Source organism: Caretta caretta, chromosome 2 (genome assembly GCF_965140235.1).
Source record: "Caretta caretta isolate rCarCar2 chromosome 2, rCarCar1.hap1, whole genome shotgun sequence".
Taxonomy (NCBI): Eukaryota; Metazoa; Chordata; order Testudines; family Cheloniidae; genus Caretta; species Caretta caretta.
The window spans coordinates 171,558,116-171,630,204 of record NC_134207.1 but is presented as its reverse complement, the minus strand read 5'-3'; the positions used below and the strand labels follow the sequence as shown (position 1 = coordinate 171,630,204).

The 72,089-nt window shown below is 43.9% G+C and overlaps 1 protein-coding gene and 1 long non-coding RNA gene across 2 annotated transcripts in view; both read right to left on the bottom strand.

The window, feature by feature from the left end:
* The window catches only part of PDIA4 (protein disulfide isomerase family A member 4), a 22,909-nt gene extending 15,861 nt beyond the window's left edge, over positions 1–7,048 (bottom strand). The window contains exon 1 of the mRNA XM_075125583.1: positions 6,810–7,048. Within this exon, the coding sequence (XP_074981684.1) occupies positions 6,810–6,903 (94 nt within the window). The 5' untranslated portion in view covers positions 6,904–7,048. The remainder of the gene's footprint in view (positions 1–6,809) is intronic.
* A 4,502-nt stretch (positions 7,049–11,550) lies between these two features.
* On the bottom strand, positions 11,551–64,265 carry LOC142071135 (uncharacterized). Its single transcript, XR_012667133.1, has 5 exons — positions 63,961–64,265; positions 63,681–63,742; positions 36,889–36,972; positions 12,765–12,955; positions 11,551–12,652 (listed from the first exon to the last, which is right to left on the bottom strand). It is a non-coding gene; the product is annotated as an uncharacterized LOC142071135 (long non-coding RNA).
* Positions 64,266–72,089: the final 7,824 nt, after the last annotated feature.

The following is a 72,089-nucleotide window of genomic DNA, read 5'->3' as shown; positions in this document are numbered from 1 at the left end:
CAGAAATGGGAAGTCAGTTCAGGACTCCTAGCCTTGTCACTAGTCACTGGACCCTGCTGTGTACCATTACTTACTTACACCCACCCACCCATCACCCTTTAGGTTGCAAAGTCAAGCATTCAGAGTTAAATGTCAGAATTAATATTGCCTCCACAAAATGAACTCACAAGACCATGGAAGTTTTGCATAAGTAAGAACATAAGGAGTCCAGGCCTAGTTCTACTAGCTTATTAAATGGAGATCTAATTTTACTGCAGCTTCTGTAATTACCTCAGTATCCTTAAAACGCTTCATAGCTTTCTACAGAAGAACTCCTTGATAGGCCACATAGATCATTCTACACTGCTGACAGTAATATTACACTACTTCATTCCCTTGCCCCTTTTACTTCACTGTCAGAAACAAAAAAAGCATCATATCCAGGGTGGATAAAAAAATGACCCTCCCCCCAACAGATTTTCTTTTGATTTTGCTATTTAAATTGTAAGAAGTTTCTTTTTGAAAACAAACCTGTTTAAAATGAAATCTGAATTTAATACAAAATATGTTAAGGTCTAAACTTATTATCTCTCTTAAAATATTTAAATAAAAATAAAAATGCTGAACCCATGAGCTTCTATAAAAAACGTTGAGTTCAAGGCTGCTTTTCTATACAAAGAAAGACTAAAGGGACAAACATCTAACTTTTGAGGTCAGGCTTTATAAATATGGCACAATAGGCCAGCCTATGAAACTTACGAGACTCATTTTTAAGAGACTTAGGCAAGTAGGAACTTATATTCCAGTTACGTTCACTTAGGCAAGGGCATATTTGAAAATTTTCCCAGACTGACCTGAAATAGTCAGTTTAATTCACTGACTACAGTTAATTTCTCAGTTTAATAAATCATTTAGTTGTAAAAGTGAAACATGTTTTGATAAGAGAAGTTTATGTATTCAAAATGTTTAATGTTTTAATAAAAATAAATTGTATATGCTGTTTTGTGTGTTTAATTAAATTCTAGTTACCATCCTACTGCAGCTGGACATAAATCAAGATAAAGTTAATTATCCAGTAAATAAGCAATATATCATTCACCCTCTTCTAACATACTAAAATGTACAATTAAGAATCTGAAAATATTAAACTATATAGTTGCTTAAGTCAGTGTACCCTCCTAGGTAGCAAAAAGATGTACTAAATCTAATGTAAAGGCTCTATTTAGTTGTAACCAACATTTTTAATGGTTATATCAACCAATAAGAATGCACCTTTCTTTATAAAATAACTGAAGTACAAAAGGAAAAGCTGATTAAAAAGAAATCACTGATTTAAATTAATCCACCTCTTGCACTTTCAAGCGCAGACTTATAATTTGCTGGTGGTAGAGTTTATCCACTTTTGCCTCTAGTTTCACTAGTGTCATTGCTCCTTAGACTGTCCACCTTCAAGTCTGCTGTCAGTTTCAGAAGGATATGACCTGCTAAAGATGTGATGCAAAAACAACCCCTGCACACACAACCCAGCAAATGAAACTGTTAAGTTAGAGATTTAAATTTTTTAAGAGTCAGGTGCCCCGACAGTTACAGAATGAAGCTAGCCTGTTGAGAGACTACAGCTCAAATTGCAGAAGTAGCAAATAAATATTTGCATATAAAGACAGATCTGTGCGGAAGGAAAAAGAGATATAGCTATAATCAAATTTAAGTCTATGTTTGTCTTTAAGCTTCCTGAAAAAGAAATTGATGAGGCAGTTAAACAACAAATTTTGTTTCAAAATAAAACCTCACATAAACAGTCACACCAAGTGACCAGCAAATTCAACAAGTCATTACTGAGGGTTAAACTCTCTCTACCTTCTGATAAATAGGAGTAACTTCTGATCACTTAAGTGAGAACCGAGCACACAGAGGATGGAATTTCAAGAAAATAAACTTGTTGCTTCAACCCTGCCACAGGTCTTAAGAAACATACCAGAACATTCATCCCAAGCTCTGGGTGCATCTTGGATGATCTTCATGCATATTTCTGGCTGGAAGTTTGCATAACTGTGGTGGATTACATAGATAATGTTTGCATATTTATCATTATTAAGCAGTTATCAGAAGAAGGGCCTATTTAGGATTTAGTGTTTTGTTTTTTTAAAGTTACATATGGTCCCACAACAAAACCCTGGATCCAAATACTAAAGATTTTTGGATCTAGATGCAAATTTCACAGCTGGCTCCATCGCTAAGATCCCGAATCTGAACCAGACTTCATTGAACTCTGAGGCAGTTCAGTCTTGGATTCAAATCTGAACTTTGGAGCTTGGGCCCAGCCCCAAAATAAATATGCATAGGAAATGAAGGAAGGACACTCAATGTTAGATCAAAGACAAAATATCTTCCACAAACTTATTCACCTGTGCAGGATTCTTAGTTTTCATTAAGGCTGTGATTATGTCACAAAGGTCTCGGAAGCTGACCTCTGTGACATTTTCTGCCACTGCAGCAGGCGGACCCTGTGCAGCTGCCCAGCCGCAGCGTGAGGCCAGCAGACCCCCACCTCTGCCCAGCCACTGGGGGACTCTGCAGCTACCAGCTGCCTGGGGCGAGGGGACCCCGCAGCAGCCCAGCCCCAGGGGCAGTGCAACCCCGGAGCTCCTATGCACCACATTGGTGGGGGACCCAGAAGCCCCAGCAGCACTGTGTACTGAGCCCACCAACCCTTTTGTCAGGGATATTTTTAGTGAAAGTCAGGGACAGGTCACAGGCTGTTGTGATTTTTTTGTTTATTTCCTGTGACCTGTCCCTGACTTTTACTAAAAATATCCGTGATAAAAATTTAGCCTTAGTTATAATGTAGTATGTTCTAGTTCTTCTAGTTTAGATGCTCATGCTAGAACAGGGGTGAGCAAACTCTTTGGCATGCGGGCCACATCTGGGTGGGGAAATTGCATGCAGGGCCATGACTGTAGGGCTGGGGCAGGGGTTGGTGTGTGGAGGGGGGGGCGGGGGAGTGCAGGGTGTGGGAGGGGTTGCAGTGTGCAGGAAGGAGCTTGGAGTTGGGGCGGAGGGGTGTGGGGCGTACGGCGGGGCTCAGGGCAGGGGGTTGGGGCGCAGCGTGCAGGAGGGTGCTCAGGGCAGGGGTGCAGGGTGCAGCAGGGGGCTCAGGGCAGGGGGGGGTTCAGGGTGTGGGCTCTGGCCTGGTGCCGCTTACCTGGAGCAGCTCTGGGATGGCAGTGGCGCCATGCCAAAGGCAGGCTCCCTGCCTGCCCTGGCCCCGCACCACTCCCGGAAGCGGCCGGTACCAGGTGGCTGCAGCCCCTGGGGGAAGGGGCAGAGGGCTCCGCGCACTACCCTTGCCTGTGGGTTCCACACCCGAAACGCCCATTGGCCAGGAATGGGGATCTCCGACCAATGGGAGCTTCTGGTGTGGAACCCACAGGCGAGGGCAGTGCACAGAGCTCTCTGCCCCCCCACCCCTCCAGGGGCTGCAGGGACATGGTGCCGGGCGCTTCCAGGAGCGGTGCGGGGCCCGCAGCGCCATGGGGGTGGCAATCCCGCAAGCCGGATGCAAAGCCCTGAGGGGCTGGATCTGGCCCGTAGTTTGCCTACCCCTGTGCTAGATGTTCTTCTAATGTGATGCAAAAATCAAGGACCTGCTAACTTATAATCATTACAGAGCCTATGGCACTTTTAATAAAACCAGTAAGTCATTCACAATCTTTTCTGTACCTGTGCTCCCTCTTCCATACTGGGATCCACCTGCTACCACCCTCCCATTTAACAGCTTAGGAAGGACAGGGTGGTTATGACTCCCAGACACTTGGTCACAACACCGAGCTTGATAAATCCACCTGTAAGAATATTAACCCATGTGTCCAAGCAGAAGCTCACGTCAGGAAAGGTCATAGCCAAACTACCCCTCTGGTCCCTTGCAACTTAAACTATATTTAGTATTCTTCTTCTTCACTGCCTATACAAACTTAGTTAATACAGAGTAACATTACTTAACTGCTGTATCCCTAGACAGGTGTCTGCATTTCAGAGGTGAAAGTAGGGTTTGAAAATATATCCCTTACTTATCTCACAGGGGTTTTGAGAGAATTAAGAACTGTAAAATACTTTGTGGTCCACAGATGAAGGGTATTATGGGTGTGCAATGGATTACTATTAAACTAATGCATATCAGAGGAAAATAAACCTCCAGTTTACATATAAAAGTCTTTGATATTGGCAGTGTGGTACTGTACTCTGTGCACCAGTCATCTGCGAATGGAGGGCAAAATTCTGGCCCCATTGAAGATAATGGCAAAGCTCCCACTAACTTCAGTGGGACCAGGATATCATCCTGAGATGTTTGTGAGCAAATCCTCTGCAGGTAACAGGGAAATAAACTCTAAGACAGCTGTATTCTGAAAGCTGACCAAAGCAAGTGTTCAGGTGAGCAGCCAAGCAGCATGGACAATGTCATACTAAAGAAGCTTCCTAAGGAAGAGTAAAGGTATCTCCTGATTGCTGATTCAAAAGTAGTAGTAAAACAGAGAGAGTAGAATATACCCTCCCACATTAAAGTTCTCCTGATCCTCATATAGCAAAGCTTGAGAACCTTAATAATTGTGTTGCCCCCAAGGCCCTGATCCTGTAGATGTTTTTGCAGGTGAGTAATTTTTCACACAAGTACTTTCATTAAGTTCAATGGGACTATTCACCTGAGCAAGTATTTGCAAGATTGGGATCCAAGTGATTACCTCAGAATCTCTGCTCCAACAAAACTACATACAGTGCCTAACATTTTGGAAGACCATCAAGAAGATTATTGTTTTAATTTGCGTCTGAATAAGGTTTCTAAAAAACAGAACCCCCACCATTTTATATCATGTCCTCAGTCCAATCTAGACTATAAATTATTTCTAATGCAAAGCAGCTTTGTCTCATCTAATTTTGGAAGTGAGGAAACATGCATGGATGATAGAGACACTTAAGATTCAGCAAAACAAAAATGCAACAGACTATTTTTTGAAATAAGAGCCACCTCAGAATATAGAGCTTGTAAATATCCTCAGTATTCCGTGTTCCTTTTAATTCTGAAAGGAGTGCTATGTTTAATGTGAAAGGAGACAGTGAATACTAAAGGATGCTAGCTCTTCATTTTATATGTTGCAGGAGGAGACAGGAAGAATGAGCTGCAAGTCAAAGTAATAATTTTCATAGCCTAGGACAAGTAGAAGTCCCATACGAATAGTAAAACACTGAAGAAAGCAACCACCAGAGTTAGCAAATTGTGATGGATTTTTATTAAATCAAACTAGGCTTTGAGGTCTGTCATTATATAGCCCAAGAGAAAGTTTAGGGAGAAAAAGACCCCTAGAGATTGTTCCACACAACTTCATGAAGTTAATTCTTTTCTACCTCCTATAAAAGCTCTCTCTTTTTAAGATGGTAGTTCCTTAACTTGGAAGGTAATAATTTTTAGATAAGTTGCATTAGGCTAATCACCATCACTACTTATTGATTAGAGGTTTAGATTCATTTCAAGTTCACCAGTGGAAAATAAATGTGTGTGTTTAGGAGAGTACAATTTAATCACCACCAACAGTAATTTAAGTAGTGGTTACATATTAAGAAGCAAGAAATTCTTCACATTTAAAAACAGTTATTTCGCGGCATTATCCAGTTAATGTTAGGTTAACGTTTCAATTTGGAGCTGTTTTCCAGGCCATTTATTTGCTTCATAAGGTCAAGTGCAATAGTTAGTTCTAGTTACAGCAACATAAAAAGACTAAACAATATATTTTTTCCTCTGGCAAAATAAGATTAAAGAAATAGAAGTTATTTTATAACTTCAGGCTTATTTTGAAACCATGTTTACTTTGCATCGCTCCCTCAAAAGGGCCCAATCCTGCAAACAGGTTTTACTCACAAACATGTTTGCTGGAACACGTCTTAGAAATGAAATTCACCCTGTCACAGAGTATTCACCTAAGGTGTTATCCCTCAAAGCTCTCAGGCCCTGAGCCTACAACTGACTGTGCACAGACACACCCCTTGTACTGCTATTAAAATCAATGTGCAGTGCATTCAATTGTGGGATTGGCTCTTTAGTAAATGCATAGGCCTCATGCTGACCCTCTGCATTGAGATTAATTTCTCCCTTGGAATTTCTAACCTTATAATAGAAATTTCACTGTCAATGTGAGTGACCCAAGGCAATGAGTTCCAGAATACCTATCTATAAAGAAAGCAAAACAAAGCATAAAATATTTGCACAAAAAGAGAACAGTCAGTCTTTGGGTTTCTGCAATGCAAATAAGAACAGGACACAAGCTAGTCTGTCAAAAGCAATCAATGAGTTTCATAAATATTGTAAGGGATGTGGCAATTTTATCTAATTAGCAAATCAATAGTCTTTAGATACTCTGGCAAGCATTTTCCTTATTTAACCACAGGGCTTTAGGATTACAACTTCCAGAGATTTTGGCTTTTTTACACTTTAACCCCTGTGATCCACTAACTGCCCTTATTTTCTCATATCTTTTCCTGCATTTTCAATCATTATTTAACATTTTACTTTTCACACATCCTCAAATTCTTTTAATTGCTTACCAACCAGCCCTTGCTTCCCTCCCCCTCCCCGAGTTTTAATCTATTCCTCCTAATTCAACAAGAGACCTCAAGCATCTGTGGAACGGTACCCTCCCAGGGTACAGCAGATTTAGTAGTTATCCCTTTACAAATCCCTCCTCCCTCAAATTTTACAGTCCACAACCTTCTAGCACAAGCCCATTTCAGTTTCAGACCGGAGTCAAACTCATCGACTACAGCAGAACTAGTCACACACTCACCTCCACCTTGTTCTTCTTCTTGGCATCTTGCTAATATAGCAAGCTGAGCCAGCCCCAGGAGAAGCACTAACAGGCAGACTTTACTGACATTCATCCTTGCATGTACTTGCAATACCCTAAAAATTACACCTTCCCCCACCTGACTTGCTTTGCGCCTCTCCTTTTCTTTTCCTTTCCTCCCCTTCTTTCTCTTCCTCTTAGGGGGCTGGGCCCAGCCTCCACGCCTGGCCTGAGGTGCCTCTCTCCGATTGGCTGCCTCGGGGATCACCAATCACCAGCTGCCACTAGTTTCAGCTGCAACACTCCTGAAGCAGAAGGGGTGGGCATGAGGGGTGAGGACAAAGGAGAGGTGGAGGGGGGGGAAGAGGAGGAGGAAAGGGGCGTGGCCTGTCTGCGCAGAGCGGCCACGTATCGCGTTGGGATTGGCGGGTAGGTCAGAGCGGGAGGCGATAAAGGGGGCAGGGCGAGGCGAGGGTGGGCGCTAGCTGGGGGCGAGCGGCCCGTGCGGGCGCGCCACGTGGGGCTTGCGGGAGCGGGGCGGGACGCTGCGGATGAGCGCGCGGCTGCTGCAGGGCTGGGGGCGCCGTGGAGGCCGCTGGGCGAGCGGCGCTGGGGAGCTGCGTCCTCAGGCTCGAGCCGCTGGGGCCACGGGCAGGCCCAGGCTCGCAGGGAGCTGGGCTACTATACATGTGACTCTGAAACGCACCCAGCACGCTCTTTGCTCCTCACGCGTAGGGGAGGGAGGAACCACAAGCCGCTGGAAAAACCAGGACGCTTCCCTGGTGCCTGAAGCTAAAGCCGAGGGGGGGGGGGGGTCAGTCTGCACCGATTAGCTCTGATTTTCGGCTCTGGTCTGCAGCTTAATCTTTTTATTGTCAAGTGTCTGCTTTCAATCTCTCCCCCTGCCCCAAAGGCTGTGGGGGAGGGAGTAAAGGTTAGAGCATTAAGATGGCAACCTTTTTCGTTGAGGGGATATCCTCTGTTATCTTTGCACTCATGTGGGCGCCAGTCTGAGCACATCTTTCTGTAAAAAGTAAAATACGTAGCTGGTGTGACTTCATTTACTTCAGAAAATAAGTAGCTGAGAAGGGGGCATATGCTACAAAGGGGGGTTCTGGGTTTATGCTTCTCCACATGCACATGACTCATCTGGGACTGTTCAACCCAAACTTCATGCTCAAATAAATTGGTTAGTCTCTAAGGTGCCACAAGTACTCCTTTTCTTTTTGCGAATACAGACTAACACGGCTGTTCCTCTGAAACCAAACTTCAGTGTGACCTAAAACAGCTGTGGGAGCTTAGAGCTCTAAGGCCTCATCCTCTCTATCTGCAGATTGTTTTAACTTCCCCCTTACCAAACTTTTCAGAATTATAGACTGCACCACATTCACAAGGTATTCTACAAAGGGCTAGAAAGCTGATATTCCCTCACCAAGTGTCTTGTAATCTGATTCCAAGATGTTAACAAGGGTAATGGTCCAAACACAACTCACATTTATTTCAAATATTTAATAGCATTAGTGTGTCTACAGTCTCCTTTGTTGCTGCTCTGAACAATTTGAGTGAGGATGCATGACTGGAGGATTATGTGTGGACAGCAAATTACATGTGAGTTTGCAACATACTTAATTGGACAGGGAGGCACTATACTAGCTTCTCTATTGAGAGCAGATACATAGAATACTGCATTCAGTTAGGGTACCTCCTTTCCAGAAAGGTGTAGACAAATTTGAATGAATTCAGAGAAAAGCAACAAAAGTTAATGGAGGATTTAGGGACTGACTAATGGCTAAGTAAAAAAACTTTTGGCAAGTTATACTTTTAGGGGTAGAGTACCTGAAGGGTATAAAACAAAAAGAGGTAATTAGGGTTGTACAAGCTTGTAATTAGGAGTAGCTGGATGCAATGAAGAAAGGGAGTTTTGAAATCTAATATCAGAGAATTTTCTGAGAGATTTACTTGTGCTGGGGAATTTTTTCCCACTGTAATAGGTTGGAAGCCTTATTTCCTAAGAGATTAAACATGGGATAAAATGGTTAGAAGTATACAATGGTGAGAGATCTTACATTGGGTGAGGGTTGGACTATAACTGTTTTTTGGCTTTGATATAAATGTTTTATTAAAGTGGTGGATTAGAATTAATGCTACTGCAATTTCTCTCTTCCATGTCCTTTTCTGATATTCCCCTTAAGGATCAAGATATCTTGCTCCCATTCTGTCCTTGATGGAAGTTCTTCTTTTCTTAAAACAGCTGAACTTACCTTTTGAAAGCCGTGTTGTTAGAGTGGGTTCAAAATGAACTATAAGAGGCCTTGTTTTTTCCATTTGAGTGTATTAAATGGAAGTTTTCTTGACCTAAAGCAATGGTTACAACTTTCATCAGATAAATTTTCACATTTAAACATTTAGGACTGTGAACTTGGACAATATTAGAATTCACATTTTAAAAAAAACTGGATTTTAAGAACAATTTACAAAATAAAAGGGAAGAGATTGTATTAGGTATTTTGCAGGCATTCTTATAGATGAAATACATGGACCTGTTTAAAATTTGCCACTAATCTTCCACTTAAATTATATATATCCTTAGCTGCTACAATGTTTTGTTTATCCTGTTTTAAAATAGAGAGTAGATCAGTGTAGGGTTCTCTAAATTTGACCAGTTATAAATGGTAAATATTTCACTTAGCTGTGCAGTCTTTTGCACATGTTCACTATTTTTTCCACAAGTTGTATTAGGGTTTTTACCATTCAGCCTTAGTATGTGTGCACACAATCCACTGATTTATGTAGGACTAACATGGTTGATGTAGGATGATAAATTTAATTTTCTCTTTTTCCTTTTATATGGCAGCACTGCTCTGGAATTCTATTCAAAACAGAAGCAAGTATCTAGCTCTATCAGTAGCGGTTGTGGGCATGCAATTTTTGTAACCTTGCTCCTGAGAAATATGGCAACATTCCGTGAAAACATAGTATAATTTTAGTCCATAGTTTAAGTACACTACCACCAAACAAAGAACCCACCTGAATACATAGCATGCTATAAAGTTGTGACCAAGAGTACAACACAAGCTGTATATCTATTTTTTCCCCTCTACAATTAAAAACACACTAACTTACAGTAACAACTGTCAAATTGGGATTATGAACATCAAGTACAGAAAGGGAGATACCTAGCAGTCAGGACTCTTGGGTTCTGTTACCAGCTGGGCCACTGACTTGCTCTTGTTGTTTTGGACAGATCACACAAACTGTGCCTCAGTTTCCCAATCTGTAAAATGAGGACAATAGCTACCTCATGAGGTTAAGTATTTAGTCTGTGATCCCTGGACAAAAAGGCTGCATAAGAGCCTCTTTATTTCATTCAGTTTACAATACTTGCACCCTGTTATAAAAAAAATGTCATAATACCAAAAATTTTAATATCATGCAGTGATTAGCAAGAACTTCCAAGTATTAAGAAATATTTTAGTATTGAAAAAAAATTAGCATGGCTTCAGGAACTAGATGTTATATTGAAAGACCATTGATCCATCTAGTCTGGCATTCTGTGTTTATATCAGTGGCCTGTATCTTATGGTCTTGGGGGAAAAAAAAAAACCACACAAACCTCTGAGCAGTTTTGCGGTTCTAGACCATAGCGTAAGGGAGAAATTCCTTCCCTATTTCATCTGCCAATCAATACGCCTTAAAGAAAGGGTGGCTGATAGGGCAGAGCTTGCATCACAATTCTTTTTCTTGGTCTTATAACTTTTTAACTTAGTTGCTGAAAGTGCAAATATTAATCCTGCCTGCAGAATTCATTCAGTCCCTTTTAAAATGTTAATGTGTGACTGTTGGTCTGTTGTGTTCATGATGCTTTTGTCACTTTTCACATTAGCCAACCTCTCTCTCTCTCTCGTAAAATGTGATCCTGATGAGAGATGCGAAGCTCTCTAATGAGGGCAAACCACTATCCTGTCCTGTGCCTTCTCTCTTTTTGGTTACTGGGCTGGGACCTTGTTCTGTTGATTAGTTAGCAGTCTGTCTCATTGAGGTAGTTTTTTTCAATAACACATTGACTGTACTTGGAGCAGGATTGGATACAAAGTGTTCTGAATGGGGAAACCATTTGAAATATATGAAGGCCCTTTACATTTAAGAGGTCAATATGTGCTGTGCTTCCAATTTTTTTGGTAACAGGATAATGCCACTAGTCAATCACTGGTGACTAGAGGCAACAGACATACTTCTAAACGCTGTTAGATAAAATGCTGTTACTTTGTCACAGCCCTGTAATCTGATTATATACCTGATCACATTTAGCTTGAAGTGTTTGTAAGTAGCTGGTGTTGCCAACAGAGGCTTATTGTTCCCAGATATCAAAGTAGTGTATTAGTATGTGTCGGTGATGAAAGGAGTTCCTGGGTTCAGAACTGGGATAAGTTCTGAAACAGGAGCCATTTCTAAACTGGTGTACCCAACACTGCAGAAGAATCCAGATGATGGTTATTCTTGTATGCTATCCAAAACTAAGGCTACATTTTTAACAGAACATGTTCTCACATCAACCGTATCATATTCTATTCCCTATAAATTTCACCTTTGATAGCCCAACATGTTTGAGAGATGACACATTATGTGGTCAATAGAAAGCTTTTCCAGTCCTTATGTTAGTCATCTTTAGAGTCAAAATCATGCGTGATGCACCCCCCTCTCCTCACCAAAAAAAAACATTTGCACAAGTGAAATATCCTAGTTTAATATATGTTGGGTCTGCATTACCAATAGTTATTAGTAATGTACAAATAATTACACAAATCAGCTTATGAATACAGCAATCATGGGGAAAACAATTGCTATTAAACTTCTGATAAATCACAATAAACAACTTGTGGCGCCACATCTTGTCTCTTGAGGGCATGGATGTTGGCAGAGAATCAGTATTGTTTTAGACTCAGGCCAAGGTCATGCCTCGTGTCACAACACCCTTGCTATATGCTGCACCCATTCTTGTATGCAATGCCTACAAGCTTTAAACAGTGTGGTGCTTGCCTCTCCCTGGGTTCCTGTGTTGTTACAGACACTTGACCAAGACTGTCATCACATGCATATTCTTTGTCTAGAGATTAGGTAGTCTCACTAAACTAAAGTGTTGAGGGCCCTATACATATTTTCCATTTCTCCCTGTAGATTCATGGATCCCTGAATGCATCTCTGGTGATAGTAGATCTAGTTACAACTGGGGGGAAAGGCTGGTTGATTGAGATTGCTCTGGAACTATGTCTGTCTGCTGGAATTGCACCAACATGGCAAGTGATCCAGGATATTATGAAGAAAAACATGCTGAGAGAGCAATTAGGACTGGGTCTTGCATATGAGCACATGGTCTTCAGCTGCATGCAGTATACACACACAGAACAGAACCCTCAGCACTCTTGTGAACATGTGAGACGAAAGCAAATACAAGGTTACCTAGTTTATTCATCGGCTTGGATATTGGCCACCCACATTTTTGTCGTCAGCAGAGAAAAAAGGTCAGTATGTCAGACCCACGGTCTGGCAACACCTCTGGAGGCTAGTACATGCAGGAACTAATTTTCTGTGGAAATGAAAGCACGAATGGAGATGAGTACTCTAGCTATGCAGCATCTGAGTCTTTACAGTTGAGGCTACTTCCCTCCAGAAGTTCAAGAATGCTGCCCAGCAGCAGACTACTACCACCACCAGTGTAGTCCCTTAGGCAGGCTGTCAGTGTTGTCCTTCCTGTGGTTTCAGCCCAAGTCCCTCAGCTCAGCTTGCACCATCTGCTACCTTGAAGCCTTGTCTGTTTCCTGCTGTATACACATGTGTACCAAACTCTGTAAAATACCAAAGCAATAGTTACAAATGTGGGCATTTTGGTGGCATTGCTGATAGATACAGGCTCACGTTTTAAATCAGAAAAAGAAAGAGAAAAATGTGCTCACTCACCAATAAGGTCCCTGTAGGCACTATTCATAGAGTGCTCCAAGAAAAGATCCTCCAACTCATTCTCCTAGTCTTCTGTGCTTGAACTTTATCCAGTTCCTGCTGCTGGTATGCAGTGTGTTGAATCTGTGTAGAATCTCTACCATTGGTAGGAAATCCTTGGAGCACATCTAATCTTCTCATTCCATAGAGCTCTGAAAACCAAGCACGTGCCAGTTACATGCCTCATTTTAGTCCATTGTAAGCACCAAAAAAGACATTCATATTCCACCTCCCTGCACACAAACGTAAGCACGACGTATCCCATTCTACTGCAACCCCTTGGAACAAAATCAATGAAGTAAAACTCCCAGACAGACTCCTGGATGGCAGGGTGCCTTAAGCATGTTAGTTGTAAGCGGCTTAGTCCTCCAGTTGTTTGGCTACGTGCCTTCAGAAGTCCAAGGGTAGTGGCTAGCATCAGCAACCTGTCAGTGTTGCCTTTTCTGTGGGTTCAGTGCTGTGGCCCTCAGGTCTGCACCATCTGCCATCTTCAAGCCTTGTTGTCTTTGGTTCTCCTATATTCCTCTTGTCTGTTGTGAACTAAACTCTGTTAAATACAGAAAACGAACAATACTTAGAAATGTGTTCATTTTGGTGCTGCTGCTCCTGAATTTTACTTTAGTTGCCTATGACAAAAGGTAAAGCTTACATTTTTAAACAAGAAAGAAAGAAAAATGTATTCTCCTCACCAAGTATCCCAACTGTAGGCATTAATCCTGTTCTAAGAAAAAGTTGTACTCCCTGTCGTCCTGGTCTTCTGTGCTTGAACTTGGTCCTCCTGCTGCTGCTTCCACTGAGTCACTGTACACTGATGCATTGAATCACGATAGCATCTCCTGTTCTCCAGCATCTCCAGCATCTCCTGGAAATCCTTGCAGCAGATTTCTAGTCTTTTTTATCCATAGTAGATGTGCAACATGCTAGTCACTGTGTTTTGTCCAAGTTGATTTCTAAGCTTAAATATTAATGTTCATTTGAGAGAATATCCTCTCCATATTTGCATTGCTTAGTGGCATTGACAACCAAGAGTGAACTGTGCAAGTGCCATAAAGCAGTGGTTCTCAACCATTTTTTTTAATTTATGGACCCCTAAAAAATTTCGAATGGAGGTGCAGACACCTTTGGAAATCTGTGTGTGTATATATAGTTGAATTCTGTTCAACCATTCAATCTTAGTCTTTTGTTGACCCCTTAGACATAGTCCACAGGTTGAGAAAAACTGCCATAAAGCACTTCTAACAACTTGTATTAGTGTGTTTGTACACCTATACCCAGAACAGTAGAGTATTCTTGTCCTCTTTGTTTTGAGCAAAACTTGAGCAAGGTTTGAGAAATGGCTTCAGCTGTCCCCTCCTCCAAGGTAATCAAACCAAAAAAACACTGAAATACCTTTTTATAAATGTTTTGCTGAAATATCAAATTATAACACATAGCTGGCATTGAGCTCCACATCGCAATGTTATCAGGCCGCCGCCTTTGAATCTGGCGGTCTCCAGGAGAAATTTTGTACACCTGAATTGATTTTTAATTCAGAAATTGAAGTCAATTGTTTTGGTGCAATATACTTCTTTGCATTTTCGACATCTGCATCCAGATCGCCAAAATTGGTGAATGTTGATCCAAAACAATTGGCAATTATTTTCAGTTTCTCATAATCAAAACATTTTTCACTCTTTGGATCACAAGCAGTTAGTGCAGAAAACAAACTGGAGTTGAAGGTGAATCATCTGTCACGTGCAGCAAGAATTCTGTCCAGAATAGGATAGTAAAAATCAGATTTTTATAGATTCTTGAGTGCTCTTTGGAACATCATGTGTAGCTGACTGACCCAGCATACTAGGCACAAAAAACCAAGGTGAGCTTGGATGATATTTTTTGTTCGGTCTTTTTGTCATTTTTGTATCGTTGTCCTCAGCAGTTGTGACTGCTTGACCCGGAATAGCAATTGCAAGTTCCTTGGCAGTGGTTTCAACTTCCTGAAATAGCTCCTCCCATTTGCTTTAGATTTTCTCATTTCTTGAAGAGCAGCAATATTGCTACCTTAATTACTATTCATTTTATACCTATTTATACTATAGTTCTAACTTTAAACCATATCCCTATACCTTTTGTTAATGGGAATGTACTAAACTTGTTGTCTTTACTCTTGCTGATTATTCAAAATCTATTACTGAAGCACATAAACAGTTGCTGCATCCCTTGGTCTCAAGCTTAACACATTATCTACTATCTAATTGACAGGTCCTACTCGCATCGGACCTGCACACGTCAGTCCGATGTGCATGCTGGTATATGTAAAGGAAAAGACAAAAATAAGTGCGAGTATTGTCATAAAAGAAAGGGGTAGAAAAGAGAGGAAAGAAGGAAAAAAGAAAGCAGAAAGAAAAAATTACTGCTTGGTGTCAATTGTCCTTTTATCCAATAGCGGGTGCTATTGTCCTGATTCCCCATCGACCCTTCCCCCTTTTTAGTACTGGGAGCTAGCAACTAAAACACCCCCACTGAATGTTAGTAACGGGGCAACAGTCCCCTTACATTCCCCCTTGCTAAAATTCTGCCACAGCCACAATATTCACACCAGTACATCCGGGCCCCATAGTAACAACGTATACCCACCTCGTATCATATCAAAAACCCATTAACAATTATTAAAAGAACATTTAACATATTTAACATTCCACATCTACTTCTTTATACTATACATAACAATATTAATTAAAACACTACAAAGAACCAATAACATAATTATCTCTAAGTCTAACAGGACTTATTAGCCCGTTGGGACCTTCTTAAAACTGGTGGTTCGTTACTCTTATTTTCTACTTCCCTGTTCGCAGGTAAAACTGGGTGAGTTTGAGGGATCTGGCTGTTCCCGTTAGGGTTTGGGTTTATCGCCCTCTGTTCCTCTCTGTATTCGGTTTGTGGGACTAAAACCATCCCCCAGTTGGTTTCTGTCTCCTCAGGGTATGCTGCTCTATGCCTCCTGTGGTCCCTGACTGGCACTAAGAGTGCATTGTTTTAGCTGCTCCCGATGTACTACTCTCTCAGGACCTCCTCGTTCAGGCCGGATGGTGTAAACTGGTAGCTCGGGATTGTTGTGAGCGACTACAATGTGGGGATTTGACTCCCACTTGTCCTGTATTTTATTACGCCCCCGGTGTCTATGGTTACGAACTAGCACATGGTCACCAGGCCTGATGAGAGCCCCACTGGACTTGCGATCATAAGTCCTTTTCCTACTTTGGGCTGTGTCTTTAGTTGTATTGAGAGCAACTTCACAGGCTATTTTCAGCCTGTCATGGTGACCTTTGACCCAGTCATCCATATTGGTCACCTCATCCTCCTCAGGGCCCTCGCTGTACAGAATATACAACGGCAACCTGGGATCCCTCCAAAACATGAGATAAAAAGGAGCGTAACCTGTCGACGAATGGACATGGCTGTTACAAGCCAACACCAGCTCAGGGAGATGTTCCTGCCAGGCTCGCTTCTTTTCAGGTGGGAGTGTTCTTAGCATGTCATGCATTGTCCGGTTAAACTTCTCGCACTGAGCGTTTCCCTGCGGGTGATAGGGTGGTGTTCGGCTTTTGGCTATGCCATACAGCTCACACAATTCAGATATCACCTCCGATTCGAAATTCCTCTGATCTGAGGGTAACTGTGCTGGACAACCATAGTACACAAACCAGTGTTTTATGAGGGCTTCAGCCATTATCTGGTTTCTAGTTGGAACTGCGACAGTGAATCGGGTGAACATGTCCGTGAGAACCAGTACATTCTCGTACCCCTCTGAAGATCTTTCTAACCGTGTGTAGTCCATCGCTAGGACCTCCATTGGGGCAGTTACGTTAGTACAGGTCAAAGGGGCACGGTTGGGAGGAAACACATCCTTGGCTAGGGTACACCGTTTGCACTGACGGACCCATGCTTGCATGTCACTACCCATCGTGGGCCAGTAATAGTTTCTCCTCATCACCTCAAGAGTGCTCCTGTCTCCAAAATGCCCTCTATGATCATGCCTGGCTTCATAAACTTGACGGCGTAGTGACACAGGCACCACTAACTGCCACACTTCTTCGCCATCTCGGGGATATGTTACCCGGAACAGCACTCCACGGTGTAATCTAAGTCGTTCCCACTCTCTGGCTAGCTTCTTAGACTGGAGGTATCTGGCCCCAAATCTCCAGTCTGGCCTCCTTCGTCTCGTGACTGCCACTAAGACAGGTCCAACGTCACCTTTTCGTTGCAGAGTCTGAATCTCCTCCCATGAGTATCCCGAGATCATTGCACTCTCCCCTTTTACGAGGTTTTGTACTGCATCCTTTACCATCGCTTTGTCCTCGGGTGTTGGATTCTCTAGCCACAAACACGTCCGCACAACATCTGCAGGAATAACTAGGAAGTCTTTCTCCAGATTCTCGCCCTCTTCTGATTCCTCCTCCAGAGGCAATCTAAACAGGGTGTCAGCATTGATGTTCTATCTTCCAGGTTTATACTGTACTTCAAAAGTGAACTCAGTGAGTTGGGCCACCCACCGGTGTTCAATTGCGCCTAAATTAGGTATCGGAGTGGATTGTGGTCTGATATTACCATGAATTTAGAGTACACTATGTAATCCTTAAATTTTTCAGTGATAGCCCACTTCAAGGCCAGCAGTTCTAGTTTAAAAACACTGTAGTTCGCATGCACCTAGGCTGTGCAGGCTTCCATCAGTTGTCACTATAAATGGCAGACTAAAGTCGGGATCTGCAAGGAAAGGTGGTGACATCAGCCGATGTCTTAATTCGTCAAAAGCTGTCTGACAGGCATCATCCCACACAAAGCATTGGTCCTTTCCCTTCTTTTGGTCCGGTTGTCCCACTAGTCCATAAAGGGATGCAGCAATGTGCGCAAACTTTGGAACAAATCGTCTATAATAGCTCATGAAACCTAGAGCCTGCCGCACTTGCTTGGCATTCCTGGGGACTGGCCAGTTTTCCAGCGCCCTGGTCTTCTCCTCATCTACCTGGATTCCAACCTTTGAAATCACATGGCCCAAGAATTTGACTTTTTCACGTAGGAGGCAGCACTTGCTTGGCTTCAGTTTCAATCCGTGTTCCTTCAATCATGTGAAAACCAAGTCCAATTTTTCCATATGACTCTCGAAATCCTTGGAAAACACAATAACATCGTCCAGGTATATCAGCAAAGTGTCTTGGATATAGTCTCCCAACACCCGCTCCATTAGTCTCTGGAATGTAGCAGGTGCATTACACAAGCCAAATGGCATATGTGTCCATTCAAACAGCCCAAATGGAGTCATCACTGCTGTCTTTTCCTGGTCTTGTTCTTCCACTGCAACCTGGAAATAACCAGAAGTTAAAATCAAGGGTTGAAAACACTCTTGCACTTCCTAATGCATCCAGTGACTCTTCCACCCGGGGTAGCGGTTAAGCATCCTTGTGCGTTACCTCATTCAGTTTCCTGTAGTCACAGCAAAATTGCATCCTGCCATCTTTTTTTATTACAGTCACCGCGGGTGATGCCCAGGGGCTTTGGCTTTTTTTAAGGACACCTTGAGTCACTAGGTCCAGGATGTGTTGTTTTACCTCCTGGAACACTCGTGGTGAAATCCGTCTGTGTCTCTGTTTTATCGGAACAGCATCTCCACTGGTGAATCACTGTGGTGGTGTAACCAAAGTCTCGCTCATCCCTGGAAAAGACCTCTTGATGATTTCTCCAGTAGCGCCACAAATGGCTGGCTTGTGTAGGGGTTAACTGTTGGAGGTCCACTTGGACTGGAATGGGTAGTTCTCCATTGGGTGCCACTTGCGATGTGATAGCCTGTGTTCCTTTTTCCACTTTTGTCACCAGAAGCTCATCCCCATTTTCTTCCAGGGCCACCCTCACTGGCGGCACCACTCCTTCAGGTCAGTGTACCTCTGCCACCCTGGTTCAGAGGCACAACGTTATGACCTTCTCACTTGCATTTAACAGCCTGACTGGCACTTTTCCTTTACTGGCATGAGCAAGTACATTTGCAACCAGGAGCCCATTAGGGAGACTGGCCCCAGGTGTTGGCTCGACAAGTACTCTGTATCCATCAAGGTCACCCAGCAGTGCCCATCAATAATCTTCTCACTCCAGGGAGGTATAACCACTTTCTGTCTCCCTGCCACCTTAACATAGCCAATTTGTCCTGTGGGACCCAGGAAACGTCCATGTCTCTCCACGTGGGCCAGTACCCGCTTCAGCGTAGCGTCCTTCTTAGGCCGCCCATGACGGTTCATCTCCTGGGTTCCTTCTCCTACCAACAGTAATTCTTTCAGTTCTCCTAAAATATTCATCCCAAGAATTCCCGGTACTCTGTTCTCCATTAAAGTTTTTTCTGAAGCTGTCCTCTAGGATAAAGATGCATTTCCCGGGGATCGTTCGACCCATGTACCCTACATTGGCTTCATTACCCCACAACAGGAATAGCAAGTCCATTAGCTGCCGTTAGCTGTACAAATCGGGTATTAGGCATGGTCAGATCTCTCTCTTTTAAGTAGTTTCGGAAATATGATTCAGAAATCGTGGTGACTTCTGAGCCAGTGTCTATCAAACAGTGAGTTCTCACCCCTGCTATGGTTATTTCCACTGTCAAGCAGTCCCCAAAAGCTCGGCCACAGAAGTCTTCAAATACACTAATATCATCAGGGCCCTCTTCCTCACTGCTGACATGAGGCCCTTTTCTTAGGGACAGCCATAGAAACCCTTCTGTCCCCACTCAACCTTCCCCTGACGGTGGGCTACTCGCTCCTGGCGTCTCTTGGATTTCGGGCGCCTGGGACTCCAGTCTCCTCCTCAGTGTACAATTTCGGCTAGTGTGTCCTGGCCTTTTACAAGTGTAACAAATGTACCTTGTACCTCCCAGCTCATCCTTTAGTGGGGCTCTTCGGGATCCTGGTGCCCTTGGATACTTTGACATACTAATGGGATTTTTTTCTTTCATTAACTCAGTCATCACTTTTATCATCTCCTCCTGTTGGACTGCCAGTTTTTGGACAGCCTCACTTAAACTTTCCAGTGTTAACTGTGTTTGGGGCAGGGCCTTTTCCCCAGCAGCTGCATTCACTAGGCCCCCACTTCGTGTACGGGGGTTAGGCTTGGCTCTCTGTCATAGGAACTTCTTCTGACCACATAATGGCAGCCTGTATGAGTTCATGAAACTTCTTACTGGGCTCTTCCTTAAACCTCCTTTTCATTTCACGGCGGAGGGAATCATTCTGGAGCCCCAGCACTAACTGCTCTTTCAGAACCGTATCTGGGTCTGGAACTTGTTGAGGCTCTCGCCGCTCCACTTTGCTCATTCTCTCCTGGAGGTCATATGCATATGCCCGGATAGTTTCACCGGGCTCCTGCTTTCACTCAAAGAACTCCTTTAGTCAGGTTCCAATAGGTACCTTATCTCCGTATACTTCCAGGAGGAGTTCAAACACCTATTCCACATCTTTCTTGTCTCCCATTGCCATGAACTTTACTGTGGCCTTGGCCTGGTCCTTGAGGTGCTCCTCTATGAAGTCCACATGATCTTCTTCAGGTACTCTTAGCACACACAGAGCTGCCTTCACTGACTTGACCCACTCCTCTACTGTAATGTCTCCTGGTCTAGTCGGGAAGCCACCAAACTCCGTGAACTTCCGCTCCCTTGGGACATAAATAGTAGGGGTTTCTTAGCTTCTGCTGCCTGTTGGTCTATTACTGCCTTAGCCAGTGATAAGGCTTCTCTCTGTTCTGTTCTAGCTTGTTGTAATGCCTCAGCTTAGTCTGACAGTCTGCACTGAAGTTCAGCAAACTGGGCCTGTAGTTCTTCAATTCCAGCCATGGTAGAGTTCTGGACCAGGCCTGGACAGTGCTACCAGAACTCAACCAGGAAACCAGTGGGGTGGACCCTGTGGATAGGATCCTGTTCGTGACGCCAATTATGTAAGCGGGGGAATAGTCTCACTCTTGTGGGGAACTTTCCTGGCTTCTGCACTACCCTGGTGAAGTGGGCTAGTGAAAGGATCTGAGTCCTCACTCCCACTTCCTTTACCCAGTGGCCTCCCTGCCCTTGAGGACTCCCCTTCCACTCTCCTGTCTGGCAGACTCCTCGTAACCACAACAAGGGCTGGGCCCAGGATTCCTGGGGGGCTCGACCCCCAACCCTTCTGTGGTCACCTAGGACAGGGGCTAGGGTGTCCCCACTCCAGGGTACTCTCTCTGCACTGGGCACTTCTCTGACCCACTGACCATTACATACAATTTAAAGCAAATGCAAGTTATTTAATCAACAATTAATTTTAAAAAGAATAAGGAAAAATGGACAAGGTTAAAGGAAACACATCAGCCCGCTCTGTGGCAGGGAACATCACAGTGTTTCTGGAATGTCAGGGCAGTTCACAGTCTGTTCCTTGTAAGTCTCAGGGCTTCTTCGCAGGCCCTGGCTGTGCTGTAGGGATGCTGAGGGTTGGACACTTGCTCTGGTGGTGGCCACACGCTCTCAGGCTCTAAGCGTTAGGACCCTTCTTCTCAGTATCGCCCCCGCCCTGTTGGAGTTAAGGTCCAAGCCTGGCCTGCAGAGCCTCTTGGCTGAGGCGTCTCCCTGTGCTGGGCCCGCTGCCCAGGGTCCCCCTCGGTCTCTCCAGCTGCTCACCACACCCAACTCTGGAATGCTCCAGCCCCAGCTCCACCACTCGGTCTCAGCACTGCTGCTGCTGCTCTGCCTCCAGCTCCCTGGGCTGCTTCTTTGGCCCCTCTGCCTCTGGTTGCTGCAGCTCTGCTCCTAGGACAGGTCTGCTCTGCAGGCTGCTTCTGTTACTCTGCTCCCAGCACTGACCTGCATCTTGGGCGGCTCTTCTGGCCCCTCTGGCTCTGGCACAGCTCTGCTCCCCGGCTCAGCTCAGGCCCCTGCTTTCTCCTTAGCTCGGCCCCACTCTGTCTGACCCAGGCAATTCCAGCTCACACGGAGGACGGGACCTCTCTGGCCTCCTAACTCTCTTATTAGCCGGCCTGCCCTGTCATTCAGGCTGACATGGAGCATTGGCCTCTCCCCGTTGTTCCTGGGGGCTGTCAGTCTCAGGGTCCTGATTCCCCATCCACCCTGCCCCCTTTTTAGTACTGGGAGCTAGCAACTAAAACACCCCCACTGAATGTTAGTAAGGGGGCAATAGTCCCCTTACATCAAGGCAATCAGAATTCTGCTGCTGCTTTTCCAGAATCTTCTTAAGATACTGCTCCCTGATGCTTCTGAGGGCATGGCTACAGTTGCAGATGTAGAGCGCTTTGAGTTAAACCAGCCTTCAGAGAGCGCACTAGGGAAAGCGCTGCAGTCTGTCCACCACTAACAGCTTCAGGTGCACTGGCGTGGCCACATTTGCGGCACTTGCAGTGGCATTGGGAGCAGTGCATTATGGGCAGCTATCCCAGTATGCAAGTGACTGCAACGGGCTTTTCAAATGGGGGGGTGGGGTGGAGTGTGACAGGGAGTGTGGCGTGTGTATGTGGGGGGAGAGAGAGTGGGTTTTTGCGGGGCTGAGAGCATGTCCGCATGCTGTCTTGTAAGTTCAGACAGCATCAGGCCCCCCCTGCCTCTCTCTTTCACACAGCATTCCACACTAATGGTTGGTTTGTCTCGGAGCAGATAAGCAGTTAGCTGTCAGAAATGGAGCTTTCAAAGGGCTTATCCACATTCCTGCAGTGATTCAAAAACAATGAGAAGAGTGGCCACTTGACTTAAGGGGATTATGGGATGTTTCCGGAGGCTGATCAAAGCACAGTAATGCAACACCTCGTTAACACTGATGCCTGGGCGTTTCAGCCAAGACGCAGCAAACGTTAATCTTCTTACCGAGGTGGAGTACCAGGAGCGCTCTAGCCGTGGAGTCAGAGCACTCTACGTGCCTTGCCAGTATGGACAGGTAATGAGCTAGGGCACCAAGGGCTGCTTTAATGCGCTCTAATTCGCAAGTGTAGCTAAGCCCTGATCTTCACAAACTGCAAAACCCGACTCTTAAGCCTGCTGGCTGTCGGCTTTATATACTGGTTGCTCTCTCACGGTCAGCTCTTCTTAGCCAATTAGCTTCTAGCTTTTCTAGCTCCTCCCCTGATGTCATGACTATTTTTAGAGAGGAAAGCTCCTCCCTGATGCCATCTTGCATTCTAGATCATTCTAAGATCCTAAATTTAGATCTTCACCATTTTGATCTGGCATGTTGGATTTTCTAAATTTAAACTATCATTCATTTCTACTTAATGAGAGCCTGAATCTTAAAATGATTGTTTTATACAAACCAAAGTGTCCTGATACTGTTACCACCTTAATTATGTCAATTGGAAAAGTGAATTTTATGGTGTTTTTAAATCCCTCCGAGGTTTTTCTGCAAGCCTTTATTAAGGTGTTGCAAGGTATTTCAGAACAGTGAGAGCAAAAATCTCATTACACTCAGCACAGATGTGTTGTATCAACTAGGCAAAGTACTAACAAGCTTCAACAGGACTTTATTTTCAAAGTGGAAACCTCTGTACCAAGCTGCTGCTGCACCCTCTAGCTTTCTCCCAGTCTCTCAACTCCTCCCCCCTCCTTCCTGTTTCCTGTCCTTTCAGACTCCCAATAGCCAGTGCTCCCAATTCTAATAATTACAAGCAACATCTAAACACTACAAGAAGCTCCATCATAGCACTGTGCAACAATGTAATTCACACCAATCTTCAGATGCTGTAGTTTTTCAGTAATCCATTTTTGAAATGGAAAATCTAAATGCTGAATCCATGTGGAAGCAGCCCAGAGTTCTTTCCCGAATGATTTCTTTTCAATGGTTGTGTAAAAGGAGATACAGCTGTTCTTTTTTTGATGCATCTTTAGTTTCATCAGCAAGGACAGAAAATACTTGGCTTATCTGATCTCTTCAACAATGTTTTCTCTCAAGACTTCTGCAGCAGAATGTATTAAATCATTTTGGTACTGGTGAGGAGTATAGGGTCCATACCTGGCTATGTTTAAGATGAGGTGACCATATTTTGTAAACCAAATCAAGGGGGAGACGTGTGGGAGCACAGCAAAGTAACTAAGACCAAAAATGTAAGTTGCGGAGCATAGCGAGGCAAAAAAATTTTTTTCGCTTCATTTAACAGTTGCACATATACACTAAAAAATACAAAACAAACATGCATATAATCACTGCAGATGTGATGTCACACTAAAGAAGTGCATTCAGACACTGGTTACAATCAGTACAAAAACCCTGTTCAGGAATGGCAGTTTTCCATATCCACTGTCTATACAGCTTATTTAAAGAATCTTTCTTCACACTACTGCCAATGCATGTATTTTTCACAGATTTATCAATCTGTTACCTCTGCTTTTCAAGAAAACCAGCATGATTATTGGTGACCAGATTTCTACTGCATCAGTAGCCCAAAGTCACTTAAAATATAGCCCAGAACTAGCCCAATCCATTTGCTGAAAGTTTTTTAAATTAACACCGTGATCTATACAGCGCCCAGCTCAGCCATGCCATTGTCCCATATAGCCTCTGTTTCCAGTCCCCATCCATGCCCTGCGGACATCCAGAGAGTGGAGTCTCTGTTCCCTGCCGCTGGAATGAGGCTTAGGGTAGATCACTGGGAGAAAGATCTCCTGGTTGATGTGAAACTGTGACACAACCTTTGGGAGGAAAGCAGGGTGAGGTCTGAGCTGAATCTTGTCCTTATAGAACCTGGTGTAAGGGGGCTCTGATGTTAGGGCCTTAAGCTCAGACACCCTCCTGGCCAAGGTTATCGCTATCAGGAAGGTGACCTTGTAAGAGAGGTAGAGCAGGGAGCATGATGCCAAGGGCTCAAAGGGTGGTGCCATGAGTCAATAAAGGTTGAGGTCCCAAGCTGGGATAGGCTGCTGGACGTGAGGGTATAGCCTGTCGAGTCCTTTGAGAAATCGGCTGACCAATGGGTTAGCAAAGACAGAGCAGCCCTCCTCACCCGGGTGGAAGGCCAAAATGGTGGCCAAGTAAACCCTTATTGATGACCATGAAAGCCCCTGCTGCTTCAGATGGAGGAGGTAGTCCAGAATAAGTGGCACTGGGGGTAGCGTTGGGAGCAATTGGTGCTGCGCCAACGAGACTGAAACTCTCATCCAGTTGGCTAGGTAGGTAGCTGTCGTAGAGGGCTTCCTGCTGCCAAGGAGGACTTGTCTAACCTGGTCTGAACAGGAAAGCTCCACTGGAAGGTCTGGCACGCCAGGCGCACCACTGTCAGCTCTCGGATGTTGATGTGGAGGGTGAGATCCTGAAGAGGGACAGGGAAGGGGGGTGGAAAGGTGGCAGGGCACAGAATTAGATGGAGTATCCCCTTTCTACCATGCCGTCTGAGGTGATCTGGGACCATGCATGGTAGAAAGGGGATAATTGGGACAAGAAGGTAAGGCGGGGTGGATCCAGGCCTTGGTGTGGTACACCATCCTTGGGTTGCCCTGCTTTGGGTTGCCCTGAGCCCTGGTCAGAGGGTTGACGCGGCCTTCTCCTGCCAGTCCTGTTCCTCCTTCTGGAACCATCCTGGCAGTTCTGGTGATTGAACCGCTGAGGAGGCTGCGGACGGAAGAGTCTCTGCTGCGTTGACGGTGTGTAGAGGCCTCGGGACCTGAGGGTGGCTCTGGAGTCCTTTAGGCTATTTAGCCTCTTATTCATTTTCTCCAAAAAGAGTCTCTCCCTCAAAAGACAGGTCTTGTATGGTTTGCTGGACCTCATGGGGAGACCAGAAACCTTCTCATGGCTACTCCTGTGCCCATGACCCTTGTGGCAGCATCTGCCCCGTCAAGTGCAGCTTGCAGGGATGCCCTGGAGATCAGTCTCTCTTCCTCAACCAAAGCCAAAAATTTGCCCTGGGATTCTGAGGGGAGAAACTCTGTGAATTTAGCCATCACCGAGTAGGTATTGTAGGAGTACCTGCTGACGATGGCCTGCTGGTTTGATATTCAGAGTTGTCCCCCCTTTGAATACATCTTCCACCCGAATAGGTCAAGTTCCCCCGAGAGGCTCCATGATGGTACTGAGTCTCCTTGGCAGTGTCCTTCTTAGGTGCCATATCTCTCGAATACGGGGCTGGAGCACTCTGTGCTGAAGAAGAGATACTGGGAGAGGGATCCCCAATGCCAGGGTCTGACTGAGGTCAGAGAGCTGCCTCCATGAGGAGGATTTTAAGCCTCTGCCCCCTCTCTTTAAGAGTTCTTGGTCAGAATTCCTGACAAATCTTGCAGTGGTCTTTTTGGTGACCCTTGCCCAGACGCCGTAAACAGGAGGTGTGGGGGGTCACTTTTAGGCATGCACTTCATGCAGTCTCGGCAAGTCTTGAAGCCCGGGGATCATGGCATGCCCCGGTGACGATGAAAAGGGGGGGCAACCCCCCATAACTGAAACTTATAAGTGAACTAACTATGCTATACTAACCAACTAGAAATAACTATCTAGAGCAAAAAGACTGCTAAGTCGCTTGCCGAATTAAGAGCACGGGGAAGTTCCAACTACCATCACTGGTGGTAAGAAGGAACTGAGGGGGTGGCAGGCCAGCAGGGCCCTTTATTGGGCGCTCTGAAGGCACCACTCCAGGGGGCACCCAGGCTGACCCCACAGATGCCGCTAGGGGAAAAATCTTCTGGCTACTGTGCACGTGTGCGCGCACACCCCCTGGTTGGAATTGACAAACACTGGAAGAAGAATGCAACTTTAACTCATCCCACTGATTCTCTGCTCCTTGAAGTCTTTAAACCACGATTTGAGGACTTCAATAGCTCAGACATAGGTGAGAGGTTTACCGCAGGAGTGGGTGGGTGAAATTCTGTGGCCTGCATTGTGCAGGAGTCAGACTAGATGATCATAATGGTCCCTTCTGACCTTAGTATCTATGAATCTATGTCGTCAGACTCTCCTCCCTCCTTAAAAGCAATGGCAAACAATCATTTTGGGCCTTTTTTCCTGGATTATCTGTGCAGATGCCATTGCATGCACACTGCTTTTGTAAGCTTTGTAAACACCTCGCGCATTATCCTGAAGTATGTGCAGAGCCTAGCTAGGAGCTGCCAGTATGAGGAAGATTGTGAGGACGACATGGACACAGATGTTTTTGAAAGCACGGGATGTGGCAATTGGGATATCATGGCAGCACTGGGGCATGTTGATACAGTGGAACACTGATTCTGGGCCTGGCAAACAAGCACAGACTGGTGGGACCGCATAGTGTTGTTGCAGGTATGGGATGATTCCCAGTGGCTGCAAAATTTTTGCATGCGTAAGGCCACCTTCATGGAACTGTGTGAGTTGCTTTCCCCCACCCTGAAGTGCAGGAATACCAAGATGAGACCTGCCCTGACAGTTAAGAAGCGAATGGCGATAGCCCTGTGGAAGCTTGCAACGCCTGACTGCTACTGGTCAGTCGGGAATCAATTCAGAGTGGGCAAATCTACCGTGGCGGCTGCTGTGATTCAAGTAGCCAAGGCAATCAATAACCTTCTGTTAACAAGGGGAGTGACTCTGGGAAATGTGCAGGTCATAGTGGATGGCTTTGCTGCAATGGGTTTCCCTAACTGTGGTGGGGTGATAGACGGAACGCATATTCCTATCTTGGCACGGACCACATTGCCAAGCGGTACATAAACCGCAACGGGTACTTCTCAATGGTGTTGCAAGCAATGGTGGATCACAAGGGCCGTTTCACCAACATCAGCGTGCGATGGTGCATGACGCTTGCATCTTTCGGAACTTTGGGTTGTTCGGAAAGCTGCAAGAAAGGACTTTCTTCCCAGACCAGAAAATTACTGTTGGGGATGTTGAAATGCCAATAGTTATCCTTGGAGACCTAGCCTACCTCTTGCTCCCATGGCTCATGAAGCCGTACACAGGCAGCCTGGACAGCAGTAAGGAGCAGTTCAGCTACAGGCTGAGCAAGTGCAGAATGGTGGTAGAATGTGCCTTTGGATGTTTAAAAGGGCGCTGGTGTTGTTTGCTGAGTAGGTTAGACCTCAGCAAAAGCAAGTATCCCCATTGTTATTTCTGCAGTCAGGGTCCAGTTGAGCCTGACCAAGCATTCCACGTAAGCGTACAGCACCTGGAGAAAGCCCATGAAACAGGGCCCGAAGCCAAATGCCCACAGAGTGCCCAGGAGATACCCATGGTCCATGCGGTTGAATGCCTTCTTCTGATCCAGGGAAAGGAGGGTGAACGACAGACCATCTCTACACCCAACCTCAAGGAGATCCCGGACCAAATAAAGATTGTTGAAGATGGTACAACCCGGGACGGTGTAGATCTGGTCAGGATGGACCATGTCCGCCACAAAGAATGGCATGTTACTTTGCTTGTATAATTTGCATTATACACACGGACACAAATATAGAAAAGTATTTTTCAGATTTTAAAAACGTTTAATCTGGTATATAAACAGTTTGCTTTTTGTTCCAAGATATTTTGAACAACAAGCATTTACACAGTAATTTTTTGTAAAGAACTGAAGTATGCACATTTTTTTGCACTTGTATTCCCTCAGTGACATTTTCTTGATTGGTTCCTTCTGGAATGCAGGGCATATGTGCCCACCTCTTGCAAGATTCACACTGGGCCTTTGATAAGTAATTGAGAAAATGAAGTCACAGAAGTTATAATTACATGTAATTTCCATTCACTCATGCTATCCCTTCCACATGTAAGCATTACCTAAGATATGCCTATCAGCATGATGAAAATGTAAAAATTCCACAACAGTAAACAAGAATCCTGATCCTTAGGCAGGTTATGGATTTGTGCTTCTGGTACAATTCTATGTTTCTTACCATCATGCAATCCTCACTTTCCTTAATAACCCACAGTCCAGAGTATAAAACACAGGCGTTGACCACAAGATTTCCCGTACAGGTGACATTATGGAGTTTTACTGAATTGTCCAATGTATAAAACTTAAATGATACATAATTGGTTAGAGAGAAAAAACATTAGTCTGTACATAATTGGCAGGATAGATTCATGATTAGATGTTCATTGTCATGAGGAGGATACATGTATAACTTAATTGAGGTAGATTGAAGATGATGCAGGTTAGAGTGATATTTACAAAACCTGGTGTCATGGAAGAAGGTGCACTTACTCTAAAATTAACACATTTGGATCGGTCCCAATCCTTTGTCTTGAGAACATTCTATGAAAGGAGAAGGGTCCAACATCCATGCACATCCAGTGGATAACTTCTTAATGTATTTCAACTGCCCAGTCAGATTTAACATTGGGTCATGTGTTCGATGTCGTGTAATGTAAATGACACCAATGGATTACTTTTATTCTCCTATATGACCAGATAATATCCTACTACATAAGAATAAATGGTAGATAATCCAATCATAACATCTTTAGGAACGACCCAATACTTAGGAGTGAGAGCAATTTGAGTTGGTGGCAATTCTCCTTTTCCCCGACGCCCGAATCCCAAAATGCGAACTTTGACTGGTCCCTTAGGTGATGGTTCTGTCCTAATATCCTCCAGGAAGGGTTTCATAGGGGCTTCAGGTGGTATCATTCCCATCATTTGGATTCTGGTTCCTTTGCTCTCATCATATTCTTCCTCCTCATTATTTCCTTCCTCATATTCTTCATCATTAAAGTCCTCCAATGTATATACTTTCTCTTGTTCTGAATCTTCCTCTTGGTCATACTTGAAAATAGGGATTTTGCATTTGTAGAGCAGACTTTTACTTTACAAAACCAATGTTCATTCTCTTGAACCACTAAACTTTGGAAGACCAAATTCATAACCATACCATAACTATATACATTAGATCTCCTCCAAAGGTGTTCACCTCTTTTCCAGTATCCTATATAAGAAAACATGAAAATATCAAATTACTTAAGAAGGTTTATGATCATTTTTCCTTGTTTTTTCCTTAAACTTATCAGGGCAGGTATTCCCTTTCCATGCTTTAAGTTGGGTACTACGAAACCACGTACTGACTTGTTTTTTTCCAGATTTTAACTCTAGTTGGTAGGTGGTGGGACTCGCTTTGTTGACAGTGGTGACAGGACCAACCCACCTGGGGCTGAGTGGATGGTTCTTCTCTGAGCAGTATCTGAACAAGACTCAATCACCTACATTCCATTCGATAAACTTGAGATTATTTAATTTTTGGTCCATCTTTTACAGTTTGGCTTCAGGGTGACAGCCACTGACCTCTGTACATCAGAGATTACCTTCAGTAAAGATTTTATATACTGGTCTGTTACTACTTTCGGTTGGTATTCATCAGGGGGTACCGACCATTGCTCCAGTGTCACCATAGGTCTTCCAAAAAATACCTCATGGGGAGTAAAACCATGGGATCCTATTGTGGATCGTATTGACATGAGGATCAATGGGAGATGTCAATCCCAGTTTTTGTCTGAGGAGTCTTACTTTTCAGAGTGCAGTTTTCAAAGATCGGTTTGACCTATCCACCAGGCTTGAAGCTTGGGGGTGGCCCGCTATGTGATACCTTTGTCTCACCCCTAGGGCTATACAGAGTTGTTTCATCACTTCCCCAGTGACATTGGGGCCTTGGTTGGAATCAGTTACTCGTGGAAGACCAAACTGACTAAAGGCATTTTCCAGAAGTAGCTTAAGGGTGGTTTAGGCAGTGCAGTTGCGTGATGGATAGGCCTCAATCCATTTGGAAAAAGGGGTCAATGCATATTAGATAATACTGATTTCCCTTATTAGTTCGAGCTAAAGGGCTGATATAATCAATTTGCACCCTTAACGATGGGCCATTCACTGGTTGGTGGAGAAGTGGTCCCTTTACAATTTCAGGGTCCAGATTATTTTGAGCACATTTTAGACAGTTGTTAATACAATGCTCTGTGTCTTACAATTTCTGGCCACCAGGCCACAGTAGCCAACTTATTTAGCGTCTTTTATATTCCAAAATGTCAGTGGTTATGTGCTAATTGTATTAATTCCTGACGAAGCACATTCAGAAGTACAAGCAGTGGAATGTTATTAAGATCAGGAATTGGAGAAAGATCTTTGTTCTTTGTTGCCGTGATTAAGCCAGATGGATGCTGCTGAATGTTATACCCCTTAAATTTGCCATCCTTTAAAAGTTGTTTAATTTCTGGATCTTGTAACCATAATCTTATTATATCCTGATGGTCAGTGGGATCTGTTGTCATCAAGACATCAATATTTGCTTTCACTTTGTTTCACCTGTGTTCTGGTCCCAAGCTTGCAGCTTGCTTTGCTAGTCAGTCTACCCTGCTGTTTAGGAGAGTGATTTCCGCCTGATTTTTACAGTGAGCCTTGACTTTAAACAAAAAGGTATCACCCCTCTTAGGTAGGTATTGTATATTGTAGGTATCCTGTGTATGCTACTGGCTAGTTGTCTGTTGTTTTCATGTCTCTTGCCTTCCATACGACCATCCAGTCCAGTAGTGCCCTCATCGCCCAGTCGGAATCTGTACAAATGGTGATGTTCGTTGAAGTTTCTGCATTCCCCAAGGTTACAATAATGGCTACTATCTCTGCAGCCTGGGCTGAGTTGTATATAATGGTTCCTTGGTACACCTTATCTATAGCAACATATAGAGCTGCAAATCTTTTGGCTGCCTTGCCATTAATGTACATGCTACTCCCATCTACAACCCATAAGTCTCTATTACATATTTTAGCTTCTTAGTACTCTGATTCCAATTTAAAGAGTGATATAATTCAGGAAGAGGACATTCATGATTAGTCTGGGACTTCTCTGAGGTATCTCCTTGTTAATTAAGGCTAATGTCCAATTAGCCAAATGAGGGTGACTCACTCTTCCAGAATTAGCTCTTCCAGTTAGTACATATTTTACAGGAGTCTGTGGGGTCTTCAGTACTATGGGAGCCATACCCACTATGTACTCCCTATGCACCAGTGCCCATATGAGAGCTAGTATTTCTCGTTCACATTCTGTGAATTGTTGTTCTATTGTTAATACCTTAGATCCATAAGCTATAGGTTTCAAAGGAGTTCCATTGTGTTATAACAAGATAGCTACTACCAGCATGGCAATTAGTGCTAACTGGAGGTGGAAGGGCTTGTCTACCTGTGGGAATGCCAATGAAGGTGCTTCAGTGAGAGTTTTCTTTAGTTGTTGTACAGCCTTTTGTTGTTCTCCTCCCCGTTTCCACAATTGGTCTTTTCTGAGTAGTTGGTACAGTGGCCTTGCTTTTTCACTATATCCCTCAATGAAATCTCTGGAGAAACCCACCAGACTTAAGGACCTGAGTGTACCAACATCAGTTGGAGCGGGCAATTTGGATGTTAGTTCTACTTGGCTGGCATCAGGCTTTCTTCCAGCAGGACCCAGTTGTACTTGGTAAATGGCTTGTTTTACTAATTGCGCTTTAGTTGGGTTCACCAAGAGTCCAACTGTCTTTAGAATTCCCAGAACTTCGTCCAAAGCTGTGATGTTGTTTAACTTAGTCTTGGTAGCTATCAGTATGTCATTCACATAGCTAACAATATTGTCATGGTAGGCGGAGGCTTTCCACAATGCTGCAACAATTTGATGGCATATACTTGGAGCATTGTGATACCCTTGGGGAACTCTTGTAAATGTGACTTGCTGTTCGTTGAAAGTGAAGGCAAATTTGTAGTAGTGGGTGTGATAGTGGTATGGAGAAGGCAGCATTGGAGATGTCTAGAACACTGTACCAGCACGCACCTTTGGTAATTAAGTCAGTTAGTTCTGGGAATTTGGCAACAGGGGCTAACCTTGGTGTCACTTTGTTCAAACCTCTGTAATCCAGTTAGTCTCCAGGAGCTTCGATCTGCCCTTTTAACTGGCCAGATAGGAGAATTGCAGATGCTCCGGCATGGTATTAACACTTCCTGGTTTAGTCGGGCCTCTGTTATAGATCGAATTCCTTCTTTTGCCTCTGGCGAATATCGATATTGGTGTAAAGATTTCAGATCAGGACCCTCTACCTTAATTGCAGCTTGTACTTTTCCACAACTCAGTTTATAGGGAGCAAACACTTCCCTGTGTTTGTTAGTGATTTGTTGGATTTCTTCTTCCCATACAGGGAGTTGCAGTTTTTCTGGAGCCTTGGCAGCACAGATGTGGTGGGCAGCATGGATTATGCTGCCTGCTTATCCTTGGATTAGCACTCTATTGGGTCAATCAATGGCTATATTTAATCATTGTAACACATTTATTCCTAGGATACCTGTGCCATCCAGTTTTTGTAGTCCAAATGAAACCTGTGTAGATAAAGACCTGATATGGCAAATGATATAGGTAAAAGGAACAACATTTTCTTTCCCATTATAGGACACCAGAGATTTTAGGTCTTTTACTGGTAATTCTTTAGTAGTAGGACTTCCCTTAAAACATAATGAACTTGTAGAGGCCCCTGTATCCACTAGCATTGGTTGTTCTAATTTTCTGAAGCTTCCCATGATTTTGATTTTTACTGTAGGTCTGCCCCACTCATTGTTGGCTATAGGGGCTACCACTCCAGGGACTTGGGAAGCTCGGCCTCCTCAGCATGTGCTATTTGTGGAGATAGATTCTACTGGAGTGTTTGAGTTTTGCTCTCCAGCCTTTTGTCCAGATTCATACTTGGCCAACTTCAAAAACCATGTCCTCTGCTGACAGTTTTTGCTTGTTTAGTTTGTCCCATGGCTCATATTGAGACAGTCTCTTTTAAAAAGATTGTTAAAGTTCTCATTTAATCACCAGTCCCTCTGAACATAAAGTTCTCGTAGTCCATGGATTTATTGGTGGGGTTTTGTCCTGTGTTGTTACCTTTGTATCTGTTGTCTCTGTTACTATATGCAGCTACCTTCCTTTTTGTTGATGTTCCTATATGGGCTGATTGTTGAAGCTCAAAAATCTCCCTTGCTCTTGCCTCTAATAAAGGCAGTTGAGTATTGCATATGTCTATTGGACCCATTGCTAACTGTATGCTAGGAGATAAACCTTGTATATACCTATGACATACCAGAACTGAGAAAATTGTAATTACTCCATTTTGGTTTACCCCTAATCCTGCCAAAACAATTTTTTTTCTCATAAAATACTTCTCTGGCCTTTCATCCATACTCTTTCTCTGAGCATGCTTTGCCCATTATATTATCATGAGGATAAAATAATCTAAATACACGTGTATATACCACAAATTGTTCACTTGCATCAATTAACACATTGTAAGGAAGGGTTGCAAAGTCCTCACTGGACATACATTCCCTTAATACACAGATCACATCCTCTTGCGTTAAATGCAGTGTTAGAGGTAACTTAGCTAACCAGTTCAGCACAGTATCCCAATTACATGGGCCCATATGCTTTCCCATGGCTTTAGCTTGCTCTGGTTTTAGAGCTTTACTCTCGTATTTCACTCGGGGAGGTTGCCCAGTGTTTTCTGATTGGGTAACTGTGGTCACCACAGGAGCCAGCGGGCATCCTCTTTGTGCAGCTTCCACTTCCTCCCAGCTTGGGGGTGCAGAGGGTGGCTGCTCTTTCCCACACCAATTCATAGTTAAGGCAGCTAGAGGATTAGTGTCTACTGCTTTCATTAACCCTTGTGTCAATTGCAGCTGGTCTTGCAATTGCTTAATGTGGCTTTGACATTCCACATGTGAGGCAGGCTTATCCCAGTTGTCAGCAGCCTCCTTGATTAACTGCCTAACTGCTGCCTGTGATACCAGCAGTTCTTGTGTTTTGATCTCTGCTGTTCTCTCAGTGTCTGGAGCCTTAACACGAAGGTCCCTCAGCTGCTGTTCTAACTGCCATCTGAAGTGTCAGCGTGGTCACAGTGGCTTTGGCTGCTTGCAGCTGAGCAGCTTGCTGCTCGGCCTTCTGAATTTGCTGCTTGCTTTTCTCAAGTTTCTGGTCAGCATGCTCTTTCAGCAGCACCACTTGGGAGTTGAGCTCACAGCTGACTGTGGCCAGACCATAGATTAGAGCTCGTTTCTGCCCCCTCTTACTGAGCTTGGGCTTGCTGGTGTTATAGTGAGCTGATAAGATGGAGAATTTGCCCAAGGAATCATCTCCTGCTAATGATTCCTGCTGCCAAGGATTTCCTCCCTTCCCAAAAGAATCAATCGCATGGTCCAAAGAGTTTTTATTAGACCAGGGAGTCTATCCTTGCAGGCTGAAACTTTGGTCCATTGTGCTGTAAGGAGTTGCTTACCCAACTCTGGGATGAAAAGGGCCACTTAGCGAAGATAGAAGGGCTCCGGTAAAAAAACCGTGCCTTTATACGTGGCACCTCGGCCTGGGCTAGGCTAGCCTAACCTGCTGCCTTCTGTCAAAGAAAAAGTGGCCACCCTTTTGGGGCCCAGACCACTCTGTACCTTTCCGCTACAGGGAGAGGCACTAACAGCACTGGATGGGGCAACCAGTAACCACTACCTGCTACCGAAGAGGGGGCCCGGGCATCCCCGCAATCCCTTGTCCACAGTAGCAGGATTTCAGTGTGGGTTGGGATAAAATCCCACCCTTGCCAAAGGCGGGGGGAAGAAGCCAACTGGTTCACTTGCCCTTCGGCTATCACAGTACTATCCCAGCATAGACACCCTCCCTGAATCTCAAGGACCGACACTGCTGCTGTTCACAAAACAAACAAAACTAACCTAACAGGGCCTTAAGGAGACAGCTAATCCAGTCCCCAGAGAGTCCTGCCAAGGTTGCCAGAAATGTTATCTCAAAGGGGAGCCAAGATAACTATGTATAATGGTGTAGGTATCAAGATATAAAACAAGCCCCTTTTACTTAGGAGCAGGCCCGCCCTCTGCCGTGTCTGTCACCGGTGCAGAATATTCCTTCCTCTTCCCTATGTGGGGTACAAATAAACTGACTATAGGTAAAGGTTAAATAACAGATAAGTGTATTGGGAAGGGTAAATTACAAATAAGGGGTAAATGAGAACAACAGTAACTATAGAAAACACAAACCAATGATACAGCAGTTTTATCAAGAAGCATAAAGCTCTGGCCCAAATACATAAATCCCCCTGGCAATTAAACTTCTAAAACCCCAACTAAGAGAACCCTGATTGTATCTCACTATGCTTCCAGCACGTCTGTGGTGGCAGAGAAGTCCAGGATCTACACTCTTTGGGTGTTGAAACCCATAGATGAGGAGCACTGGAGAGTCCCTCGATGTCGACCAGGATGGAAGAAGGGGAATGAGATCCCTCTGGTCTTAATGTTGCCAGCAGCAGGTAAGATGGGATACTTCTTTTCTTAATGTCAGGAATGGTTGTATCCTCTGACAATACACTGATGCTGCGGAGGCTTGAACCGTGCATGCACAGTCACTAGGATGGACTGTGCTACTTGATTGTGGTCACAGTTCTTTTATGCAGTCTGTGGTGGGAAAACATGGTATAGTTCCGGGAGGGGCGGGAAACAGTCTGAGGTTAAATGTTCTTGAGATCGCCCAATGGTGGGAAAAACCAGTTTGATCCAGTCATAACTAGGCCAGGATGACAGGGCATAAAGGGGTCATAAGATGGAATTTACAAACTGACAGTTCAGACTGCATCTTGGATTGCTGCCATATCCTTACAAAATTAATTATGGGGTTTAACCTACACACATTTTTTAGTAAACCATCAACAAGATAACAATTTACACTCAACACATGGGAGAAAGGTATTACCTGACTCCTTCATTAGAAGGATTGCTATTTGTCTTCTAAACGCAGCATTAGCCTCTTGTGTTGTTTTTACTGCACTGATGTCTTTCTGCTGCAAATACGTTTCTGCAAACTACCACCACTTCTATTTAGAAAAACCATAATTACCAGAGGTGAAAGTGGGCCACCGGTACCAGCCTGTACATGGCTGACATTACAGTGCTGCTGTGGCAGTGCTTTGTGCTTTAATGTCGCTGCCCCCTTTAGCTCCCTCCACATCAGCAGATGGAATGTTGTTTGAGATAATGAGATCACCTACAAGACTGTAACCAAGTCTAGTCATAGTAACTCAGGACAGGAAATGTAACAGCACAAAAATGTGAATAAAACAAAACAAGCAGAGGCGCTTGAAGACGATGGCTTCAGAAAAAAAATGAATACCCATGGAAACACTTTACTTACCTGCCATAATGGTGTGTAGTACAGGTAATTTTTTTCTTGGTGCAACTTTTTGGGAGAAAATAGTTTTCTGCAATTCTGAAGAATCTGAAAGAAAGAAACCCCAATAACATATACATTTCAGTATCACCTGTTAGAGGACTTATTCCTTCATCCTCCCACTCCCCTGATCTTTCTCATGTGAACAGAGAGCAACAATACCCAAAGTCCAAAGATGCAAACAATTCAATATTTATTGGGGTGAGCTTCCAGCAAACAATGATTCCAATTTCCTTATTTTCCCCAACTGATGTCCTGTTTGCCCCCAATTTATATAGTAATATTCTCAGCTATGCCTTTAACTGATCATTTTACTGAAATTTAACGAACCAATTCTAACATATTGTAACTTGATTATCTAACCAATTATATCCCACCACCTTAATTGGTTTAAACCCAGAAAAAATTATATAGCAGACAAAATAAAAAATAAGAACCAGAGACCATACAGATAAACAATAGAGAAATGGGGACCATAAAGACAAAACAATAAAGAAATCACCATGATTACAGGCATGCAAACCATTTAAGAAATTACTATACAATTTTTATAAAGATTCTTGATTATTCATGCACTTAGCCAGGAAGACCCTTAGTATTTGGGTACTGTTCCCAGACTTGCGCATTACTTGGGGTATGCTCATTTATTGGGGTTACTTGTCTGGGGAGGGATTTTCCCCCCCGATAATTCTGTTAAATGCACTGCTTGTGTCACTTGTGTTCTTAGAGCTGTACTTTTCCCTTCTGTCAGTTCCCGCCCAATGGAGCTATCCTGCACCCAGGTACCCCAGGGCTGGGTTCTGTCCACCCTCCAAATCAGATGAACACACACAGAGCATGTCTGAGAGGACCAAATCACATTGGGAGTTGCAGCTAGCAAGGGATGTTAAGAGTAACAAGAAGGGTTTCTTCAGGTATGTTAGCAACAAGAAGGTGGTCAGGGAAAGCGTGGGCCCCTTACTGAATGGGGGAGGCAACCTAGTGACAGAGGATGTGGAAAAAGCTAATGTACTCTATGCTTTTTTGCCTCTGTCTTCACGAACAAGGTCAGCTCCCAGACTACTGCACTGGGCAGCACAGTATGGGGAGGAAGTGACCAGCCCTCTGTGGAGAAAGAAGTGGTTCAGGACTATTTAGAAAAGCTGGACGAGCACAAGTCCATGGGGCCGGATGCGCTGCATCCAAGGGTACTAAAAGAGTTGGTGGATGTGATTGCAGATCCATTGGCCATTATCTTTGAAAACTAATGGTGATTTGAGGGAGGTCCCGGATGACTGGAAAAAGGCTAATGTAGTGTCCATCATTAAAAAAGGGAAGAAGGAAGATCCGGGGAACTACAGGCTGGTCAGCCTCACCTCAGTCCCTGGAAAAATCATGGAGCAGGTCCTCAAGGAATCCATTTTGAAGCACTTCAAGGAGAGGAAATGATCAGGAACAGTCAGCATGGATTCACCAAGGGCAAGTAGTGATCAATGGCTTCATGTCTAGTTGGCAGACAGTATCAAGCAGAGTGCCCTAAAGGTGGTCCTGGGGCTGGTTTTGTTCAGTATCTTCATTAATGATCTGGAGGATGGCGTGGATTGCACCCTCAGCAAGTTTTCAGATGACACTAAACTGGGAGGAGTGGTAGATACTCTGGAGGGTAGGGATAGGATACAGAGGGACCTAGACAAATGAGAGGATTGGGCCACAAGATATCTGATGAGGTTCAGCAAGGACAAGTTCAGAGTTCTGCACTCAGGATGTAAGAATCCCATGCACTACTATAGACTAGGGACCAAGTGGCTAGGCAGCAGTTCTGCAGAGAAAGACCTAGGGGTTACAGTGGGCGAGAAGCTGGATACAAGTCAACAGTGTGCCCTTGTTGTCAAGAAGGCTAACGGCATTTTGGGCTATATAAGTAGGAACATTACCAGGAGATAGAGGGACTTGATCATTCCCCTCTATTCGACATTGGTGAGGCCTCATCTGGAGTACTGTGTCCAGTTTTGGCTCCCACACTACAAGAAGGATGTGGAAAGAGTCTAGCGGAAGGCAACAAAAAATTATTAGGGAGCTGGACCACCTGACTTATGAGAGTCTGAGGGAACTGGGATTATTTAGTCTGCAGAAGAGAAGAGTGAGGGGGATTTGATAGCATCTTTCAACTACTTGAAAGGGGGTTCCAAAGAGGATGGATCTAGACTGTTCTCAGTGGTAGCAGATGACAGAACAAGGAGTAATGGTCTCAAGTTGCAGTGGGGGAGATTTAGGTTGGATATTAGGAAAAACTTTTTCACTAGGAGGGTGGTGAAGCACTGAAATGGGTTACCTAGGGAGGTGGAATCTCCACTCTTAGTGGTTTTTAAGGCCTGGCTTGACAAAGCCCTGGCTGGGATGATTTAGTTTGGATTTAGCTGGGATTGGTCCTGCTTCGAGCAAGGGGTTGGACTAGATGACCTCCCAAGGTCCCTTCCAACCCTAAACTTCTATGAAAACTTAGCCTTACTCAGAAATATTGCCATGGAAACTTAAAGTTGTCAGAGACAACAGCCTGCAACCCAGTAACACAACCTTGTTGTTCTGTGACTGCAGAGGTATTATCATTTTATGTTAAATCCCCTGTTCTTTAACAAAATGTTCTGACTACTTGCATTAAAGAAATCCATTCCTCTTTGGTTTAGTAGGGAGACCTCTGATTGAGCAGTAAGAATCTGGTGTTGCAGGTCCCCATAGTGCAATCGATATTTGCTTCTCCATTGTCAGTGCAGCTTTTATTTTGGGGAGTTTTTCACTCAGATGCAGGAATGTGGACTTGTGCAACAATGAAGGTTTGGGCTGATGAGCAGTGGCTGCGGAACTTTTGGATGCGCAAGATTTTTGCCCTTGGGGAGGATGTATAACAATACACTTACTGAATATTTGTGAATCAACTTATACACACACAAGCAATGGTGTGTGAACATGGGACACTAAAGGCTGGATTCACAGGCAAGATAAATGCAGCAAAAGGCAGTCCTCATTGGTGGATCAAATGCAAAGGAATTGTTGAAAACAGGACAGGAAATCAGTCATACTGGATGTCATATGACCCAACAAAATAAACTTGTGCTATAAAAAGCAAAAAGGTAGAACTCCAAATTACAAATCAAAGTGCAGAAATCATAGCAAGTGCTGTAATAGAAACAGATGGAATTGCTAAAACCAACTACTTACTTAAAATTTTTTTGATGAGCATTATCTATTAAAAAACAAACAGCACAATCACATGCATTGCACAATGATAATACAGATAAATGATGAAGTGTTCAGAGTAATAGAAATAAGACTTTTAAAGGAACAAAACTATAATAAAAATGGATTACAAGGAAGAGAGCACAATTCAGGGAATCACAGCAGCAGATAAGACAAATTTATGAACTGATAGACTCTTAAATACTCAAAATGTGTGATGCAGAGTTTGAGGGAGGAAGTGTATGTACAATATTTCACAGAGTTATCTCTCCTGGCTGTAGCAGTAAAGTAGCACCTCAGCACTTATATAAGATAGAGAGGAACTGTGGTGTCTAAACATTGATAGTCTAGGAATTGGGATGCCTGTGCTTTAAGAACACAGCCCCAGGACCCCACCCTCTGCTCTGGCGCTGACATGCAGCGTCCTGTGAGGAGAAATAAAAAAACCTCTGCCCCACTGTAGCTGATTGCAGACTCACCACTCTGGCTCCTCCTGCTGGTCATCCGGGAATTAGCTCGATGCCAGCACTCTGAGCGTATCCTGCTGGCCGGTGTCTCGTCTGCTGCAAGCCCCACGTCCCTCCCAGTGCCCCTTTCCCTTGGGGTTCTGCCTGCAACAGTCCCCACACTCTGGGTCTCCCCCCCCCGGGGCATCCCCAACCCTCTATGCCCACCTTGCCTCAGTGGCTACTGCTAGTCGTCATCTAGCCCCCGTTCCCCAGGGCAAACCGCAGTCTGTAATGGCCACTCATCACTGGCAAGGGGGTTGGACCTGCTGCCTTTCTTGGCCCAGCAGTCTCCCTGCAGCCCTAGTACCTCCTTTGGCCTTCAGCAAGGCCTCAGCCTGGGGACTCATCAGGCCAGAGCTCCCCAGCTCTGCCTGCCCTTCCCCAGCACTGCTCTGCTTGAGGCACCCTGTGCTCCCAGGCAGCTAGGCTCTTCTCACTCCAAGGCTGGAGTCCTCTCTCACTACCCTTTTATCAGGGCCAACTGTGCCCTGATTGAGCTAGCCACACCTGGGGCCAACTACCTTGCCAGCCTCCCTCAACTGTTCTTAATCCCTTTTCTAATTGGGTCCCAGCCACAGCCCTCTTCAAGGGCTGCTTTTAACCCCTGCTCTCCTGAAGTAGTTCATCCCCATGCGAGTGGTGGGCTGGGCTTCAGAAGGAAGAAGCTGAGTGGGGGCAGGGCGTTGGGGGAGACACCACAGTCCGGGCACCAGGGCCCGCAAAAGATTAATTGTGCCCTGTGGGTGTTGAGCACCCCTGATTGTTTGTTTTCAGTGGATGCTTGAGTCCCGGAGCACTCAGGGAGTCGGCACCTATGGTCATATCCTGGGTCTCAGCCTGAGCCCTCCTGGCCCTTCTCTTCTCTTTCGATTGCTTGTTTACATAGGAAAGAAACGTAGCTTGATGATTTGCTTCAGATGGTGTGTTTTTGCATCCCTAACTAGACTAAGTTTCAGAGTAACAGCCGTGTTACATTGTAGGGAGAGTGGTCACTTTGGATGAGCTATTACCAGCAGGATAATGAGTTTGTGTGTGTGGTTTTTGGGAGGGGGGTGAGGGGGTGAGAAAACCTGGATTTGTGCTGGAAATGGCCCAACCTGATGATCACTTTAGATAAGCTATTACCAGCAGGACAGTGGGGTGGGAGGAGGTATTGTTTCATATTCTCTGTTTGTATATAAAGTCTGCTGCAGTTTCCACGGTATGCATCCGATGAAGTGAGCTGTAGCTCACGAAAGCTCATGCTCAAATAAATTGGTTAGTCTCTAAGGTGCCACAAGTACTCCTTTTCTTTTTGCTAACTAGACTAAGTAACCCCAGGAGGCTCCCCTACAGCCCTACCCCAGAAGTAAGGCATGTCACTGTTTTGGTAATTCCTATTTTCCAACTCCACTAGCTATTTAGATTGGGGCATGGACTGGCTTGTGTTCTGTGTATGTACAATGCCTAGCATAATGGGGTCCTGGCTATGACTGGGATTCCTAGGCATTACCACAATATAAATAAATAAATAATAATAATAATAATAGCTAGATCTGACAGGCTCCAAGGAACCTTTTGCTGGGCCCAGAGCAAATTCATAACATGGGCCACTCTCTCATTCCACACAGGAATACTAATTAATGAAAGAAAAATATATTTTATTTCTAAAATGGCATGGACAGGCCATATTACTGTACAATTTTACTCTTCTGGTCTTTTTCATTGTGAAATCATGAGTGACCCCACTAAAGAAAATTTGTATTGAGAGTTCACACACAATAGACAAAACAGCAAGATGACTTAAGTTTTCCGGTGCCATAGTAGTGCTGCAGTTTTCAATGAGTGCCAACTTGCTGAAACTTCTTTCAGCTTCTGTTACAGTCACTGGCAATGTGCAAAAAATTCATAGAGCTATGCACACTTCACTAAAAATTAGTTGTAGCTTTTTGTTTAAAATCTCATTAATATGGATACATTGTCATGGTAAAATTAGGCAAAATTCACTGAACAGTCATACTAAAAGTTTACAAAATCAGGGTATGGTGACGGCAACAAAAATGTGTAACAATGTAACAAAGTATCACAGTGTAATGTTTACATGAAACAAAAACATGAATGCAATGCTTATCATTTCCTTGTCAAAATAAACTATTTAGAACATACATATATACGATAATATATCATAGAATCATAGAATAACAGAGTTGGAAGGGACCTCTGGAGGCCATCTAGTCCAACCCCCTGCCCAGAGCAGGACCAATCCCAACTAAATCATCCCAGCCAGGGCTTTGTCAAGCCTGACCTTAAAAACTTCTAAGGAAGGGAATTCCACCACCTCCCTAGGTAACGCATTCCAGTGTTTCACCACCCTCCTAGTGAAAAAGTTTTTCCTAATATCCAACCTAAACCTCCCCCACTGCAACTTGAGACCATTACTCCTTGTCCTCTCGTCTGCTATCACTGAGAATAGTCTAGATCCATCCTCTTTGGATCCACCTTTCAGGTAGTTAAAAGCAGCTATCAAATCCCCCCTCATTCTTCTCTTCCGCAGACTAAACAATCCCAGTTCCCTCAGCCTCTCCTCATAACTCATGTGTTCCAGTCCCCTAATAATTTTGGTGCCCTTTGGTGGACTTTGTCCAATTCTCCACATCCTTCTTGTAGTGTAGGGCCCAAAACTGGACACAGTACTCCAGATGAGGCCTCACCAATGTCGAATAGAGGGGAACGATCACGTCCCTCGATCTGCTGGCAATCTACTTATACACCCCAAAATGCCATTGGCCTTCTTGGCAACAAGGGCACACTGTTGACTCATATTCAGCTTCTCGTCCACTGTCACCCCAGGTCCTTTTCTGCAGAACTGCTGCCTAGCCATTCGGTCCCTAATCTGTAGCGGTGCATTGGATTCTTCCGTCCTAAGTGCAGGACTCTGCACTTGTCCTTGTTGAACCTCATCAGATTTCTTTTGGCCCAATCCTCTAATTTGTCTAGGTCCCTCTGTATCCTATCCCTACCCTCCAGCGTATCTACCACTCCTCCCAGTTTAGTGTCATCCGCAAATTTGCTGAGGGTGCAATCCACACCATCCTCCAGATCATTAATGAAGATACTGAACAAAACTGGCCCCAGGACTGACCCTTGGGGCACTCCGTTAGATACTGGCTGCCAATTAGACATGGAGCCATTGATCACTAACCATTGAGCCCAAAAATCTAGCCAACTTTCTACCCACCTTGTAGTACATCCATCCAGCCCATACTTCTTTAACTTGCTGACAAGAATACTATGTCAAAAGCTTTGCTAAAGTTGAGGAATAACACGTCCACTGCTTTCCCTTCATCCACAGAACCAGTTATCTCATCATGGAAGGCAATTAGATTAGTCAGGCATGACCTTCCCTTGGTGAATCCATGCTGACTGTTCTGTTCACTTTCCTCTTCTCTGAGTGCTTCAGAATTGATTCCTTGAGGACATGCTCCATGATTTTTCCAGGGACTGAGGTGAGGCTGACCAGCCTGTAGTTCCCAGGATCATCCTTCTTCCCTTTTTAAAAGATGGGCACTACATTAGCCTTTTTCCAATCTTCCGGGACTTCCCCCGATCGCCATGAGTTTTCAAAGATAATGGCCAACGGCTCTGCAATCACATCCGCCAATTCCTTTAGCACTCTCGGATGCAACGCATCCGGCCCCATGGACTTGTGCACGTCCAATTTTTCTAAATAGTCCTGAACCACTTCTACCTTCACAGAGGGCTGGCCACCTCCTCCCCATACTGTGCTGCCCAGTGCAGTAGTCTGGGAGCTGACCTTGTTCGTGAAGACAGAGGCAAAAAACAGTTTCCAAAAACTTCCTGGATTGTCTGTGCACTGCTGTATTGCTCTCCCAGCAGATATCAGGATGATTGAAGTCGCCCATGAGAACCAGGGCATGCGATCTAGTAGCTTCTGCGACTTGCCGGAAGAAAGCCTCGTCCACCTCATCCCCCTGGTCCGGTGGTCTATAGCAGACTCCCACCACGACATCACCCTTGTTGCTCAGGCTTCTAAACTTAATCCAGAGACTCTCAGGTTTTTCTGCAGTTTCATACTTGAGCTCTGAGCAGTCGTACTGCTCCCTTACATACAGTGCAACTCCCCCACCTTTTCTGGCCTCCCTGTCCTTCCTGAACAGTTTATACCCATCCATGACAGTACTCCTGTCATGCGAGTTATCCCACCAAGTCTCCGTTATTCCAATCACATCATAATTCCCTGACTTTGCCAGGACCTCCAGTTCTCCCTGTTTGTTTCCCAGGCTTTGTGCATTTGTATATAGGCACTTGAGATAACCCGCTGATCAACGCTTGTTCTCAGTATGAGGCAGGAGCCCTCCCCTCTCACATGCTCCTGCTTGTGCTTCCTCCCGGTATCCCGCTTTCTCACTTACCTCAGGGCTTTGGTCTCCTTCCCCCGGTGAACCTAGTTTAAAGCCCTCCTCACTAGGTTAGCCAGCCTGCTCGCGAAGATGCTCTTCCCTCTCTCGTTAAGTGGAGCCCGTCTCTGCCTAGCACTCCTCCTTCTTGGAACACCATCCCATGGTCGAAGAATCCAAAGCCTTCTCTCCGACACCACCTGCGTAGCCATTCATTGACTTCCACGATTCGACGATCCCTACCCCGGCCTTTTCCTTCCACGGGGAGGATGGACGAGAACACCACTTGTGCCTCATACTCCTTTATCCTCCTTCCCAGAGCCACGTAGTCTGCAGTGATCCGCTCAAGGTCATTCTTGGCAGTATCATTGGTGCCCACGTGGAGAAGCAGGAAGGGGTAGCGGTCTGAGGGCTTGATGAGTCTCGGCAAACTCTCCGTCACATTGCGAATCTTAGCCCCTGGCAAGCAGCAGACTTCTCTGTTTTCCCGGTCAGGGCGGCAGATAGATGACTCAGTCCCCCTGAGGAGAGAGTCCCCGACCACCATCACCCGCCTCCTTCTCTTGGGAGTGGTGGTCGTGGAACCCCCAACCTTAGGACAGTGCATCTCATGCCTTTCAACTGGTGGAGGTTTCCTTCTGCTCCCTTCCCCCAGACGTATCATCTGGGCCACTCCCCGCAATGGTACCTGTGGAGAGAACATGAAAATGGGTACTTACCTGTATCCGCGTTGCTGGTACATGGACGTTCCCCCTTCTTCTTCTGGAGGTCACATGTTGCCAGATTTCTTCCCCGTCCTCCTGGCCGCGCCGCGCAGCCTGCTCTGAATCTTCAGAACCTTGTGCCTGTAGAAGCATAGCCTGAGTCTGTCCAGGAAATCTTCAGTTTCTCTTATGCAACGCAGGGTCGATACCTGTTGCTCCAGACCTTGAACCTTCTCTTCCAATATGGAGACCAGCTTGCACTTTGTACACACAAAGTCGCTTCTGTCCTCTGGAAGAAAGACAAACATGGCACATCCAGTGCAGGTCACAACAGTTGAATACTCCCCATCCATATTACCTTCCTACTATGAGCTTCCTCAGGAGATGCAGTAATTACTCAGAGAAGTTGTTAGGGTGTAAGCCTCAGTGGGCTCACTCCAGGCGAACTCCCAGGCAAACTCCTGCTGTTTGCTGCTCTGCTGTCCCCCGCTGCTCAGCTGGTTCCCCGCCGCATGCATATTGTGCAATTATTTTTAGACAGAAAATAACCAAAACAATGTAACAAAAATAACATTTTTAGTAAAGTCCCTTTAGCAAACTGTTGCAATTTTGGTATAAGAAGTTTTACATAGATAGTTATTTTTTATGTGGCTTCTGTTGTCTCCAAGCACATTTTTATAAGATGAGATGGAACATTCTGCTTCCACGCTATTGACTGGTACCGAAAAGCATTGCAGGGCAACTACTGACAGAGCTGGGAATCTAGCCATTATGCTTCTCCAGAACTGGAAAACGTCCTCATTCCTCAATTCTTGAACTGCTCCATAGTAAACCAAATAGTCTCTCTGTGCTGACAAGATGACTGGTGCCTCCTCATACTGGGGGGGGCACCAGCTAAAGGTGACCTCCCCACATTACTGCTCCCCGGCTGATCTATAAGAAGCTGGGACAGTAATTTTCATTATTTAAGAGCCCCGTGTACTACACATATATGAGTTATTCTTTTCATCTGCGCCACCCAGTGAAATTCTTTGTGCTCCAATAATGTAAAAAGGGAAAAGAAATCAGGGAAAAAATAAGAACCTATCTCCCCAAGAAGAAAAGGAGTACTTGTGGCACCTTAGAGACTAACAATTTTATTTGAGCATAAGCTTTCATGAGCTACAGCTCACTTCATCGGATGCATGCAGTGGAAAATACAGTAGGGGGATTTTATATACACAGAGAACATGAAACAATGGGTGTTAGCATACACACTGTAATGAGAGTGATCAGGTAAGGTGAGCTATTAGCAGCAGGAGAGAAAAAAAAACTTTTGTAGTGATAATCAAGGTGGGCCATTTCCAGCAGTTGACAAGAACGTGTAAGGAACAGTAGGGGGGAAAAATAAACATGGGGAAATAGTTTTACTTTGTGTAATGGCACATCCACTCCCAGTCTTTATTCAAGCCTAATGTAATGGTGTCCAGTTTGCAAATTAATTCCAATTCAGCAGTCTCTCACTGGAGTCTGTTTTTGAAGTTTTTTTGTTGTAATATTGCCACTTTTTGGTCTGTAATCGAGTGACCAGAGAGACTGAAGTGTTCTCCAACTGGTTCCTTGCTTATCACTACAAAAGATTTTTTTTCTCTCCTGCTGGTAATAGCTCACCTTACCTGATGGCTCCCGTTACAGTGTGTATGCTAACACCCATTGTTTCATGTTCTCTGTGTATATAAAATCCCCCTACTGTATTTTCCACTGCATGCATCCGATGAAGTGAGCTGTAACTTATGAAAGCTTATGCTCAAATAAATTTGTTAGTCTCTAAAGTGCCACAAGTACTCCTTTTCTTTTTGCAGATACAGACTCACACAGCTGCTACTCTGAAATCTCTCCACAATCCTTCCCTTACACGACCTGAAAAACTTCTCCTAGCTATCTAAAATAAACCCATTTGAATTATTCAGAAATGTATCGTTAAAGAGTTCCCCAAAGACTTTAACATCCCCCTGATGGCTCCTAGCCCCTGCTGCGTCTCCCCTCTCACAGCAGGTAACAGCAGCTGTGGGACAGGAAGGGACACACACAAAAGCTTCCCCACTCCCACTCTGGCAGAAAGCTAGGCTGACAGCCCAGTCTTCCTTCCCTGCTCTAGGCGCCATCTAGTGTGGATCAGCAGGATTGCTAATTACTGGTGGCTTTTCCATGCACACGTGTCTGCAGCTGTGCTCCGACTTCAAGTGGCAGAAATGTGCCCCCCCGCCACCCACGCATCTGGGGAGAGGCATGTGGCCCTTTGTGCACCTCCCACAAGTCACCTTGATATGTAGTCTTCAAACAGTGGTATATTTTCAAATACTGTGGTCTCACAAATGTCAAGGTATTTTGCTTGATTTGGCTCAAATACATGGCATGCACTGAAGAAAGTGGCAGCAGATTGGCAAAAGTGGGAGGTTGAGTCACTGTCCATGTATGACTTCTTTTTTTTTTTTAAAGCTTTCTAAGAATGCTGGTTTTGCTGTTGGGTGTTGGCAAGTTTCAGAGCAGTTTTCTTCCCACAATGCAAGATCACACGTGCCATTTTAGATTTGATGAGCACAAACTGTGAGCTTTTCATAAGCATGTTCATGATTTGGGGTGCAAACTTTTAGAGCTTGGAGTTCTTCAGTAACGGCTGCGGATTGGCAAAGATCAACAGTCTCTTGAACACTTGAACTACTGCTAGGAACATTTGCCTTTGTAAAAATGAAATGTAATCCTTAGTGTGATAAAGAGCTGCATTGAACCAGCTGTTCCATTTGGTTATTATGGGGATTGGTGGGATGGAAGGACTTTTCTCTCTTTGTGTTAGAAACATATGGTGTTTTCCTAAGATCCATTTTTCGAGGTGCTTTGATGGTAACCTGCCTATCACCCCCTTAGTCTGTTCTTCCTGAGGTATAAGTTTCCAGGGTTGTCAGAGAAACTCTAAAGAACACTGATATAACCTTCTGATAAAATAATTGACACCTGCAGTATTATTTCCAAAACAAAGTGTCTTTTTATTAAAGTCACTAATAATCCCTTTTACAATATAATCTAAAAATCCTAAACAAGGCACAAAATCCCTGACACCAATCCCTTAAATTTAAAAAGCATTCAAAGAGGGGCACCATTTCAGATATTTTTTGGGGGGGAAACTTTAACCATGATTTGAAAGGCTACTTGGGTACCTGAAAACACTCAGGTTTTTCTGGCAGATAATAAATTAGATACAGTGCGCCTGTCAGATAATTTCTAATTCCTATATAAAGCAATATTAAATAAATTTAAAAAAATAAATAAATATTAGACCCACTCAGCTCTTATACTTGTTCTGACATCTTGTGTCAAGTCACTTAAGGGACACTGGTTAGGTTTAAAAAAATAATGTATATTTTACTTTGTTACTAACTCCTGAATACAACAATTGAAACAATTGTAGAAAAACCTAGATTATTTTCTATCACTTTGTAGTTCATCAAGCTTGGAATATAGATCATTTAACTTTTGGAAACATCCTATTAGGGCAAGGCCCTGTGAATTTATACTGAACCTGCCTGGGGCTCTAGGGGTGTTACCCCACTACAAATAATAGACTAGAAAATGACTTGAAACAGTAGTGAAGCTGACACTTTCAAGTCACTTTCTTAGTATTGCCAACCCCAAATGTTCAAAAATTAAGAATAAGGCTCACCAAAAATCATGAGATTAGCTTTAAAATAATGAGATTATGTAAAAATAATAGATTTGATGGTTTTTTAAAATTTACATTCTGCTTTTTGAGCCTTTAAGGTGCACTGGGATCATATTTTGAAGCTTTCTCTACAACTACAAGGGCTAGAAATTTCATTTTTCTTTAAGAATAAAGGCTGAAATCATCACATATCACTTGACTCCAGGAGCTCGGGCTTTAAGGAAAACAAATATCATGAGACTCATGACAAAATCACAAGAGTTGGCAGCACTGCTCTCACTTCTGTTTAAAGACTAGTTACTTTCCAGAAGTACAACGCTACAATGATTGAGTTGCAGTTTTCACAGAAGAATATTTTAAATCAAACACCAAGAAAATTCCACGTTTTGAAGTTGGGGAAAAAATTGAGACTTCTGAGGTATATCAGGGCCACTGCAGGCAGGAAAGGTAAATAAACAGGCACAGGAGCTCTGGGCAGCTCTTCCTCTTGAAGGAAGGTTGTGTAAGGATTTTATCTCTCTTAGGCCAATCTGATCAGAAAATCTCCAGGAGCCTTACAGTTTACCTCCTACTGAGTCCCCCTGTTAAGCCCATCTATCAGAGCTGGATTCCCATATAACAACACAAACATACAAATGTAAAAATAAACAACAACATTTTATTTACTAAGGAAAGAGGAAGGGAGGAGAGGGGAATGGATTAACAATTTGGAGATTTGGAATAACACTTGCACACACACAAACACTTAATGGTACAAAGATGTTTTTCTACCTTCTCAGACATCACCGATGAAGGTTACAGTATCCGGATAGCCGAAGCCAGCGATGGACACTGACCGTGGATGACAGATGGAATAGACAGGTACGTATCCCTGTCTCAACTTCCATCCTATCCCACTTTGCGTCATCTGTGCGTGCGAGATTGATCTAACTAATTGGACTAAGTCCGTGTCTGCAAGTTTGCTCTCCCAAAATAAAAGAACAACCAAACCCAAACTGATTGGTAAGTAACTATTGCAGGCCAATAGCTAGTGCTAAGATTGTACCGCACCACGAGAGAGAACTGGACACCTGAACTTCTGACAGCTCAAAAGTTCAAGCCCCTGGCTTCTCCCCTCATATACTTCTATAGGAAGCTGTTGCCGGGCAAAATTAGATTCCCGCTCTTATATTTTCCTGCCTTTTCTTGGTACGGAGGAACAAGAACCTGACACAAAATGGAGGTCGCCTTGTCCTTCTACCAAAACAAAATGGCCTTTTGATTTACAGAACTTTATCTTAATTTTATACATATATATACATTAATAATTTGGCAGAATTAAACAGAATTTAAACTGAAATTAACAGTTCGAGGGTCAAATCTTCTAGTTCTTAATCAAGTAAAAATTCTATTGCCATCAGGGCCTCCACTTGTAGATATAAACATCACAGTGAACATGTGATAACATGTGTAGTCAATAGCTATACGCTTCATACTTAAATATCTGATCCATCTTATCCAGAGTTACACATCTTGTATGCATTGGCTCAGGGACTACATTTTCTGGCATATTCTGAACAGTGCTGAGCGCACAGATCGTGCCCAGTGAATAATACAAATCATGACAATAATGGTCGACTTTATGGACTCTCTGGATGCAGTTTCTGTTCTTTGTTCTGGAATTAGTCTGAATACTGCTGAAACTCTTAAGAATTTGATGTATAATCACATCTGATACTTGTGACATTTCTCATTCCTTCCTTTTCTCGGACTCGGAACAATAAATGACAAAACAAAATGGTTTTCAGTTAAAATCTAAAATTGCACAGAAGGCATTGCTGCATAACTCCAGCCTGGGGCAGAACCTGTCACCCATTGGCGGTTAAGTGCTCTCCTCTCATCTGACTCTCATTCTTTCTTTTTTCATCCTTCCTGACCTCTGTGCTGCTTTTGATACTGTTAACCATGACATCGTTCCCAATTATCTGGGACCAATTGCTGGAGTCTCAGAGAACTGGCCTTCTTGGTTTTGCTCCCATCCATCAGAGGCCTCTTTAGCAGCATGCAGCAGAGAGAAAGGCTGGTCCAGTGGATAGGGAGCTAGCCCTGAGATACCTGGGTCCAGTACTTTACCATGGCTTAACCAGCGCACTTCAGTGTGCATACGAGGTCACCATATTCTGTTTCAATTTGGTCCATAAATTCCACAAACTGACGGTGATGCAGGGGGCGAGCGCATATGAAGTTAACTATCTGTACCACTTTGTCCATTGCAGCTTTCAGTCTGTCTCCCTTGTCAAGTTTAGCGCAGAGCACTTCTTGGTGTATTATGCAATGCACACCAAATATGTCAGGTATACAAGCTTTTAACAAAACCTCAAATCCATGGTGTGTTCCTGTCATGTTGTAACTGATCTGTTGTAACTGATATCTTTGGAAAAAATTGTAACTCGGGCTCTTTGAAAAATCAGTCAATGTCTCAAAAAATACTGAGCCCTGTGCTCGGCCATGTATTCCCAAGAGATCTAAAAATTCTTCTGTCACATTCAGATCACTGTCAACACACCAAACCCATATGCAGTGCTGAGCAATGTCATTAATATCTTTGCATTCATCCAATGCTACACTGATAGCCACACTTGAACTTACAATTCTGAAAAGCTGTCTGACAGATCGGCAGCTATATCTTGCACTCTGCGGCTCACAGTATGCCTGCTGAGTTGCAGACGTTGAACACGTTTAATTTCCGCTTGGTTTTTAAACCCATCAAATAAAACATCTGAGGATTCGATGATGCATTGTTTCACTAATTCGCCATCTGAGAATGGCTTTCCATTTTTTGCAAGTAACCAAGCAATATGAAAGCTAGCCAAGGTCAGTGCATCACACTCATTTAATCAGAGGTGAAAGTAAGCCAGTACAGGCCGGTACGGCGTACCGGTAAAAAAGTGGAGCATTCAGTACCGGCTTACTTTCACCTCTTTTGGCTGTATAACAAACAGCTTAAACTCGGAGCTAATAAAAGCTTGGAAAGGGAAAACTCATGGTCACATTTGTTTGTTGTTTCTCTTCCTCTCTTCCTCCAGCCAGGCTGCGGATCTGGCTGAGGGAGAAACCTGCCCAGGACTCCTGCGCCTGCATAAAAACAGTTTAAACTCAGCTGTTCCCTCCACGGTTCAGCCCGTGGGATTAGGGGCCATTTCTGGCATCCTTGTTAATTTCCCTCACAGTTGTTGGGCTGTATATGTGAGACCAAGGCAGGGGCAGTTCTTTTCTTCCCCCTGGATGAGGGGATCTCCAATACTATAATACACAAAAAATACAATAGGCATTTGGCTGCACAGCTTAAATCCAGAGCTAATAAAAGCAGGTGGAAGGGGAAAACTCACTGTCACATTGGCGGGCGTGGTGCAGCGCAGCCCCTTGGCCCCCTGGTCCTCTCCCCCTGGCTGGCTGTGGTTTTTGCCTTGGTGTTTTTTTTTTTAAACCACAGCCAGCCAGCCAGCCACGGGGAGGGTTCCAGGGGAACAAGGGGCTGTGCTGCACCATGCCCGCCAGGGCGCTGCTTTCTTTAGACCCTCCCTATTTCCTAGCAAGTCAGATATCAAGGATTGTTTAATCTCTCTTCCAGGCACATAAAAGGGTGCAGGGGGCACACCCATGGGTGGCTAGTAATAGGGGAAGGCAGGGGTGAATGAAGGACAACTAGAATAGCCTTCATGAAATATACAAGATGCTTAGAGAAAGTTTTGTCAGTTTCAGCCTCCCCACTCTGCAGGACAAAACAAAACAAAAAGAGATCTGAGATTGCGCCCCTATGTCCTAAGGACATTTCAGGTGTTTAATTCAATATATAAAGCAGATGGAATGAAAACTACTATTTCTTTCAAAGGAGACACAATAATTTCCCTGAATATCCAGTTTTCCGCACCAGTCCTTTTGTGATTTTGTCTATCGAGCTATTTGCTTTCCCTGTGAATCTTTAGTTGCTTTAGCAAAATTGCTTTGCCAAAAATAAACCCCGATCATCATGACACATCTTCCCACCATGTTCTCCATATTTTTTTTTAAACAGTAACATGTCAAAGAGGATCTGCAAGCATCACAGACCATGATCGTCTGCTGGGGAGGTAATGGGATAGATTTGAACTTGGAACTGGTTCCTGATTTTTATTGTATTTTTTGTGTAGTATACTATTGGAGATCGCCTCATCCAGGGGGCAGAAAAGAACTGCCCCGCCTTGGTCCCGCCCCCCAACTGTGAGTGAAATTAACAAGGATGCCAGAAATGGCCCCTAATCCCGCAGGCTGAACCGCAGAGGGAACAGCTGAGTTTAAACTGCTCTTATGCAGGCAGCAGGCGCCCTGGGCAGGCTTCTCCTTCAGCCAGTCCCCCTGCTCCCTGCTGCAAGCTAGAGGGGAGCCGCTGCAGCCCCTGCTGAGTGTGGGGGCGAAGCACGGAGTCTAGCCCCATCTGCAGCCTGGCTGGAGGAAGAGGGAGGAGAGAAACCAATGTGACAGTGAGTTTTCCCCTTCCACCTGCTTTTATTAGCTGTGGATTTAGCTGTGCAGCCAAATGCCTATTGTATTTTTTGTGTATTATAGTATTGGAGATCCCCTCATATAGGGGGCAGAAAAGAACTGCCCCTGCCTTGGTCTCACATACACAGCCCAACAACTGTGAGTGAATTTAACAAGGATGCCAGAAATGGCCCCTAATCCTGCGGTCTGAACCGCGGAGGAACCTGCTGAGTTTAAACTGTTCTTATGCAGGCACAGGAGTCCTGGGCAGGTTTCTCCCTCAGCCGCATCCACACCCTCGTTGGAGGAGGAGGGAGAACAAGGAGAAAAGTGTGACAGTGAGTTTTCACTTTTTCAGGCTTATTCCAATATTAAAGTTTTATTACAGACAGTATTGGTGGTAGTAGTAGTAGCTTTATTTTCTATATCTAAGTCATGCAATGGGAGGGATCCATAAAGTATGTAGGAGAGGTGGATTGCTTGCGATTGGACCGTACCAGTAAGAAATGTAAATTACTTTCACCCCTGCATTCAGTGCTCATCTAAGTACCTGCTTCTGTGTTTCCCTGGCTTCCTTCAGATTTGAAAGCTGTCGAGCACATTGGGTAGAACCTACCAGAAATTTTGTTACATGAGAGGAATGGTGTGTTTCGTTAAGTCTCCTAACGTATTTTTTTTTAACTGATATCACCTCATTGCAAATTAAGCAAAATGGCCTCCCTTTCTGTCCAATAACAAAATAATCCAGCTCCCAAGTCTCTCTTATGACTCTGCCCTCATCACCGATTTTCCTCTTTTTGGCTTCTACTTCTTCCTCTGTACTTTTTGATTTTGCACTTGATTCTCCTTCTTTGTTGTGCCTTTTCATCACAAAGTGATCCATTGTATAATTAGGGGCAAATTAAATTACCAGCAAAAGTAACATAAAAAAGTGCAACCTCCCATGTCCACCAGTGTTGTAACCGAGACAGTCTCCTGGGATAGGGTAGTTTTGCTAACTGTGCTTGCATATGTAGAATTTGCAGAGTGTGCCGATTGCACCATAGCAGCGCTTTGATTGGATGTCACGTCTCGCGGGCCACACATAGAACCCTGATGGGCCGCATGTGGGCCGTAGGTTGCCCACCACTGCACTACAGTGATGGAGCCACATAAGTACCAGAGATAGAGTGGGAACTTCTCTATACCACTGCTATGCCTTCCCTGGTTTTTGGCCCCTTCTTTTCACTTATGCCCCTCATTCTTCCTCATTTCTGAATGTAACAGCTTGGCTGTATTTCTTCTGAGTCCCTGCGCTCTCTCTTCAAATCCCCCCCACTCCGCAGCGGGATTCCTGTTTTACAGGTTCATCTAACTACTTCCAGATACTTAATTTAATTACCAGCCTTTTCTTATCTTAATCATCCTGCCCCTGCAAACAAATCACTGACTCCCTGCCTCAGGGACACAAGCTCAGAGAAGCACCTCTCTCTTCAGAACTCTCATTCTACACTAATGCTGAGCAGTTAAGAGCTCTGCCTGGGAGCACGCCTCCTGTATGAAACTCGGGGCGGAGGGGGGACACAGCCCTCCCCCAGCCTGCCCTACCTAATTGGCACCCTTGCATTCAAACCCCAATAATATAGAGTTAAAATTATTCTAAGTGAAGCTTTTTGTTACAAGTGGCCAGTTTTTTGTTACAAATCGCTGAGAGCCATTCTTCAACTGCTTTAAAGTTTACATAGGTATGTTGCAATCAATAACAGAATTTTGTGTATTCTTATAAACACATGCACACACATGTTAACCCTATATACTATTCTACACTATACTTATACCATGTTTGTAGTGGTGTGGCAGTCATCCAACCCCATCTGGGGTTGGAGGGAGGCCACACCCCCTGACTACATTGCTGGCATTGTCACATGATATCAGAGAGGAATTAGTAAACCAGGCGTTAGTGCCCTGACCAGTTTAATGGGGCTGATCCCCCAAATGGGCAACTGGCTCCGGCTGGGGCTGGGGCTAGGCAGCCCATAGTCTATCATCCCTGGGCCTTTTAAGCAGGGGCCAGGGCAAATCCAGGAGTCTATAAACTCTGGGCCCCTTCAAGCAGAGGCAGAGTCAGTACACTAGTCTGTTGCCTCTGAGTCCTCTCGGCAGGGGCAGGGCAACCTCAGCAATCAATTAAGCTCTGAGCCCTTCATGCAGGGGCAGAGCAAAATCCCCAGAGTCAATGAAGCTCTGAGCCCTTGAGGCAGGGACAGAGCAAAAACCCAGGAGTAGGGAGTCCTACCTGCAGTGGATGACTGACAAACGCAGGTCTCTTGACCTGGCAAGGAGAGGCTGACATGTTAGATTTCAATGCTCCGAGTGCATCTATGATGTGAAAGTGGTCTTATTGTTCTGCCTGGAACCACACAGGTAAGATCCTAGTTATATCTAACATCATGGTGGAAACGGTATCGAAGGCTGAATTCAATGGTTCTGACGTGGTTAATGCCATGGCCCGCCTTCCCCATCTTTTGGGCCAACTGCTCCTGATCTATTGAGTTTGACACCTAGACCAGTTCCTGTACCTCCCAAAAGAGGTCTCTTTCTCTTTTGTGTAGAATAGGTGTCTTTACTCAGTGTAGCCACTTATGCCACCCATATATCATTGGCGTGATGTAATACGTATAAGCATTCCTAATCTTGGTGATCGAGATCTGCGGAGGAATTACAACTCTTCTGATCACGTATTGGGGCTCTATCATTAATATCCACATGACATCTTGCTTCATGACAATAGGGCCTACTTTTATGTTTTGATGGAGGAGGGGCTACCTGGATTTCCTTATGTATGTATAACTCCAGAGGTCCTCTAAACCGCCATACTCCAGACTGACTGTATGACAAATTCACGGTTATGCTTCCTACACAGGAGACATTAAAGGTAGTTTTGGGATGGTTCAGTCTGCAGAATTTAGACCCGATGTATCCAGAGAGGTTTCTACTGGTCACATTCTCGACTCTACTGTGGATGCATGCCAGGAACATGGTCTTTTTTATTGTCAGATAACCAAATATAAACAGGGGCTTTCTTTAGGGAAGAATCTTGGTGGAGCATTTTCCCCTTAATAATCACTTCCCCAGGGGTCACCAGGGAAGGCATCTCAATACTAAAATAGGCACATTTTGATATGTCCCCAACGTATGGTTTAGAGTGCAATTAGCCAACATATCTGCTACTACAGTCCACTTACATCCCTGAGATAATTTCCTTATGGGACCATTTCCCTTCTTCGGCGTTTGTAATACCATCATAGACACCGGGGAAAGGTTAGAGTTGAGCTCCGTGATTACCAAGTAATGTGTCTGTCAGTCGATAGGACCATAGCTAGGCTGGTACCCACTCATCATATGGGTTACTTCTCTTCTTCCACGATGAGTGGCTGACTCTTTGTATTCTCATCCTTTCTGTATGTCTCCAGAAAAAATCCTAGACTTGACCTCAGGCATTTGTGGTCTCGCAGTCATCGATGTTGGTTTAGTCGTGGTAGGAATAGTAGCAGCAGGGAACAATCATACTCTTCGTATTCTTCATCTGTCAGTTCCTGTTGAGAGTTAAACAGGCTCTCCACGGCAGCCAAGTCTTCCTCCAGGCTGTACTGATTGTTGTTATACCCAAACCTGGGTAAACCTAGGTAGTCCATAACTGCTGGATTGATCTGGCATTCCTATTGTTCGTTGGGTTTGATTTCCCTCAGCTGTCAGAGTTCATGATCTTTTTCCTCTGGAGTTCCGTGTCCGAACAATGCAGATATCAGGATGACGTTCAGGATGGGCAACATCATTTTCTTTCTCATAAGTTCGATCCCTGTAGGAGAGGAAGAAGAAGTAATTGTAGAATATTTTGGTAAGGGTCCTATGTAGTCGATTTGAACCCTTTTCCATGGATGTTCCACCTTCTGATGCTTCAGAGGCCCTTTCCGAATATGGTGGTCCAGATTATTTGCGGCACATGGAAGACAGTTATCAGTGAAGTGTTCTGTATCTCTAACTACCTTGGGACACCATCCCACTGTGAGCAATCTATCTAATGTTTTTCCTAAAGCAAAGTATCCTTGATGGTGGGCTAGTTGAATGAGCTCTAGTCTAATAGCTGATGGTATCACCAGCACTGGAAGGGATGTGGTCTGGTCACTATCTTCTTTTTGTGCCATCATTAGTCCATTTGAACCTTTAAATACTGTCTATGATTTGTTCTTGCCAGTCTTCAATAGCTGATTTAATACTAGGTCCTTCTGTTGCAATTTGATTATGTCCACACAGGTCTCAAGAGGGTTGTCGGTTCCAATGATTCCATTTATGTTTCCGGTTTGTCTCTTCCACAGAGATGCGGTTTTGGCAGCATGTTTCGCCATTTGGTCCACCTGATTGCTCAGGACCGTTATATCAGCCTGGTTATGCCGATGGGCCCATATTTTAAACAGGTAAGCCTCTCCTTCTCTTCTTTCTGCTAGGTCCCAGGCATATAACAGGTGTTTGGCGTGAGCCATAGGGTGGTCGTCACTAGTCTTCGTGTCTCGGCTTTTCCATATGGGCATCCAGTCGATAAGGGTTCTTAACACCCAGAGTCTGTTCAAATCGTGATATTATGTGAAGGGGCTGCATGCTCCAATGCTGCTGCTACTGCTGTAACTTCAGCAACGTGGGCTGATTGCTGCTTGATTTTCCCTTCGTAGACTTAGCACTTTCCACATCTGAAGCGGCGAAGCCAGTGGCAGGTTTCCCTTCTTTAAGTAGGTTACTGCCATATACAACCCAGATTTTTCGCATATGTATTCTGGCATTCTCTTATCTTCCCTCAACTTGAAAAGTGTGACATAGTTGGGAGGAAAGGATGAGGGAACTGGACGTTCGCGTGCCTCCGTGTCTGCGATCTCTACAGCGTGGGGTAACAGCATACTGGAGGTGCTCGCATTCTCCACAGTTGTCAAGGTTCCTCCCCCACTCTGAACTCTAGGGTACAGATGTGGGGACCTGCATGAAAAATCTCCTAAGCTTATCTTTACCAGCTTAGGTCAAAACTTCCCCAAGGTACAAAATATTCCACCCTTTGTCCTTGGATTGGCCGCTACCACCACCAAACTAATACTGGTTACTGGGGAAGAGCTGTTTGGACACGTCTTTCCCCCCAAAATACTTCCCAAAACCTTGCACCCCACTTCCTGGACAAGGTTTGGTAAAAAGCCTCACCAATTTGTATAGGTGACCACAGACCCAAACCCTTGGATCTGAGAACAATGAAAAAGCATTCAGTTTTCTTACAAGAAGACTTTTAATAAAAATAGAAGTAAATAGAAATAAAGAAATCCCCCCTGTAAAATCAGGATGGTAGATATCTTACAGGGTAATTAGATTCAAAAACATAGAGAACCCCTCCAGGCAAAACCTTAAGTTACAAAAAAGATACACAAACAGAAATAGTCATTCTATTCAGCACAATTCTTTTCTCAACCATTTAAAGAAATCATAATCTAACACATACCTAGCTAGATTACTTACTAAAAGTTCTAAGGCTCCATTCCTGGTCTATCCCCAGCAGAAACCAGCACACAGACAGACACACAGACCCTTTGTTTCTCTCCCTCCTCCCAGCTTTTGAAAGTATCTTGTCTCCTCATTGGTCATTTTGGTCAGGTGCCAGCGAGGTTACCTTTAGCTTCTTAACCCTTTACAGGTGAGAGGAGCTTTCCCCTGGCCAGGAGGGATTTCAAAGGGGTTTACCCTTCCCTTTATATTCATGACAACAGTAATATCTCTATTCATCAGGGTTAACATCCACTGAGCCAGTCGGGGATGGCTCACTCGACCATTGTTAGCTCAACCAGATAGTACGAAGCCTGTTGGCATATGATTAGTTCTCACCATGATGGGAGCCATACCCAAAATATATTCCCAGTATGTCAGGGACCAAACTAGTGCTAAGACTTCTTTCTCACAATGGGAGTACTGCTGTTCTACTGGAGACAGATTCCCTGAACCGTAAGCTATAGGTTTTAAGGACTTACCCTGCTTCTGTAGTAAAACAGCCTTGATAGCAACTGGCGTGTGAGAGACCTGGAGATGGAATGGCCTGTGGGGATCAGGAAAGGCTAGAGCCGGGGCTGTCATCAAGGCATTCTTCAAGGCCAACATTGCGTCCCTTTGCTCCGTTCCCCATTTCCATTCTTGGTTTTTCTTCAGTAGAAGATAGATGGGTTTTGCCTTTTCACTGTATCCCTCTATGAAGGCTCTTGAGACTCCCATTAGACCCAGAAATGACCTAAGAGTCCCTGCCTCCATAGGTTCAGGCAGCTTAACTATCTATTCTATGCGATTCTTATCTGGGCTTCTGCCTGCTGGGCCTAACTGCACTCCCAGATAAGTGACCTGCTGTTTCACTAACTGGGCTTTTTCTGGATTTATAATAAAGCCCATTTCTTTAATTATTTTAAGTACTTTATCGAACACACCCAAATTCTCGTCCTCAGTTCTTGTGGCAATCAGCACATCATCAACATAACTGACAACATGTTGAGTACAGTCCAGATGTTTCCACATTTCAGAGACATGCTTGTGGCATATGTGCGGGGCGTTGTGCAGCTCCTGGGGAACCCGGGTGAAGGTTAATTAGGTATCCCCATACGTGAAGGCAAATATATGGTGGCATTGGGGGTCCATTGAGATAGAGAAGAACACATTGGACAGATCAAGCACCGAATACCACTGTACTCCACTAGATATGACGGCCATGGTTTCTGGAAACTTTGCCACCACCAGAGCTAACCTTGGCGTGACTTTGTTTAGCTCCCTATAATCCACAGTTAGGTGCCAAGAGATCTTATCGGCTTTTCTAACTGGCCATATTGGTGAATTACATTCCTATGTCTATTCCTATGTCTTTCCCCTTCACTCTGCCCGATAACATTAAAGAGTTGGGTGGAACATAGTGTATACACCACGAAACACTTCCCATTGATCCTCGGCAGTGTTCCTTATTACATCACATGGTAAGTTAAGAAAGTCCTCAACAGACATGCATTCTTTTAATAAGGTATTAAAATCGTCATGGGTTAGCTGGGGAGTAACTGACGCTCGGGTGAGCCACTTGAGGACTGACTCCCTATTGCATCTCCCGAACTACTTACCCAAAGCTTTAGCCTGCTCCGGAGTCAACACCTTGTCCTCCTCTTTTATTAATGGAGGTCAGTCACCCTGGCCATGGTACCTTATAACTGAGGTCACTGTTGGAGCCATTGGAGGAGCTTCCTCCCTCCATGAGGCAGTTGGTTTAACCTGGGGTGTTTGTTCCCTACTGACCGTTAGAAAAGGCGGGAAAGCATCCCAACTATCTTACTAACCACATGACTAAGTACTCCATCTTGAAATACAAAAATGGCTTCTAAGTAAATACAATAAATCATAATGAATCAACATTATAAACATAAATTTTAGGGTTTGCCCCTGGCAGCTGGCCTTTTATGATACACTGTTGATCTCTTCTAAAATACCTTTCTATTCTTAGAAGCAGTTACCTCACTCGCACATACCCAGTATCAAGCATTACTTGAGAATTACGTTTGCCAGCTCTGACTTTTAGAACAAGTAGTGACCGGAATGCAGGACCGGCTCTCGGCACCAGCAAAGCAAGCATGTGCTTGGGGCGGCACAATTCCAGGGGAGGCGTTCCGGCCACCCTTTTTTTTTTTTTGGCTTGGGCAGTTGCACTCTCGGAACTTGGGGCTGCAAATTTTTTGCTTGGGGCAGCAAAAACCTAGAGCCGGCCCTGCTGGTATCAGTGGGCTATGAGTAGCTAGCTGCTCAGTTAACTGATCTCTCTGTTATCCCATACTGCACTTGCTCAGTAACCACCAAATTTGCACATGCTCACTGTTATTTTCCTCAGAGCTGTGATTCTGACAGTCCACACACACCCACCCACCTCTGCCTCTTTGTAAGGGCACCATTTTAAAAATTCTGAGCTTTCCACTGAGTATGCTCAGGGTTTGCAGCATTCATCTCAGTGACTTTTGCGTCTTCAGAATAAAGATCAGGTAAACAAAGAGTGACTGAAGAATCTCTCCAGTGACAGCGGAACTGGGCTTTTCTGGCAGGGCAGATGGTCAGAACTAATGACTGTAATTTACTCTCAGAAGTATCTTCCTCCACAGATTACACGGAAGTTAAATGTGCCATTCATGTAAGGTGTACAGCATTTAAAAACCTAAGTTTCAACCCTTGATCCCAAGCTTTCCCCATGTACATGGTATTATTGGTCACAAACACAGTGATGCGATCAAATGGTATTGCAAATTTTTCAGTAGTTTCCCATATTGCTTTGTTGACTGCTTCACAGTGTAACAAAAAAAAAATCCAGCTTGTGTTCACCTGCATCTGAAGTGCCTGTATTGTCACTGCTTGTTGCGACAGGGATGGCAAGAATGTTAAGCACATGCCTGTCTTCAGCATCAGTAGTTTCATCTGCTACAATGCTAATTCCTTCACAGGACTGCAATTTTTCCTTTAATTCCTCAGTGTGACAGTCAAACACTTTAGGTAGGTAAAACTTTCTAAGTTGATCTGCACTTGGTAAACACCTACCTTGCTCTTTCAAAATCCTCTCATGTTTTGGACTATTGAGGATATGCAAGGGTATATTTGCATCAGAGAAGGTTTCTGTTAATTGGAACATTTTATTTTTCCTGTAAAGCTTCTTGTTGGTTTTGGTATTAACCAGCTTTGGAAATGTTTTCTGCTTTTTAAAATGTCTATCGTTGTCCATTTTTAATGCCTCTCATTTGCATTTATGAGTTGCACTTTCAAGGTGCTTTTCACAGCTAGCCTTTCTCATCAAATCAACAGGTACAATTACCTCTTTGCTTTCCTTTTCTAATTGTTTTAGGTGTTTCTCAAGATTGGGATGATACATAATCTGCCTTAATACAGAGAGGTTTATTCCTAAATGAACTGGCTCAACATGGCTATATAAAAGGTAATGAGTGTAGATGGTCCGTGTTGTGACATTATGCATAGTGAAATTAACATTGCATCCAACAACTGAAATTATTCAAGAGAGGCACATATTTAGATATGGATCATATGATATCTTATAAAAATGATTAACTATAAACACAGCTCCCCTCGGATCAGATGGATGGCTGCCACACCCGCTGGTTTAGAGACGTGTTCCCCAGCCCAGCCCAGCCAGCTGTGCACATTCCAGCCCGTGCGGTCACTTGGAGCGGAGGTGCTCGGGCTGGCTGCTGAGGAAGTGAGTCACTTCCTCAGCATGCAGCCAGCCAGCCCACCCAAGCACCTGCACCCCACCCAACCCCACGGGGGGGGGTGGATGAAGATGGGGGACAGCTGCTCCACAGGTCGGGAGGGATGCGCTCAGCACTGGGAGGGGGAAGAGTGCGAGTTATGAGGGGCAGCAAAAGGATACCACCGGAGCCAGTGGTGCCCGGCCCTCCTCACCTCATGGCAGTGGGGGGAGAGTCACACAGGTGAGTTCCCTCGCCTCCTCCCAGAGATCCCAGCAGCCAGTACCCTCCATCAGAATGCACCACCATGCCGGCACATTCGGCTCTACAACCCGACCCAGCTCTTAGCTGCTTGCTGTTCTGTCCCAGCAGTGGTGCCCCAAATTTAGTGGTGCCCTATGCTGCTGCGTATGCCTAAGGACGGCCTTGCTGTAACCCAAATCACAAACCAACCAACCCCTCTGTACCTAGTAATGAGCCAGCCACATGGCGATGGAGTAGGTAGGCAGCCAGCAGCAGCCCAGGGAACCTGAAACAAAAGGAGAAAATGACGGAGCAAGCAGCCTTTTAAATGAAAAGCATTACAAGCTTATACATTGAACATATGTTACAATTTAACATTACCATTCTGTGAGCAGTGATCAAACGATCACAGAATGGGGTGGAGTGGATAGCACTCAATACAGACATCCAGCTTTATTTACAGGCACACCCAGTCATTCCTTAAAAATAAGCAGAAAGTCAGACTTGTATTCTCTTCTTAATTCCCTCTGAACCGTCTTAAAGGGGTCCTTCTGCTCTGTCAAAATTAAGCTGCTGCCATTTTATAGCCACTGCTGCTGAGGGCTGTCATGGCTCCTGCTACTACTTCAGTTGCTACTGCAGTTGCTTTCATCTAAAACCTTCTGGTTCTACCTTCTCAGTTCACACCCACACATCAGCCTGCTGGCTGTCAGCCTTATATTCAGTAGCCTCCTCTTATTGGTTGCTTTTCCAAGGTCAGAAATTATCTTAGATCCTCCCTGCCTAATTATACTGGCTCAACCAGTCAATTTGAATTTATCAGCATGGAGCCTAATCCTGTCTAGATCCTCCTTCTAGTTTTTAGCATAAATCCTCCTCTTAGTGCCACCTTCAATAATTTTGGAGAGTGAGCTGAGTTCTCTCTGTTGAGTTTTACTTCACTCCTATCTCTTATCTGCTATTGGTCCATTCATCTGTGTCCTTCATTTTGATGTTTTCTAATAGAGAATCATTGCGGCCGCCATTTTGGATTTTTAGCTCTAAACTATCATTATTTCCTACTTATTTAAAGCCCTAATTGTAAAACTAACTATTGTTTTATGCAATCTAAAGTATTATGATACTGTCACCACCATTGTTATGCAAATTTGGAGAGGTGATTTTTACGATGTTTTAAATCCCTCTCTAGCTGCTTTTCTGCACGTCTCTGTCCTAGGTGCTGCAGGAATTTACACAGGAACAGAACAGCTAAAGAAACAAATCTCTTGTATCATTAGTCTTTGAGCATCTGGTCTATGCACAACTTTACCCAGTTCCATTCCAAGATAAGTTATCTTCTTTTGTAACAGCTGTGCTTTTACTGGATTGATAACGAATCTAGTCTTCTGAATTTTGCATAGTACAGACTCCAAAACTTCAAGATTTTCTTCTTTGGTCATGATTAGAACATCATTGATATAACTGATACATTTTTTTTGCCTTTTCTTCCATCCCACATTTTGGTGACACATTTAGGGCAGATTAATGGAGCATTATGGTATCTCTGAGGAACTCTACAACATCACTTGCCAATTAACACAAGTAAAAGCAAACTAATACCAGGAGCTAGGATGGAGTGGTATTGAAAAGAATGCATTAGTTAGGTCTAAATACAGTGAACCATTTAGCTCCTGTCATTGCTTCCTGGAATTTTGCCACCACCGAATACCATTCTGGGGGTTATTTGTTTAATTCCCTATAATTGACTGTAAGTCTTCATGTCTTTTTGTCTGCTTTTAGTATTGGCCATATCTGGGAGTTAAACGTTCTAGAGGTTTCTACTGATACTTTTTGATCAACAAGGGCATTGATCGTCTCTCTAATCTCCTCTTCTGCATCCCTTGAATATCTGTATTGTTGTTGGGGCTTTGGATCAGGACCCATTACAACTACTTCAGCACATATCTCCGCACACTGTAACTTATCCTAATACTTTTTGCCACAAATATTTCTTTGCCACCCCTGCAACTTCTTGTTCTCAGTCAGGAATCTTTAATTCCTCTGGCGCCTTCACAGCAGCAACTCTATGGGAGGCAGGAACAATAACTCTTCCCATTACAGTCTTATCTTGAATCAAAATTCTGTGAGGCAAATCCACAATTAGATTCCGTTCTTTTAAAATGTCAGTGCCTATTATCCTTTATCCATCTAAGCACTGAATACCATAGGTAGCTTTTGTGGTTAGTCTTCCAATTTTGCATATTATGGGTTCCAAGAAAGGAACTACACTTTCTTTCCCATTATAGCCTTCTCGAATCTTTAGTTCTTGGACTGGAAGCCTTTGTACAACTTAGAGATAGTGTGGCACCTGTATCTACAAGCATTGTTTGCTTAAATTTACTGAACCCTCCCTTAAATGTGGCATCTACCACCAGTCTTCCCCATGAGTAGTCGTTTATTGGTGCCACTTCCGAGGAAGAAGAAAGGGTTTGGTCCTGTCATAAGTTCTCATGCTCTTGCAGTACCATAGGTTTAACTGCTGTAGCTGTTGATAGATTACCACCCTCATACTTCGCAAGTCTTCTGAACAGTTCATCAGTAAGTAGTTTATCTATCTGGTCCATCTTTTCATACTTCAGTAGCATTTCCATAGTACAGTTCTGAATCTTCTTAAGTCAGGAGGCTTGTTGTAGGGTTCTTGTTCATTTTTATCTTTCCCTGAATCTGCATGATTTGGGGCACCCCTCATATCTGGTTTTGACACATTTCTACTATTAGAACTTGACTTTTTCCCTTTCTGTTGTTACCGGAAGATTTGAAATAAATTATATCAAGCCAATGAGTTTGCCTAAAAATACTATTTTCGATTTAAAACCTTTATTTTCAGTTTATCTATTCTGGTAGTTAAGGTTGTGGCCCACCTTAAAGGATTTTTCAGAGAAAGCCTCAGCTAGCTAACTCTCCCTTGAAGGACACGGATATAGCCCGCTGATTAAGAATAGGCAACAAGCAATAAATTCTCATAGGGATAAGAGTTACATTTTATATATATATATAATTTACTTTAAAGAATGTACACCAGCTTCTAATACAAACACATTTTCTTCCAACATATACAACAACTGATCCATTAAATAGAAAAGGATCTAATTGAGAGTGACATTCTCCCTTTTCTCTATTTAAACATACATTATAAGGTTGGATCGCATCATTATTACACATACATCCAATCCCCCGTTCTTCCATGCAAGCCTCAAGTTCCACCGTTTTCCATGTCTGATTTTGCTTCATTGCCCAAAGTTTATGTCCAATTGGTTGCATAATACTTCTGTTAATATTTATCTCCAGTGTCACAAAAGAAGATACTTACTCAATTTACGTATTAAATACCATAATTACATATATATTAACTTGATTTTCTTCAGGATTGTATGTGGAGTTTACTATAAACTTTCACTTGTTACATTTTACTAACTGTACCATAAACATGTAAGTAAGGCTTTTCCAAGAATATTGAAACATTCATAATAAAATCCTTATTTAGACTTTCATATTTTAAAAGAAACATTAACATTATGTAAAAGTAATTGGGATCAAAAATCTTCTATCTGAGGTTAAAACTAATCTGTCCTCCTTTGCCCTCGCTGACTCCGCTATCCTCACTCAATTCATTTAACAATTTTCTGCCATCCTTACTATATTTTCCTTCTTTCTTGCCAATTCCCTATATATATATTTAATAAAATATCTTCTTTATAAACATTAAAAATTACATAAGTGGCTTACTGCACTTATTTTAACAATTCTTACTCTCTTATTTCAAACTAAGCAATACTTTATCTTACATTACATTACTCTCTTACAAAAGCCCAAATCACTCTTTTTCATTGAGATCAGAAGTTCCTGGGAGTGCTTTCAGAATATCCTTACCAATTACTCCATTCCCTTCTTTTCCATAATTCATTAGCCCAAACCTACAGTTATACACAAAATTATGTCCAATGCGTATATCCATTTTTCTGCTAATCTGTACATCTTCATACATTGTCCCATCTCAACGGTATGTATATTTCCTAATCTCCATTCCCGCCAATCTAGTCCTTTAATAGTAGTATTTAGGATGGAATGTGAAAATTCCATGTCCAGTTAACAAACAATGTCCATTTGACAGTCAATCAACTTGATTGGTATACAGGGTTTTCCTTGATTAAAGTCTATTTTTGCAAGAATTGGGGAAACTGAAGGTATGTCATCTTGTGATTCCATTTTACCGTTGACTTCCTTCCATTCTTTTACCATACTTATTTCCTTTTCAAACTTCCTAGATAAAATCTCTAATTAATATTCTTAATCTTCTTTAATGTACCTATTTTAAGTAATTTTCTTAACTTATTTAGTTTAACTAGTTTCTTACCAATTCTTAACCTATCTTATTCTAATGCCCAGAAAGCATTTCTTTCTAGATCTATTGAACAATATAACTATCGCAGAATATCCATTCCTACAATACCTAATCCATTATTCCCCAATTCTGTCACTCCAAATTGTACCCCTAATTTTTTTTATTTCCAATCCTTACTGCCAATGGAATTGTAAAGGGAATGTTTTGTTTCATTTTTGTTATTCCTGTTATCTCTGCTGTCTCTACAGAGATAAACAGGAGGAAATTCGCCGAATCATACATGCTGTTTAATACTGAATAGGTCGATCCAGTATTCAGGTAACACATTTGATGGAATTTGCCATGTCCTATACTTAAATCTACTATAGGTCGACCATGGTGATGTTTCCATAAGGATGCTATTGCATGCCATGACTGTTTTATTTCTAAATCATCCAGAACCGAAGTCTGAGATGATTGATTCTGAATAATTGTCCAAAACAACAACTTATTTTTATTTTAATTAAACACTTCATGCTTGATATGATAAAATGTGTTCACAGCAAAGTGCGTACAGAGACTACAAATGCACAGGCATTGCTTGTCAACAAATACCACAGCGGAGTGGTTCAGGTGTGCTGGAAACAGTTGGTAGTGACACCTTTCTTCTTGTGAATTGAAGCACACATGTGAGCCCTCAGTCACCCCACTACTGCAGATATATCCTATTTCTTGTTGTTCAGTGCAAGCTTGTAGATTGACAATGAAATATTGATTGTTCTTAAGGTGTACCCACTTATTATTTTCCATTGGGATCATAGCTGAAGTGTTAACACATAGTCCAAGGGGAATCAATGGAAAGATGGACTCTTTCTAAGAGTGAGCACATAGGCAATGATGGTTCTGTTGCTGTTCAGGTAAGTGAAATTAACCATTTGCCACCATTCCTGATAAGCCCTTTCAAAATCTGTGGCATTGGCCCAGATGATATGACGCATTTTAATTGGCACTATCCCATTTAGTCCATCTCTCACTATGGACTTAGCTATATCAAGTAGCCATGACTGGGCTTGCATGCATGCCAGAGCCTGGGACAGGTCAGATTGCAAAATGTCCAATTCCCTGAAGATTCGTAAGTGGTCCATCTCCTGAACTTGGAGCCAATGGGGAAGAGTATTGGCCAGGTCAAACTCTAGGGTGCTGATCTTGGTGAGCGATCTTGGTGAGCGCGTGGACCTGATAGCAAAGCCACATCTTGCCCTAACTCACCAATCCAATTTGCTAACATTTGTGGGTCCATGGTATTCAGCATTCCTAGGCCTGCTCCTACTCCACCTAGCACCTTAGCCATCAAATTTCTTGCTTGCTTGTTGGGGGCATTCTGGGGAATAATGCCTCGAACCCAGGCTTCCCAATGCATAAACAATGGTATTAGGAAACTCATACACTGCCAGTGTATGGGGGCCACAGACAGTTGCACACTCATGATTACCATTTTCAGAGAGAATTGAGGATCTATCATGATGCTGCGGGAAATGTCCTTCTTGATCACGGATGGCCCCACTTTGCTCGTGGATGGTCTGGGGGCAATAAGAACCTTGAAAGTGCTACTGATATCAAAGGGTTCTTTTGCATACCATACCCCAGAATTGTTACTGTAAACAGGCACTATAATAAAACCAAAACATATAAAGTTAAAAACCTTAATGTCTGATTCTAGTCTACAAAAGTTTGATTTAATAGTAGCAGAAGGAGCAGAACAATGTTTTGTGAAGGTTGTATACCTTCAGATCAGCGGCACTGCTATGGGTACCCGCATGGCCCCACAGTATGCCAACATTTTTATGGCTGATTTAGAACAACGCTTCCTCAGCTCTCGTCCCCTAAAGCCCCTACTCTACTTGCGCTATATTGATGACATCTTCATCATCTGGACCCATGGAAAAGAAGCCCTTGAGGAATTCCACCATGATTTCAACAATTTCCATCCCACCACCAACCTCAGCCTGGTCCAGTCCACACAAGAGATCCACTTCCTGGACACTACAGTGCTAATAAACAATGGCCACATAAACACCACCCTATACCGGAAACCTACTGACCGCTATTCCTACCTACATGCCTCCAGCTTTCACCCTGACCACACCACACGATCCATCGTCTACAGCCAAGCTCTGCGATACAACCGCATTTGCTCCAACCCCTCAGACAGAGACAAACACCTACAAGATCTCTGTCAAGCTTTCTTACAACTACAATACCCACCTGCAGAAGTAAAGAAACAGATTGATAGAGCCAGAAGAGTTCCCAGAAGTTACCTACTACAGGACAGGCCTAACAAAGAAAATAACAGAACGCCACTAGCGGTCACCTTCAGCCCCCAACTAAAACCCCTCCAACGCATTATTAAAGATCTACAACCTATCCTAAAGGATGACCCAACACTCTCACAAGTCTTGGGAGACAGGCCAGTCCTTGCCTACAGACAGCCCCGCAACCTGAAGCAAATACTCACCAACAACCACATACCACACAACAGAACCACTAACCCAGGAACTTATCCTTGCAACAAAGCCCGTTGCCAATTGTGCCCACATATCTATTCAGGGGACACCATCACAGGGCCTAATAACATCAGCCACACTATCAGAGGCTCGTTCACCTGCACATCCACCAATGTGATATATGCCATCATGTGCCAGCAATGCCCCTCTGCCATGTACATTGGTCAAACTGGACAGTCTCTACGTAAAAGAATAAATGGACACAAATCAGATGTCAAGAATTATAACATTCATAAACCAGTCGGAGAACACTTCAATCTCTCTGGTCACGCAATCACAGACATGAAGGTCACTATCTTAAAACAAAAAAACTTCAAATCCAGACTCCAGCGAGAAACTGCTGAATTGGAATTCATTTGCAAATTGGATACTATTAATTTAGGCTTAAATAGAGACTGGGAGTGGCTAAGTCATTATGCAAGGTAGCCTGTTTCCTCTTGTTTTTTTCTACCCCCCCCCCCAGATGTTCTGGTTTAACTTGGATTTAAACTTGGAGAGTGGTCAGTTTAGATGAGCTATTACCAGCAGGAGAGTGAGTTTGTGTGTGTATGGGGGTGGGGGGGATGTGAGAAAACCTGGATCTATGCAGGAAATAGCCCGACTTGATTATGTAAAGAGTTGTCACTTTGGATGGGCTAGCACCAGCAGGAGAGTGAATTTGTGTGTGGGGGGTGGAGGGTGAGAAAACCTGGATTTGTGCTGGAAATGGCCCACCTGTTGATCACTTTAGATAAGCTATTACCAGCAGGACAGTGGGGTGGGAGGAGGTATTGTTTCATATTCTCTGTGTGTATATAAAGTCTGCTGCAGTTTCCACGGTATACATCTGATGAAGTGAGCTGTAGCTCACGAAAGCTCATGCTCAAATAAATTGGTTAGTCTCTAAGGTGCCACAAGTACTCCTTTTCTTTTTAGTTAACCTCATAACTTAACTCTTGTACCTGCTGCTCTAGTTGATTAATCTCCTTTGACTGACTCAACGCCTGAGCTGACAAAGCATTATTTTAAGCAGTCAGATTCTCGTTTTCAGATCTCTGTTGCCCCATTTGCTCTTCTAACTGAGATATAATCTTTCTTTTTTTTATGTGCCCATCTAGTTCTAATGGCACCATTAACAAGTCATAAATCAAAGGCTGTTTCTTTAAGCCTGTTCCAAACAAGAAGTTAGTGGTAACAAAACTTTCCCACCTCTCTCAGAGCTTTTCCTAAGCCTTATTCCCCTTTAAGCACATCCTCCGCCCAAGGATTTTTACATTTTCCAAAAGAATTCACAGAGTACTCCAAAGACTTTTTATTTATCTCCTTCCTCCAGCCATCTGAGCTGAAAGTTCTGGTGCTCACCCGCAGTTTTATTGTCTGACCCACACAGAGACAAACGCCTCTGCAAATGTCAGCAGCGCTCACCAGACTTTCTCAAGTTGGAGCCTCTGCTTTCCCAGAGTTCACATAAGCTCAGTAGTCCCCAGCAGTCTGTGCTGATGCCTGCCACACAGAGCTGTTCAAAGCTCAAGCAGCGCATCCCCCGACTCCGGTGCCTGCTATACAGATCTCAGCAGCATTCACCAGCAGTCTGGTGCCTGCTATATAGATCTACGCAAAAGCTCAGCAGTACTCACTGGCCATATGTCAGTGCCTGCTGTATGAGCTATCAAGATTCAGCAGTGTTTGGTACAAAGGATCTGGAACTAATGACAAGTCTAGTCAGGATA